Source organism: Schistosoma haematobium, chromosome 1, assembly GCF_000699445.3.
Source record: "Schistosoma haematobium chromosome 1, whole genome shotgun sequence".
Classification (NCBI taxonomy): Eukaryota; Metazoa; Platyhelminthes; class Trematoda; order Strigeidida; family Schistosomatidae; genus Schistosoma; species Schistosoma haematobium.
Genome location: NC_067196.1, coordinates 16136515 through 16208603, shown reverse-complemented (window position 1 = coordinate 16208603; position 72089 = coordinate 16136515). Strand labels below are relative to the sequence as shown.

General features: G+C 37.2%; 4 protein-coding genes across 4 annotated transcripts; 1 reads left to right on the top strand and 3 right to left on the bottom strand.

Annotated features, from left to right (window-relative positions):
* Window positions 1-3457: 3457 nt before the first annotated feature.
* MS3_00003603 (uncharacterized protein) lies at window positions 3458-3769 on the top strand (the record flags this gene model as incomplete). The annotated part of the gene is made up of 1 exon (XM_012943576.1): window positions 3458-3769. One exon carries the CDS (start codon window positions 3458-3460, stop codon window positions 3767-3769), a length of 312 nt encoding a protein of 103 aa, XP_012799030.1.
* Window positions 3770-8991: 5222 nt separating this feature from the next.
* On the bottom strand, window positions 8992-10118 carry MS3_00003592 (uncharacterized protein). Its single transcript, XM_051211428.1, has one exon. The coding sequence runs from the start codon at window positions 9570-9572 to the stop codon at window positions 9261-9263; it is 312 nt and encodes a 103-aa protein (XP_051073260.1). The 5' UTR covers window positions 9573-10118; the 3' UTR covers window positions 8992-9260.
* Window positions 10119-17454: 7336 nt separating this feature from the next.
* MS3_00003581 (uncharacterized protein) lies at window positions 17455-27247 on the bottom strand. The gene is made up of 4 exons (XM_051211415.1): window positions 25216-27247; window positions 21140-21164; window positions 20940-21075; window positions 17455-20881 (listed from the first exon to the last, which is right to left on the bottom strand). The coding sequence occupies exon 1, from the start codon at window positions 27191-27193 to the stop codon at window positions 26882-26884; it is 312 nt and encodes a 103-aa protein (XP_051073259.1). The 5' UTR covers window positions 27194-27247; the 3' UTR covers window positions 17455-20881; window positions 20940-21075; window positions 21140-21164; window positions 25216-26881.
* A 4637-nt stretch (window positions 27248-31884) lies between these two features.
* MS3_00001204 (uncharacterized protein) lies at window positions 31885-37656 on the bottom strand. The gene is made up of 3 exons (XM_051208687.1): window positions 37488-37656; window positions 32791-34176; window positions 31885-32721 (listed from the first exon to the last, which is right to left on the bottom strand). The coding sequence occupies exon 2, from the start codon at window positions 34048-34050 to the stop codon at window positions 33739-33741; it is 312 nt and encodes a 103-aa protein (XP_051073258.1). The 5' UTR covers window positions 34051-34176; window positions 37488-37656; the 3' UTR covers window positions 31885-32721; window positions 32791-33738.
* Between the last annotated feature and the right edge of the window lie 34433 nt (window positions 37657-72089).

Below are 72089 nucleotides of genomic sequence, written 5' to 3'. Positions count from 1 at the left end.
TAGAAATTCATTAACCCAATAAACTCCTGAATATGATTGATTGATTGATTGATTGATATTGGCTGTTTGAACCAAACAGCAAAGCTGTTGGCCGATTCGTTTAACTGCACCTTTGAAAAATCACACTAAAAGTTGTACACGAACAGGGAAAAAATTATACAACATTTACCAATGTTAGTTGCTCAACAGGACGACCTTGATAAAAAGATGAGAAAAGTGATGACAAATCTAGGTAATTCATCTCTCCATCTCAGTATAACTATGGGAACTGTAAACAGTATACGTTATGGTCTTCCTGCATTTAAGATTCTTTGAATTCACTAGCGTAACCTCACTCACTATTAACATTTCTTTAGGTATGGAACTTCTAAATGTGAGTTGCATACAATACGATTTATGATTACAGATTGGAATTCGTGGTATGCTTTATAACTGATCATTATTTATTTAAACCCATGAAAATCAGCACAAACGGGCAACAAAATATATATGTACCACACAAATAATCGAACTTGCTTATGAGATGGGATACTTCCAGGGTGCCCAAACCGAAGCAGTTGTATTCTTAAGGTGATCATCCTCCAAGCATTTGACCCAGGTGTATAATCCACAAGGCAGTAGAGCAACGTTAGTAGATGCCATTCCATGGTAGCCAGTGACCAAGAATACGTTCCTACACCATTTATTCCCACAGAATCATGGAGCCCATATGCACCATTGATCTGGAATCAGGATGGATGCTGCATACTCACCGACCAGATTTGAGCGCCGAACACTTGCTTCTCATTCTCTCGATCTCGTAAACAACACTCCGGCCACGAGCAGTCCGTGAGTAGGACTCCCCTGGTAGTGGTTATATGTGCGTGGCCACATGAGAGCATTTCGAAGGGCAGAGTGGATGCCCTCAACCCTCGGTCATACCAAGACATTTGGACGCTGACCATTCTTTAAAGATATTCGTGAGTAAAAGCTTCTGCCCAGAGGATAATCAATAAAATTTGTTGTTTTTGTAAACGAACCATAAGAGAACGTGACCACTACTCTACGATAAAAAGCACATAACTCACTTTTAAAAACATGCGGGAATCATCGATGATTGACTTGGTGCGACTTTCGTAAATAACGTATGTAATATACAATGAATTAAAACACGTCGAATTATTGGGTGTTAATAATAGTTCCTGCCCAAACTGTCCGGATTGTATAATTCAGGAAGATAAGGAAGGAAGAACAGACGACTTGTTATTGGAGACCAGTGAATAGGGTTGGGTGGAGTGGATGGTGCGAAAATCCTACATCACCACCTACCAAACCATTGACTGGCCGGCTGGTAGTGTTCAGAGTGACGTAAGTGTAGGTGATTGAAGCAAGCACTAACTAAACCCCACTAAACTACCACACAACAACACAACACAACACACTCATATTTCATTTCATCAACAAACTATTCCTTACTAACACACATATTATATCTGAGAAGTGTCAATCCACTCACATCCAACACCTCACCTACACCTACATTCCTACATCCACACACTCTATACACACACGCACTCACAAAACAAATATCACCACCTCCCGGTCATGTCTCCTCATCCTCATGTCTACAGTTGACGCCATATCACATAATAAAATATCAACGTCATCGTTTCACCTACAATCCACAGTGTAACAAACCATCCACTTCACACATTACGTCAAGAACCATGTCAAATATTATGTTACTTTACGTTACGTTTCGTTACGCACAACACTACACAACACTCATTGCATTGATGCTGCACCATATTTCATTGTGATCGATGAAATGTGGAAGTAGTGATTTTCTTTGTGGAATATACCACTAGTGTAAATGAGATCAGCCGATTAACATCCTAACAAACCATATCTACTTCTACTATCGTTTGTTAGTATTATTACTACTATCATAATTGTTATTACCATCCGATTCTTGTTAGGTCACAATCAACGTGTAGCAGCAACGATCGTAAAGTGAATCATCATTGTCAAGTAACTGGATAGAATTGCAACAGAAGCAAAGATCGTTCAGTGAATAGACCTTATTGCACTTCCACACTTTCAACAACGTTTCTTCTTAAATTGACACATCATCATCATAATTCTGTCTTATTATAAATTTCTCTTACCATTCATTGCATTGTTTCTCATATTCCATTTCGTGTTGTTTGTTGTATATTATTGTTACTGATGCTTAGTTTTCTAAATTCCTCAAAATTATATCTGCTTTATTCAATGAAAGTTTTCTTGTTATATCTGCCCAAAAGAATAGATGGTCATTAAGATAATTTGACATAAGATGACATTACTAACCGACTAAATGTATAAAATTATTCGCTCCTCGTTGATCATTCCATTGTAAATATCTCATATCTACAGGTTATCAGCTACCGACCAAATTACGCATCTCATGATACTGGGCAACTCAGACACGAATACAGTACGAAGCATCAATTCACACATTATTACGAGTACATTATACTGGCGATTGCCAACAACGTATATTCGTATTTCCATAAACGATTAGTCCAACCAGATAGTCAATACTAATCCAACCTGTCCATTGTTCAATTTTTTAGAAAAGCAACTTATAGATTCACACTTACGATTCAGTCATTATTTCACCAACAGTAATCGCTACTATCAAGAATTTTATCAGATTTTTCAATTACAAAATCACTCATCAGTAATAAGCTTACCACTCATAAACTTGTTCAGAATGGTTCTATCACACACTTGAACCTTTGCGTGAGGTCTAAATTGAATAATGTTGTGTAAGGCCTTATTCTCCACAGTGTACGTGTTCCGGGGAGGAATAGAGGAGTGGATATCATTTACACTCCATAGCACACACAAGCAATGATAACAACATTGTGTAAGAAATTTATATGAATTAAGTTAATACGATTTGTATTTATAATATATCCATTTATATCTTAATTCATTTGTTCAGTTCCCTAATTTTTCCATAAATATTCAACATTCAAACAAAGATATAGTGAGTTTTGACCAATTTATTCCATTTAGCAAATCGTCCTCCTTGTGAATTGTTCAGAATTACGGAGGGAGTAAGTGAAAAAAACAATTGAATAGTGTCGGGTTAGGAAATGTGTTTTAATTTATTGTTGGTGGACCAGAAAGCGAATTGCAATGAATAGTTGACCTTCTTTCTCAGTCTAGGACTAACCAATTCAGTCGTTTCTCACAAACAGCTGATAAATGACCTCGGTTGTGTCTGTTTATATCATAGGCGTGTGTATGCTTGTATATGTATGAAATCAACCACTGATTGCTGACCTAACTAATCAGCGCGAGAAATGTGATTGGTTAAATAATGGCTTATTTTTCTAAGGATTCAAGTGGACTAGGCAGAGTTATGTGGCTAGGACAGGGTCGTCTCGTGTCGGTCTGCAAGTCAGTGTATCTATCCTTGTGAATCATGTCTGGTCGTGGTAAAGGTGGTAAGGGTTTGGGCAAAGGAGGAGCCAAGAGACATCGCAAGGTGTTGCGTGACAACATCCAGGGTATCACAAAGCCTGCAATCCGTCGTCTGGCTCGTCGAGGTGGTGTGAAACGCATTTCAGGATTGATCTACGAGGAGACTCGTGGTGTTCTGAAAGTGTTTCTGGAGAACGTGATCCGTGATGCAGTCACCTACACAGAGCACGCTAAGAGGAAGACAGTGACAGCTATGGACGTGGTGTACGCTTTGAAACGCCAAGGTCGTACTTTGTACGGTTTCGGTGGTTAATTCACTAGCATGTGAACAATTGGCGACCTGCAACTGGTCCACACGAGAACGTATCACGGTCCTATTTAGGACCACCACATTGTGATTTGTCTTTGTGTTTTAACTGTATGGTTAGCCTATTTGTTTTGAACTTTCAACAATGAGTGTTGTGTTACCATATGTAGTGTTTGGTATTCATATTAGCGAATGGACACTTGTACGGTGCTCATTTTTGTATCCATATCTTCTTGAGTTTATAATTTTGGGAGTGTAATATAATGTATTACTTCCACGACTACATTGTCAGTACTGAGATTGGGAGTGAGCATTCAATTAGTCTTCGAATACCCCGGTACGGCCAAGGGTGTAGAGAGTCTGCTGTCTCCTGAAATACACCTACTCACTGACTTTTAGCAGCGTGGATGTTGCTTACGGAATTGAGAGGACGACAAGTGGGTGTAGATGATATTGATCACCCACCTAGGGAGTTGGGATACCCTCATTCCAAATCAATGGTCATGTGTGCTCCAGCATCCTGGGGCAAGAGATGGTGTATGAACCAATCGTTGGTCACCGGCTATCATGGGATTGTATCTCCTGACGTTGCTCCACTGCCTTACGGGTCAGACGTTTAGGTCGAAGGCTACAGGTGTAACTCTCTGCTTCGGTCTTGGCATCTGAGCAGTATCGTAGCCCCTACACAAATCAGGTGACTTGTGTGGTGTATATGTATTCGGTGCCTCTTTGTACCAATATTCATGTGTTCAAATTATAAATTCAATTGGGAGTCATTGGGCATTTTAGCGACAACCAATTGAGGAGATGATATTCACCAACAAGACTACTACAAGTTGGAGATGTATTCTGTTGACCAGCATTGTTTTCAAACTTGAAGTAATATCAACTCATTTCAGATATCCACTAGGTCCATGAATATGGACAACTGTTTAATATTAAGAAATTGTTTTCAGAAGTTGAAACATACGTATTGGGGAAATCGTATTCCATACATAATTTAGCAACAGTTTAAACTAGAATGAAGAAATAAGAATAAAACTTGAAATGAGTGCAACGTAAATTCTCACTGAAAATTGTATGTATAGGCATTTGAAAAATCCTGGGAGTACTGGATGGCTATTCCGTCCCAGTATGGGATTTAATAGTGCTCACCCATGACCACGTGCCCAGGACACGCAACTAGAACTTTCGGTCTTGAATGCGAATGGCTAAATTCGGACCAAGATCTGACTCTGTCTTGAAAGTATTAACGAATATGCCATGAATTTTCTTTTAACTCCGTATATTACACCTATCGTAAGCCCGTTTGTGCGACGGCCCTAATAAGAATCAAAATGCGAATTGATTTGGATGAATTTATTCCAGGCACTCGAATACCCAGATATACATCAACATGGGAGGTGGGAAAGATAAGAGGAGAATGTATACATGCCAGCTCATCAAACTACTTATTACAAGCGTTAAGATTGCTCAAAATAAATAATGCGTAGTGTGGTAAAAAGACTGATTGAATTAAATGATGACATATGTATACACAAGTCACATAAGCGTAGAAACATAAGGACATATTAATAAAATAAATATATATCTTCTTCAGGTCACAGTTACCTATAAATAGAATAGAGTTATTAGGAATGTAAAAATGATGTAATAGTCACATGCTGTCTAAGTTATTGAGGTATATCCAAATACCAAGATGAATCATGTGAATATGTTATAGTATTGAACAATATGAGACTGTTGAGCCACTATTGAATGGTGTTTATGTCCAACATCAATATCAGTGATTGAGCTTTAGTTAAATTCAACATTTCACTTGGCAGTCTAGTTCAAGCTTTTCAAGAAAATATTTCCTCCCTAATGTTTTAAATGAATGCGGCGACCAACAAAAACTATTCTTTTAATGTTGGACAAAAATATCTTATAAACGTTTAATTATGTTTTTCGACAGTTTAGAGAGTTAAATATAATACACCCCTAAATATTTTATTTTTGATTTGTATAATTGACGAGTCAATTTGACTGTGATTGATAGCCAGAATATTAATTTGACTTGGAATATATTAGTTTAAAACACAATCACATGACAAAATCCGTACCAGATTCAATTTGTGGGTGTAGATTAGTTTACCGAAATATAGTCGCGACACTTAAATTTCTAATGAAACATTCGCCAGACATTTTAGCATATACTATCCTGCGTGGCGCCATATGATTATGTATGTCATGGAGTCGTGGATAGTTCACTGAATGGCATTTTCATCGAAAAATTTTCGGTCGAATATCCCCGCTATTAACTCGGAAATTCAGTTTGTAATATTTATATACATCCTTATTTCTAACAATTTCCTTTAGTGTAAAAGCTAGTTTTTCTATTTTTTACCCGTGTGAATATTAGTTTTGAAAACTGTGCCCATCCAGTTTAACACTACCTTATAAAATTCGCGTAATTGAAATTAATAAATATGTCAGGAGGATCAAAAAAACTAAATTGTCTTATTTCGAAATACGTTTTTATTCTTAATCCTAAATATGTATTCTTATTGTAAGCTTTATTTTTACCTATGAACTATTATTATACGATATACCATTATTGAGTCAATTAATTACTACATCGCACATTCACAGCCACATTTGGCTAATACTTGTACAAATGTTGTTTCATATTTTATGATACGATGTGGTCTGTTTGATTGGTATATAAACTCAGTATGTTTGAAATATAATAATTCATATTGCAGAGGCTGAGATTGGTGTTCTTGACTTAACTGGCTGGGCTAGGTGGAAACAGGACCAATAAGGAATCTAGACTGCACGTACGGGTTTGATGAGTCACTGGTCCGATCGATAATTCACTGCTCTCTGATTGGCAGTATCGTTACGTTATACAATAAACAGGACACACAAGTCACAAGTTATAACATGTATGACCGCAATCAGAAGGCTAACGATTTACCAACTGAAATGTTTGTTAGAATAAATTAATTTGGACGAAAAAACTAACTTTTTTGTATTCATAGGTACCAGTTCGTAGATGGTGCGAATAATCACCATTTACATAAAGTTTTGCTCATGGTATTCTGAAATATAAATAGAAAATTAAAACGGAACTCAATGAATGAATGAATGAGATGATGTTGGTTACTATAGATATATCACTTTAAAAATGTAGTACATAGCTAAACTATAATAACATGAGCTACATATAACCTATCAACATCAACTTGAAAAGAATAACTTGTTTCATTGCCATTTAGTAATTGAGTAGTTAGTTGAAAAGTATGAATAAAGTATTTTATACATTGAATAATTATCTATTAACTGAATTTTAACCATACCTACATCGAAAGATGTTTTAATGATCTCTTGATTAGATTGTTGAAATTATTTAAAGTTCAATCGCTGATATTCTTAGAAATATAATTTCTAAGTTAAATAACCTTAAATATCTTATTAAAAATTGTTTATTTCCAGAACGATAGATGTTGGACATAAACAGCATGTGGCTATTACATCATTTTTGCATTCCTAATTACTCTATTCTATTTATAGGTAATTGTGACCTTAAGAAAATATATATTTAATCGGTGAAAAATTCCCATTATATTAAAACACAATTGTATGAACGAAGAATATTCTTTTCAATAATTTCTCATCACATTCTACAATTATAAATCCAAATTAATAATCCATAAAATTGGCCAGATTTAAGGCAGAGTACATCATTTGGAAATTGTAATATGTGAATCAGGAATTGTTTGTTATATAAATAAAATCGTTAATGTTGGGATGACTAACATGAAGTGTTCCTGTTCTCCAAGTTGTTCACAAATATATTCAACAGTTTCTCTGAGTGGGACATTTGTGAACAGTGATGCTACGTCAAAGGAAATCATCTGATCTTTCGTATTTATGTTTTTAATCCTGTCAACGAATTGGAATACGACCTTAATACTATGTTTTACCAGGCGATTATGGAGTGGTTTCAAAAAAATTTACTAGCCACTTTGCTACAAAATGATATGGGGAATCGCATATGTCCAAAATTGGCCTTAATGGGATATCCGGTTTATGCATCTTTAGCAGTCCGTATAACCTACGTAAATGTGTTCCTATCTGCTTAATTGTTTCCAAAAGACGTATACGAAACAATTAAGCCGCATTTCGATTCTTATTAGGGCCGTCGCACAAACGGGCTTACGATAGGTGTAATATACGGAGTTAAAAGAAAATTCATGGCATATTCGTTAATACTTTCAAGACAGAGTCAGATCTTGGTCCGAATTTAGCCATTCGCATTCAAGACCGAAAGTTCTAGTTGCGTGTCCTGGGCACGTGGTCATGGGTGAGCACTATTAAATCCCATACTGGGACGGAATAGCCATCCAGTACTCCCAGGATTTTTCAAATGCCTATACATACAATTTTCAGTGAGAATTTACGTTGCACTCATTTCAAGTTTTATTCTTATTTCTTCATTCTAGTTTAAACTGTTGCTAAATTATGTATGGAATACGATTTCCCCAATACGTATGTTTCAACTTCTGAAAACAATTTCTTAATATTAAACAGTTGTCCATATTCATGGACCTAGTGGATATCTGAAATGAGTTGATATTACTTCAAGTTTGAAAACAATGCTGGTCAACAGAATACATCTCCAACTTGTAGTAGTCTTGTTGGTGAATATCATCTCCTCAATTGGTTGTCGCTAAAATGCCCAATGACTCCCAATTGAATTTATAATTTGAACACATGAATATTGGTACAAAGAGGCACCGAATACATATACACCACACAAGTCACCTGATTTGTGTAGGGGCTACGATACTGCTCAGATGCCAAGACCGAAGCAGAGAGTTACACCTGTAGCCTTCGACCTAAACGTCTGACCCGTAAGGCAGTGGAGCAACGTCAGGAGATACAATCCCATGATAGCCGGTGACCAACGATTGGTTCATACACCATCTCTTGCCCCAGGATGCTGGAGCACACATGACCATTGATTTGGAATGAGGGTATCCCAACTCCCTAGGTGGGTGATCAATATCATCTACACCCACTTGTCGTCCTCTCAATTCCGTAAGCAACATCCACGCTGCTAAAAGTCAGTGAGTAGGTGTATTTCAGGAGACAGCAGACTCTCTACACCCTTGGCCGTACCGGGGTATTCGAAGACTAATTGAATGCTCACTCCCAATCTCAGTACTGACAATGTAGTCGTGGAAGTAATACATTATATTACACTCCCAAAATTATAAACTCAAGAAGATATGGATACAAAAATGAGCACCGTACAAGTGTCCATTCGCTAATATGAATACCAAACACTACATATGGTAACACAACACTCATTGTTGAAAGTTCAAAACAAATAGGCTAACCATACAGTTAAAACACAAAGACAAATCACAATGTGGTGGTCCTAAATAGGACCGTGATACGTTCTCGTGTGGACCAGTTGCAGGTCGCCAATTGTTCACATGCTAGTGAATTAACCACCGAAACCGTACAAAGTACGACCTTGGCGTTTCAAAGCGTACACCACGTCCATAGCTGTCACTGTCTTCCTCTTAGCGTGCTCTGTGTAGGTGACTGCATCACGGATCACGTTCTCCAGAAACACTTTCAGAACACCACGAGTCTCCTCGTAGATCAATCCTGAAATGCGTTTCACACCACCTCGACGAGCCAGACGACGGATTGCAGGCTTTGTGATACCCTGGATGTTGTCACGCAACACCTTGCGATGTCTCTTGGCTCCTCCTTTGCCCAAACCCTTACCACCTTTACCACGACCAGACATGATTCACAAGGATAGATACACTGACTTGCAGACCGACACGAGACGACCCTGTCCTAGCCACATAACTCTGCCTAGTCCACTTGAATCCTTAGAAAAATAAGCCATTATTTAACCAATCACATTTCTCGCGCTGATTAGTTAGGTCAGCAATCAGTGGTTGATTTCATACATATACAAGCATACACACGCCTATGATATAAACAGACACAACCGAGGTCATTTATCAGCTGTTTGTGAGAAACGACTGAATTGGTTAGTCCTAGACTGAGAAAGAAGGTCAACTATTCATTGCAATTCGCTTTCTGGTCCACCAACAATAAATTAAAACACATTTCCTAACCCGACACTATTCAATTGTTTTTTTCACTTACTCCCTCCGTAATTCTGAACAATTCACAAGGAGGACGATTTGCTAAATGGAATAAATTGGTCAAAACTCACTATATCTTTGTTTGAATGTTGAATATTTATGGAAAAATTAGGGAACTGAACAAATGAATTAAGATATAAATGGATATATTATAAATACAAATCGTATTAACTTAATTCATATAAATTTCTTACACAATGTTGTTATCATTGCTTGTGTGTGCTATGGAGTGTAAATGATATCCACTCCTCTATTCCTCCCCGGAACACGTACACTGTGGAGAATAAGGCCTTACACAACATTATTCAATTTAGACCTCACGCAAAGGTTCAAGTGTGTGATAGAACCATTCTGAACAAGTTTATGAGTGGTAAGCTTATTACTGATGAGTGGTTTTGTAATTGAAAAATCTGATAAAATTCTTGATAGTAGCGATTACTGTTGGTGAAATAATGACTGAATCGTAAGTGTGAATCTATAAGTTGCTTTTCTAAAAATTGAACAATGGACAGGTTGGATTAGTATTGACTATCTGGTTGGACTAATCGTTTATGGAAATACGAATATACGTTGTTGGCAATCGCCAGTATAATGTACTCGTAATAATGTGTGAATTGATGCTTCGTACTGTATTCGTGTCTGAGTTGCCCAGTATCATGAGATGCGTAATTTGGTCGGTAGCTGATAACCTGTAGATATGAGATATTTACAATGGAATGATCAACGAGGAGCGAATAATTTTATACATTTAGTCGGTTAGTAATGTCATCTTATGTCAAATTATCTTAATGACCATCTATTCTTTTGGGCAGATATAACAAGAAAACTTTCATTGAATAAAGCAGATATAATTTTGAGGAATTTAGAAAACTAAGCATCAGTAACAATAATATACAACAAACAACACGAAATGGAATATGAGAAACAATGCAATGAATGGTAAGAGAAATTTATAATAAGACAGAATTATGATGATGATGTGTCAATTTAAGAAGAAACGTTGTTGAAAGTGTGGAAGTGCAATAAGGTCTATTCACTGAACGATCTTTGCTTCTGTTGCAATTCTATCCAGTTACTTGACAATGATGATTCACTTTACGATCGTTGCTGCTACACGTTGATTGTGACCTAACAAGAATCGGATGGTAATAACAATTATGATAGTAGTAATAATACTAACAAACGATAGTAGAAGTAGATATGGTTTGTTAGGATGTTAATCGGCTGATCTCATTTACACTAGTGGTATATTCCACAAAGAAAATCACTACTTCCACATTTCATCGATCACAATGAAATATGGTGCAGCATCAATGCAATGAGTGTTGTGTAGTGTTGTGCGTAACGAAACGTAACGTAAAGTAACATAATATTTGACATGGTTCTTGACGTAATGTGTGAAGTGGATGGTTTGTTACACTGTGGATTGTAGGTGAAACGATGACGTTGATATTTTATTATGTGATATGGCGTCAACTGTAGACATGAGGATGAGGAGACATGACCGGGAGGTGGTGATATTTGTTTTGTGAGTGCGTGTGTGTATAGAGTGTGTGGATGTAGGAATGTAGGTGTAGGTGAGGTGTTGGAAGAGTGTGGATTGACACTTCTCAGATATAATATGTGTGTTAGTAAGGAATAGTTTGTTGATGAAATGAAATATGAGTGTGTTGTGTTGTGTTGTTGTGCGGTAGTTTAGTGGGGTTTAGTGAGTGCTCGCTTCAATCACCTACACTTACGTCACTCTGAACACTACCAGCCGGCCAGTCAATGGTTTGGTAGGTGGTGATGTAGGATTTTCGCACCATCCACTCCACCCAACCCTATTCACTGGTCTCCAATAACAAGTCGTCTGTTCTTCCTTCCTTATCTTCCTGAATTATACAATCCGGACAGTTTGGGCAGGAACTATTATTAACACCCAATAATTCGACGTGTTTTAATTCATTGTATATTACATACGTTATTTACGAAAGTCGCACCAAGTCAATCATCGATGATTCCCGCATGTTTTTAAAAGTGAGTTATGTGCTTTTTATCGTAGAGTAGTGGTCACGTTCTCTTATGGTTCGTTTACAAAAACAACAAATTTTATTGATTATCCTCTGGGCAGAAGCTTTTACTCACGAATATCTTTAAAGAATGGTCAGCGTCCAAATGTCTTGGTATGACCGAGGGTTGAGGGCATCCACTCTGCCCTTCGAAATGCTCTCATGTGGCCACGCACATATAACCACTACCAGGGAGTCCTACTCACGGACTGCTCGTGGCCGGAGTGTTGTTTACGAGATTGAGAGAATGAGAAGCAAGTGTTCGGCGCTCAAATCTGGTTGGTGAGTATGGAGCATCCATCCTGATTCCAGATCAATGGTGTACATGGGCTCCAGGATCTTGAGGGAATAAATGGTGTAGGAACGTATTCGTTGTCACTATCTACCATGGAATGGCATCTACTAACGTTGCTCTACTGCCTTGTGGGTTATACACCTGGGTCAAATGCTTGGAGGATGATCACCTTAAGAATACAACTGCTTCGGTTTGGGCACCCTGGAAGTATCCCATCTCATAAGCAAGTTCGATTATTTGTGTGGTACATATATATTTTGTTGCCCGTTTGTGCTGATTTTCATGGGTTTAAATAAATAATGATCAGTTATAAAGCATACCACGAATTCCAATCTGTAATCATAAATCGTATTGTATGCAACTCACATTTAGAAGTTCCATACCTAAAGAAATGTTAATAGTGAGTGAGGTTACGCTAGTGAATTCAAAGAATCTTAAATGCAGGAAGACCATAACGTATACTGTTTACAGTTCCCATAGTTATACTGAGATGGAGAGATGAATTACCTAGATTTGTCATCACTTTTCTCATCTTTTTATCAAGGTCGTCCTGTTGAGCAACTAACATTGGTAAATGTTGTATAATTTTTTCCCTGTTCGTGTACAATTTTAGTGTGATTTTTCAAAGGTGCAGTTAAACGAATCGGCCAACAGCTTTGCTGTTTGGTTCAAACAGCCAATATCAATCAATCAATCAATCAATCATATTCAGGAGTTTATTGGGTTAATGAATTTCTACTGAAATCTCGCAGTCTCAGAGTCCTTAGAATAGTGAAAGCAATAGCTATTCGGATCTATATGTAATATAGAAATGGGTTCAACCTCTTTCTTAAATTTGGACAATTTCAGAGCCATTAATTATAAAATGACCTAGGTTTATTAATGTATATATGACCTTCCCCTTAACTCCGCCTGAAAGCCCTCCGGGGGCTGCTGCCTGTCCCAAACCCGGGTAAAGGAGGAGGGTCGGGCATGGGGTTAGCGTCTCCATCCCGTAGAAAACTAACTTGCTAAAAAAACGCTAACCAGAAAAAATTATTCAGACCTTTTAAACTCTGCCCCGGGAGTCAGAAGTTCTTCGTTTAGAAGAACTATGACGCCTCATGATGAAAGCCGAATTCCTTCGGAAGTTACGTGGCCGATGCCGCTTCTGACAACTAGAGCGACCATTTATTTAGGTACATGGAATGTTTGTACAATATGCGACATCGGGAGAGCCTTGTAAATCGCTGCAGAAATGAGGAGATACAACCTAGAGATGCTTGAGATCAGTGAAACACATTGGACGTAAGTTGGACAACAACAACTAGCTACAGGGGATCTTCTGTTATACTCCGGTCATGATGAAGAAAATGCTCCACATACACAAAGAGTTGCATTGATACTGTCCAAACAAGCACAAAAGGCACTTATAGGATGGGAATCTCATGGACCAAGGATCATCAAAGCCTCCTGCAAAACAAAGAAAGAGGGCATTTCAATGAACATCATCCAATGCTATGCGCCTACCAACGATTATTATTATTATTGTTATTATTATTATTATTATTATTATTATTATTATTATTATTAATGGCTTTATTCAATATTATATTTTGGTACAATATAGAATTCTCAGTACAATGAAGATGTTAAAGATCAATTCTACAGTAGGCTGCAGTCAATCATCGAGAAGTGCCCAACAAAGGACCTGACCATTCTGATGGGAGATTTAAAAGCCAAGGTTGGAACGGACAACACCCGATATGAAGACATCATGGGACGACATGGACTGGGAGAAAGGAATGAAAATAGTGAGAGATTTGCAAACCTATTTGCCTTCAATAAACTGGTCATAGGCGGCATTATATTCCCACATAAGCGCATTCACAAAACCACATGGACTTCACCGGATCACACTACACAAATCCAAATCGACCATATCTGCATCAACAAAACGCTCAGGAGGACGATGGAAGACGTGAGAACCAAGAGAGGAGCTGATATAGCATCAGATCACTTGCTGGTCGCCAAGATGAAACTGAAACTCAAGAAGCACTGGACAACGGGGCGGACATTATCACAAAAGTTCAATACGGCCTTTCTTCGGGATACTAACACACTCAAGGAATTCAAGATAGTCCTCAGCAATAAGTTCCAGGCCTTTCATGTTCTACTCAATGGAAAAGGAACTACTGTGGAGAGCAACTGGAAGGGGATCAAACAGGCAATCACTTCAACATGTCATGAGGTCCTGGGTCACAAGAAGCACCATCACAAGGAATGGATCACTGTTGATTCACTGGATAAGATTCAAGAAAGGAGGAAGAAGAAGGCAGCAATCAACACCAGTCGAACAAGAGCAGAAAAAGCCAAGGCACAAGCTGAATACACAGAAGTAAACAAACAAGTGAAGAGGAGCATCAGAACCGACAAACGTAAATATGTGGAAGATTTAGCAACGACGGCGGAAAAGGCTGCAAGAGAAGGAAACATGAGACAATTGTATGACACGACAAAGAAACTCTCTGGAAATCGCCGCAAACCAGAACGACCAGTGAAAAGCAAAGAAGGCGAGGTAATCACCAACATTGAAGAGCAACAAAACAGGTGGGTAGAACACTTCAAAGAACTCTTGAATCGGCCAGCTCCACTGAACCCACCCAATATCGAAGCAGCACCCACGGACCTCCCAATCAATGTTGGCCCACCAACAATTGAAGAGATCAGCATGGCCATCAGACAAATCAGGAGTGGCAAAGCAGCAGGACCAGACAACATTCCGGTAGAGGCACTAAAAGCAGACGTAGCGGCAACTGCAAGGATACTCCACATTCTCTTCAATAAGATTTGGGATGAGGAACAAGTATCCAAAGACTGGAAAGAAGGACTCCTGATCAAAATACCGAAGAAAGGCGATCTCAGTAAGTGTGATAACTACAGGGGCATCACTCTTCTCTCAATACCGGGAAAAGTCTTCAACAGGGTATTGTTAAACAGGATGAAGAACTGCGTAGACGCCCAACTTCGTGACCAACAGGCAGGATTCCGTAAGGATCGATCGTGTACAGACCAAATCGCAACTCTACGGATCATTGTGGAACAATCAATTGAATGGAATTCATCACTCTACATCAACTTCATTGACTACGAAAAAGCATTTGATAGCGTGGACAGAACAACACTATGGAAGCTTCTTCGACACTACGGCGTGCCTCAGAAGATAGTCAATATCATACAGAACTCATATGATGGATTACACTGCAAAATTGTGCATGGAGGACAGTTGACAAAGTCGTTCGAAGTGAAGACCGGTGTTAGGCAAGGTTGCTTACTCTCACCCTTTCTCTTTCTCCTGGTGATCGACTGGATCATGAAGACGTCAACATCTGAAGGGAAGCACGGGATACAATGGATATCTAGGATGCAGTTGGACGATCTAGACTTCGCAGATGGTCTCGCCCTTCTATCCCAAACGCAACAACAAACGCAGGAGAAGACGAACAGTGTGGCAGCAGCCTCAGCAGCAGTAGGTCTCAATATACACAAAGGGAAAAGCAGGATTCTCCGATACAACACAGCATGCACCAATCCAATCACAATTGACGGAGATTTGGAAGATGTAAAAGCGTTTGCATATTTGGGCAGCATCATTGACGAACAGGGTGGATCTGATGCAGATGTGAAGGCGCGGATCGGCAAAGCAAGAGCAACATATTTACAACTGAGGAACATCTGGAACTCAAAGCAACTGTCAACCAACACCAAGGTCAGGATTTTCAATACAAATGTCAAGACAATTCTACTGTATGGGGCAGAAACTTGGAGAACTACGGAAGCCATCATCCAGAAAATACAGGTGTTTATTAACAGTTGTCTACGCAAAATACTTCAGATCCATTGGCCGGACACTATTAGCAACAACGTACTGTGGGAGAGAACAAACCAGATCCCAGCGGAGGAAAAAATCAGGAAGAAGCGCTGGAAGTGGATAGGACACACATTGAGGAAAGCACCCAACTGCGTCACAAGGCAAGCCCTCACATGGAGTCCTCAAGGCAAGCCCTCACATGGAGTCCTCAAGGCCAAAGGAAAAGAGGAAGATCAAAGAACACATTACGCTGGGAAATGGAGATAGACATGAGAAGAACGAACAAAAATTGGATGGAATTAGAAAAGAAGGCCCAGGACAGAGTGGGTTGGAGAATGCTGGTCTGCGGCCTATGCTCCATTGGGAGTAACAGGCGTAAGTAAGTAAGTAAGTAACCTTCCCCTTCGTGTTGGGATAACTTCGATTTATGTTAATTGTAAAAATTGTGTTTGAATAATCTCAGGGATTCAAATTAAAATAATCCTATCGATTTGTCCGTCATACCAATCCGAAATGTTCCATTGAGGAATACGATCTAAATCAACATTATCAAAGAAAATATGTGGTTCAAAAGAAAAAATCACACGAAAACATTGTCCAATCACGTTCGTCTTGTTTACAGTGAGGTCAAGGGACGATTTGATGTGGAACATTGTCCACCATTTAAAGAATGTGTGTGTGTGTGTTCATGTATCTGTATGTTATTGTTACTAGAAAACACTGAGTAAGTGATGTCTTTGTCTATGTTCAAGGCCAATTGATTGTTTCTGTTTATGATAAATGTGAAAGCACATATAACTAACATCAACCATTCCAAGTATGCATAGTTTCAAATGATTAACATATTAAATTGTAATGGTAGAATTAAATTAGATTAATATGAATCATAAATGAATCAAGAACATAGAAGACTAAATACGCATCAATTGCTATCGGTATCAATCTCCAGGTAGTACATGTTAAAGATCCTGTTTTTATTTTTTATTTTATTCTAATCCATAATTACCATGACATAACTACTGTATTTCATATATTAGTGTTTGTTTATAAGCAATAGATGAAATATCGGCATTATTTAACTTTCAATCGATGAAATTACTTCAATTACGTATTTTTACATCTTGTAAACACATAAAGGATTTAACTGGTACTTACCCACTAGTTTTTTTTGTTCTTTACTTAATTCATATCATTTTCAATATGATGTGATCTTTGATAAATATGTGATTCGATCTGTTATTATATCTCTTATACTATATTTATCTTTTCTGATCAGTGTAAGTATAAAATTATTCAAGTTAACATGATGCACTAGCAATTTTGATATGAACTCTTTATTTTCTTATTAAGAAATCTTAATTTATATGTTGTAATTCTAACAAAATGACTAGTGACTGGCTTCAATAAGTATTTTGTGGAGTCCTGATGAGAAGCAGTGACCAGTGGAGTTCAACTATGTCAGTGGTGAGATAATAACTCACTGAAGACAATTGTGGATGTGTCGCTCAATTTCATGGATTAGTTGAAATTATACATTAACACCATTGGATGTCGGCTCAGTGGTCTGGAGGATAATTGTTCGTGCGAGTGATCGACAGATCCTTGGTTCGATATCCCGCGAGGCCGGATCGTGGATGAGTAGTGGTGAGGAGTCCCACAATAAGATGAAACGACCATCCAGTGCTTCCAGGTTTTCCATGGTGGTCTAACTTCAATTGACTCATGATCTCAACTATTGGAATTATAAAATCATTTGTTGTCTTGACTACATGTTTGTTTAGTCACACTGAAATATGTTCACTAGCACGGAAATGTAAATTCTCAGAACTTCGATTAAGATGACTGGTTTCACAGCAGTAGTCGAATTGATCAATACAAAATGAGATGACTATTCTAGATGATTGGACTTTTAACCTCGACGTAGTCATTGGTCATATGAAGTAGACTAGTTTTAATTTTCCGGTGTCAGATGCTTTTCTGATTGTTTGACGTGATCTCTGGATTATTATATCACTGAGCATATCAGCTGGGAATTGTAGTGGAAATTAATACAGCTGATTGTGTATTAGTCATATAAAGTATTACTTTAATATTCACTGGTGACGTAAATTCGCACTGATTTCTGGATTAGTATTTCACTGTGTGCATCACCTCTGAACTGTTGACAAATGAAAAGGAACTTCCTACTAATTGTTTGTACTTCGTCTATTCTAAGATTCGTGGATATATTTTTGTTTGTACACTTCCCGGGGTACCTGTTTTCCTGAGCAGTATATGCAAATCGTTTGGTTCTTCCTCAAGTACATTCTTATTCAATAACTAATAGTTTTTATTTGGTTTCCAGTGTACTAAAGGCGTACAAAGCTAACGAAATGTGTTCATTTGTATGTACAGGTACTTTTCATGTTTAAATTCCTTCATATTGACCCATCGACACTTTCTGTTAACAGAACATCGAAAAAGGTTATTCTATTTCAGGTGTAAACTTAATTGCTATGTGTACTTCATTTTCAATTTCTTCAAAACCTCTAGTTGTAATGTGCTATCTTTAAAGTGGAACAACATGTCGTCCATATATCGAAAACGAAATGGGAATTTCTGAATAAACTGATGAAATAGACTGTGTCCTAGTTTAGCTAGGAAAGTGCCAGCTTGTATGAGACCTAATAACGAACCCACTACAACTCCTTTCATTGGTGCATTGATTTCGCCGTCAAATCTGATATTCAAATTCACGGTTCTTTGATTACTATTTGGTTATACATATAAGGTAGATTTCCGCTAGCAATGAAATCCATGTCACGCGATTCACTCAATCTGGGACTTGTCATTTGCATTTATGCATATTCAAATGTTTGTGTTCACATAGAGATTCGAAGTTAACACATTTCAAAACATACAATAACAGGTAACACACGAAGCTACTGAGACCGGATAACCATTCACTTATTATTCTAATAACGATATAAAATATTTGATCAGTCTAATAAATCATATTCACACGTCTCCAATATCTATAGCTCTAATTGACAATTATTAGACAATAGTTTTCAACATCGTAATCGGTTACCAGATACTGAATTAATTTATTGAGAGAGTAGCCTCTTGAGTGATATCAACTAGGTGTTTTAAGAAATATCCCACCATGTGTATAATTCACAAATGCACCTGCATCCCTTTTAGGAGTACTGCTGGTCGCAAGCCCAGATGAAGGAAGAGGGTTGAACACACGGTCAGAAACCATATCCCATAGATAACAACTATGTTAAAAAATTGCCAACCAGATTAAACAAATTAAACCATTTAAACTCTGCCCGGGGATTTGAAGGAAGAGTTATGATGCCTAAGGATGAAAATCGAGATCCTTTGGTAGTCTTGAGGTCGTTAACCATTCTAACAACCAGAGCAACAATTAATATAGGTACATGGAGTATCTGGACAATGTGGGGAACTGGGAGAACCAGTCAAATAACTGCGGAAATGAGGAGATACGACTTGGCAGTGCTCGGAATCGAACCGATTAGACCCAAGCTGGACAGCAAGGATTAGGTACAGGAGAGATGCTGCTGTACTATTGTCTTGAAGAAGAAAATGCTCCGCACATACAGGGAGCTACACTGATGCTGCCCAATGAAATACAAAATGCATTAATAGAGTGGGAAGTAAGAAAATAAGTAAGTAAGTAAGTAGGCAAGATCCTCAAGTACAACACGGAGAACACTAACCAACCCAATAACACATGTTGGTTAAACGCTAGAAGAGGAGGAAGCGTTCACTTACCTGGACAGCATCATCGATAAACAAGGAGAATCTGATGCAGACATAAAGGCGAGGATTGGCAAAGCAAGAACAGCATTCCTACACTTGGAGAACATATAGAACTCAAAACAACTCTCAACCAATATCAAAGTCAGAATCTTCAATGTGAACGTCAAGATAGTTTTACTGTACGGCGCTAAAACTTGGAGAACTACCACAACAATCATCAAATAAGTACATATATTTATAAAGAATTGTCTACATAAGATACTCAATGTCCGTTGACCGGAAACCACTGGCAACACACTACTATGGAAGAGAATAAATTACCTTCCATATGAATAGGTAATTAGGGAAAGACGCTGGAGATGGATAGGACATTCACTGAGGAAATCACCAAACTGTCAAGTCATTAATAATAATAATGGCAGCAATAATAATAGTAACGATAATAAATTGGATCACGAAGCAAGTCATAACTTGGAGTCCTTAAGGCAAAGGAAAAAGAGGTAGATCGAAAAACAAATTAAGTCGGGAACCGGAGGTAGAAATTCAAAGATGAACAGCACTTGGAAACAACTAGAAAGGAGAGTTCAGGATAGAGTAGGTCGGAAGCCCATTCTCGACGAGGGGTAACAGGCCTAAGTGTTAAATCTGTCAAGCGTAAATGTACACCTTCGAGTGAGCTTTTGTTTCCGCTGAAGAGAGAAATTCATATAACATTCAAACTAAGAGATAGTAATGATATGACCAAATGTATTCATTCCTTCTTCCAAAAAATATTTTAGACACTCATGTACAATGATTATCTGTCTTATAATCAAACAACGAATTAGTTTTCAGCTACTTTATTGAATTAAAATTCACTACAATGGTGTTCTTCTTCTTCATTGAATATTGAGATATTTTTAGCTATGATAAATGTTTATTCTTGTCTGTCTGTTGATAAACGCATATCTAAACGCCTATTTAAACGCTTGACATCTAAACAAATGGAAAAAGATTAAATGATTATATTGAATATTTTTTGAAGAATACGTACAAATTTTTAAAACATCGGCTATTTTTTCATCTAAATCATCTTCCTCAAGATATTTTCGAATTTTCTCTTGACACTTATGTTCAAACCTCTTCCAAAGTTCTTTAATTGAATTCCATAATTTGACACTTTCAATAATCTATAAATATGATCATTAATAATGATTAATTAATTAAAGATTGATCATTTTATAATTAACTTACTAGTTCCTGTTGACTAGATTTGGATCTAGAAAGAAGAAAGAAATCCGAAAGTATTTGACATTAAAGACAATGAATAATCTTTGTATACGAAATTTACTTACATTGGAAATTATTGAAAGTTATAGAGTTTAGGTTAGTTATCTCATTTTATTTTAGAGTCTGTAATGGAATAGAAGAGCCATAATTTTTATTTACCATAGTGATCATTTTTATTTCCAAGCTAATTCTAATTTGTTATGTACTATATAAATAGGTTTTGATCTAATCAGTCATTCCTTTATGCTACCATAACTGATGAAGTAATTAATGTTGAATAAACTTTACCTACTCACCAAATAAATTCTGTATATAAATTATATGCTCTATTTTCTGTTTTACTGTCTAAATCTTTCCATCTGTGTTGAATATTTGATCATCTATCTTCATGTTTTAATACCATTGTGTTTAAACTATGCATTTTTTTATAACTAAGTTTTGATTTACTATTTGATTGGTTGTTTCAAATCATTAAAGAAACAATTTAGATGGTACTGAAGTTTAACCCAACTATAAAGAGTTGTCACTAAACTTCGTTTTGACTATTCATCAATCTATAATGTTGATTCTTCTTGATATTCATTCGACTGCTGTTGTAAATTCCACAAATCTCCTAACTAGAGATGTCATTAGTTATATACTATTAATTTATTGTTCTAATTGGAGCTTATTTTGAATGATTTTAAAGATACCAGTTGTAGAGTCCAGTTGTGTTTAGTCTTTTTTATTATTATAAGAACTAAGGCCATTGACTAATATTCTTAATGAGTTTATAAATGAGACTAATTACCGGTCAAATGCTCTGTGATTATTATTATTATTTATCTACCTAATATCCATTTATCGTAAAATGAAACTATCTTGGAAGTTATCAGTGGTTTAAATAAATTAATCTAAAAGAATGAATCTATAACTAATATTAGATGATTTTTTATTGGATCCAACATAGCTAAGGTCCTACTCACTGCCTTCTCGTGGCGGAGGTGTTGTTCACGAAATTGAGAGGACGAGAAGTGAATGTTCGGCGCTTTAACCGGGGTGATGGACATGGAGAGTCCACCTATGGGAGTTGGAAAACCCTGATTCCAAACCAATGGTGCACATGGACTCCAGTATCTTGAAGGAACAAATGGCATATGAACCAATCGTTGGTTACCGGCTACCATGGGAATGCATTTCCTTACGTTGCTCCACTGCCTTGTGGGTCAGACCTTCAGGTCGAAGGCTCCAGGTATGACCTCCTAAGTAAACCACCTGCTTCGGTTCGGATACCCGGGCAGTATCACAGCCCTCACACAGATCAAATGAGATTTGTGTGGCGCATATGTATTTGGTGTCTCCTTGTACCAATATCTATGTGTTAAAATAAATAAATAAATAATAAGGGGGATATTTAGTTTAGTTGGATGTAGATATACTTCATTTTCAATCTTCTTTAAAAACGACTAGTTTATTTATCTTATCTAATATAGTGTGGTGTTTGATGAAATACTACATTGATCTTTTGTTCTTTTTTTGTTAGCAGAGGTAAAAATTATCATATTGAAAGCTTTAGATCTAATCCATTTTATTCTTTGTATAAACTTTAGGTATTCTAGTAACGATGTTTATTTCCAGCGATACGAGTGACTAAAAAAAATCCGTTTGGTAATTAAATCATATTATTTGGTGGCTACCAAATTTCCTGTTTATTAATGGGCTACTGTACAGATTATTTTTCCTAATATGGTTATCTTCAAATATTACTAGTTTATGATAAACCAAAAATAGATCTAATCTTTAACTGACTAATATCAGTGAGTACGATTAAGGCCACCCACAACCTTTTCCAATGTTCTATGAGTCCGTTTTACTCAACGATTCCGGATATTATGCGCGTCATTTATTGGATGTGTGCTGAATATTAAAGTGTAACTTTCATTAAAAATTCCGTTTCCAACCATGAGTTTCTCCATATTTGTGCATTTTATCTTGAATCGTGAATCGCGCGATAATGTCTTGTTCAGCACAGACGGTTATAGATAACTCTAGATGCTTGAAATGAAATATTTAGTGAAGATTACAATCCAATATTCAGCACTCACTTCTCAAATAAACAAAAGTATAACTGAAGTTTATGAATAAAAACACTTGTTGAACACTGAGAACGTTGAGAATAGCCTCAACTGTTAGTACTATGTGTATTTTTTTATACGTAACAATGTAGAAGAGTTAGAACTCAAAATATCTTGAGTACTGGATTGTGAAGTTAATGGATATATACCTACTGAATAAGCCCCAATCAATGAAACCGTCTATTATTATGATTGGCTACTATCTATCCTCATTACTTGATAGGTTATGTTTATAACTAATGTTTTTTTTTCATTTTTGTTATGATGATTCACTTGATATCGTTAAACTGTCGAAATGATCTTCAGATTAATCATTAACGTACACAAAATAACAAATTTAAACTACTGTCTATTGAGTTAACATTTTAATAAGTAAACTGTTCATACAGTATACTATTACAGCTTACGATTTTGTAGTGTTTCCTACAAATACAAAGCAATCAGAACACAAGTGGAGGGAGATATTTATTTATGCAGTTTCAGTAATACTGTTTTGATAAGTCTACAAAAACACGAAATGGTTATTCAGGGGAAATATTTTATAACAAACGTTGTTGGTGCTGGATAATTCATACTTTTTTCCCAACTCTCATTTAGAGCCAGAAATGAAATAAAAGATTTGATTGAAAAAACCATCCCTTAAATTACAGTTCAAAGGTGATATAGTCAATGAAATAGTGATATGATGTATACGAAATAAACTTAGAATGAATTTTCAGTTTAGTAAGTTATATCCTTCTTTCTGAAGTCAACCAGTAGTGATTTTACTTAAGAAAGATTGAGCTATTCAGCTACTTTTATTTTTATTTACCAGTTCAACTGATACCACGGAACCAGTTATATTTTTTGCGTACTAGCCAAATGCTTAGTTGTATTTCTGAAAATCATCACTCATAGTTGGTTAATGGACAAAAGGAAATAATTAAAAACCTCTACACTGTCCCTATTTAGTTAATAGTAGTCACCATATCTGCATAAATTTAGCTTCCGAAGTAATTTATAAAATTATCTCGAATTGACCAACTCTCTAACAATCCATCTCTTACGACAGAATTCATAGGAATATATCAGTATGAGTAGATTGGTTGAAGTTAGACATTAACACCGTTGGATGCCGGCTCAGTGGTCTAGTTGGTTAAGCGCCTGGCGCGAGACTGATAGGTCCTGAGTTCGAATTTCGCGGGGTGTGGGATCGTGAATGCGTACTGCTGAGGAGTCCCGTACTAGGACGAAACGGCCGTCCAGTGCTTCCAGGTTTTCCATGGTGGTCTAGCTTCAATTGACTCATGATTTCAACAAGTGAAATATATCAATAAGCCTAATCATTGTATACAAACCCTTAACTTACCATGATGTTCTACTTAATTATGCTTATTCTTCTTAAAAAAAATTTTTCATCTATATTCAGTTTTACGTTCTAATTTTAGTCTTAGTTACATAATGTCTTAATAATATGATTATTATACTTTCTATGTATTCATATGATTAACTACTTATTATTGATTTTGTTTATCATACTAAATATCTATAGCCTATAGCTTAATTTCAATCTTACTCATTCAATTCACATTCTTATCCTTACGTAACTAGTTGAATATACAATTGATTATGTAATGTTGTTCTGGTTTTGATTACAAATACATTATGCCTTTTAACAAACTTAAATGATAATCTGATTAAATACTATAATTAGTTATTTATTATATAGAAACCCGAGCTTCCAATTTTGGGGAAATCCCCAAAGTCAAATGACCTTGACCGAGGTTAAAGGGGAATTTCCCCCAGGTCAGGGGAAATTTTGGGGTTTTTGTGCCATTTCCCCAAAATGTGCCAAATTTTCCCCAAAATTGGGAGCTCGGGAATGTTCTGTTCTTATTTCATTGGAAATAGATAGAATATTACAGAAAAAAGAAATCAGTGACTTACTCAGTTACATTGAAAAGTAACAAAATAGTTAGTACAAATAATAAGATGAGTTTCATTATTGAAATGTGAATAAAGCTTGATGGACATATACATTTATATATATCAGTTAGTTATAACCATACATTTGTATATGTAAACATTCAACATCACGAATTCATTTCAATATTGAATTATCATGAAAAAAAAGTACAAACTTTGTTTATATTCACGATACCATTGATGTTGTTACTCTATTATAGTGAATATATGAACGTCATACTTGGATCTGTTCTAGACAATATGAAATTTTGTTTTTAATAAGTCATAATAACGAAGATACCTTTCAAAAACTTGGTTACATTGTCTAGTTTACATTATATCAACAAATTATAAGGATAAAATTTGTAGTGTAATTAAACAGAATTTATTGACTTAATGAATATGATAGATGAAAGGAATAGTTTAGAAGTCAGTCAATTAATCTTACTTAATGTTAGAAATAAAACGAGTTTACAATTTCGGAAGAACTTATCCAGACACATGATCTTATCAATACTGCAACTAGTTTAGTCAATACACAAAGCAATTAATTGATCACAGGATATTAATAACTAGATGTACAAATTATGGAGTTAAAAGCCTGTAGCTTTATTGTGAATATTAGGCTACTTAATTTTGTAATTCTTAAAAAGCACACACTAATCACAGGCTTGTTTTGAAGCAACATACATAATCTGCAAACCTTACGCGCATATGATAAGATAGAACTGGATTATATCCATAACACTTTATGGCGATATATCTGATGAGCCATTGTACTAATTCCTATATGTTCAAATAGGTCGAAAATAATACTGACAGTTCACATTGAGTACATGGCGAAAGATCACAGCGAAGAACATGGACCTGAACTACCTACTGCCTCGCTAGATACACCACGTAACCATCGGTTGCTTACAAAAACTTGTTGTAGTAGAAAAGTGTAGACAAGGTAAATGATAAATTGAATAATCTCTTAAATGAGGTCTAACTATACCTACATCGAAAGATATTGCAATGGTGCATTAATAAGATTGGCTCCCCGCTTATGTCGTACGGTACAAGTAAGCCTGGAGGCGGAATCAGGACGACCTCCCAACTATAAAATCAAAGTACTAGACCAACTATGCTCAACATATATTGTATATCATTCAGTGGAATGATAACCACTGAAGTTATATCCTCTCCAAGCCCGAAACCGGACAACCCCATACAATTCCCACACCTCAGCATCTTCCGTATACTTTAGAATCAAAATGATTTATGGTAACGCATATTCAGAGATAGTATGTCCCACAGACACTCATTTCACAAGTACATGGCCACCTGATGCTGACACTGCGCGACAAATACACACAATAAGTCGAATAGCAATCTGAATCCCACTTTAGTTATGGGATATTCTGTCGAAATATCACCATGCCCGACCCCACAAACAGTATAGAGAAATGAGCACCCGTACAAGCGTTCATTCGCTAATATATCAAGCACTACATATAGTAACACAATACTCATTGTTGAAAGTCCAAAACAAATAGGCTAACCATACAGTTAAAACACAAATCACAACGTGGTGGTCCTAAATAGGACCGTGATACGTTCTCGTGTGGACCAGTTGCAGGTCGCCAATTGTTCACATGCTAGTGAATTAACCACCGAAACCGTACAAAGTACGACCTTGGCGTTTCAAAGCGTACACCACGTCCATAGCTGTCACTGTCTTCCTCTTAGCGTGCTCTGTGTAGGTGACTGCATCACGGATCACGTTCTCCAGAAACACTTTCAGAACACCACGAGTCTCCTCGTAGATCAATCCTGAAATGCGTTTCACACCACCTCGACGAGCCAGACGACGGATTGCAGGCTTTGTGATACCCTGGATGTTGTCACGCAACACCTTGCGATGTCTCTTGGCTCCTCCTTTGCCCAAACCCTTACCACCTTTACCACGACCAGACATGATTCACAAGGATAGATACACTGACTTGCAGACCGACACGAGACGACCCTGTCCTAGCCACATAACTCTGCCTAGTCCACTTGAATCCTTAGAAAAATAAGCCATTATTTAACCAATCACATTTCTCGCACTGATTACTTAGGTCAACAATTTATGATCAAGGCCATATGACTCTAAGCCATAGGCCATAGGGAAATAGGTCTTTTATTAACCAATAAGAAATTGCCGAGTTTATGGTAGTGCTTTGACGTGATATGCTTTGTTCGCCCTATGGATAATGCCTCGCAGTCGTTTATTGTTATTCAGTAAGTATTGATTAAGTTGGTCGTACTCCTCAAAAAATGTAATACAGATGTGTGATTAGAAGTAAATTATGTACATAAATTATTCAGTTCCGTGCTAAATTCACACTTATATGATTCTGTTTGAACTATCGATTTTATTTTTCGATTCTGAGATTATCTTAAACTGAGGCCTATGTTATTACTGACTTAAGTGCATTGTGTGCGTCTATTGGATCGTCGACTCCCTACTTCCTTTATCCTTTTGTCCTCCACCTTTCTCACACTATTCATTCTCCTGCGGTATATGAAGTACCTCCTGGCAGAACTTGAACGGCCACAATCATAGTTAGTGTATATTCTTGGTGAAAACCTCAGGAATCACTCTGGTTATTATGAGTAAACTCATCACAAGTTCGTTATTCATGTTAAAGCCATTATATTTAACTGCATCGTAAATCGTGCAGAGCCAATGAACCTGAACTTGTTTGACACAAAATAATCCTAGTACTTCCGTATACTTAACTTTAGTCTCGAGTTGCATTTGTATTTTTTTATCATCACAAATCATTGTTGGCTAAAAAGTAACACTAAGTCTCGTACATACCTTATATTTGCTGAAAATTTTGCACGTGAACGTTTGGGAACATTATGACCTACGTTTGTACACTATAATTTATGAAAAACTGGTGCTATTTGTAGTTAGTACCTATTAAAGATTTAACGCAGGTAGCCACCAAACTGATATCTAACATGAAGTCATCTGTCGAAGCTTAACATCGGTTCGCAAACATGATAGAATTAAATTTATTATTGTTCATTCCCGTCTGAACTGGTACCTTTAAATGTGCATTAGAATTTCCTCACTGTACGAATTATTTATTACAATAAATATTTCTATTGATATTACTTCAGTCTTCTATCTGTCGTCGTAAATAATCAGATTTTCAGATGTGGAAAGTGTTTAGGAGAAAGGCTACTTGTATTACGTTTATTAATCTGACGATGTCAGTTTGTTCGATGAAAAAAAAGTATCGAAAGCGGTATTAAATGATAGGTGCGTTATGAGCAGAAGCTAATTCTCCTCTGTAGCAATTAGCTAACAATTAAGCTTTGATAATGACAAAAGTTGTTAGGAAACAGAGTTTCTTTCCAGATCACCAATGTTAACTAATGGGATATTCTGAAGTTATTATTAGTTCAAAACCCAGAATCAGCTGATATTTTTGAATTTCATTTTGGAAAGTCAGAGCATTTTTCCGAAGTCAGTGGGAATTATCCGTAAAAATCCTGCACCTGCAAAAAGCCTAAGCCTAATAAATAGTTTGGGACTTGTTATCTGTGGTTCACAGCATTTTCTCAAATTGCATGAAAATGCTGGGTAAATTATTGATCGTCTAGAGAAAACCCCCATGCTTTTGGAATTTCAGGTCAATTCTGGGGAAATATCCTAAACTTGGAAGAATATCAGTTGAATTTCGGGAAAAATCCCATACATGGTTGAATTTTCGCTTGCATTTACTGGGATGGGATTTCCACAGAATGGATTAGTTTTGTCCCAAAATTTGGAGCTTGTGTTTTCTCACACAATTTCCAAAAGCTAAAGTACCTAGTGCTTCCTGGAAATCATGCAACTAATGGGTCTTGTTTTCCAACATTTACAACATAATTTGAGAAATCCCCATATTGTGATTTAGAACAACACATCAGCGAACAATATGGTCTTCTATTGGATCCTCATTATGGAAAACGTGTCCTTTCTATTGTCCATTTTTTAAAAGATGATATCTTCAGCTACTTAACTGAATACCGGGATCCTGCTCATTATATTGTCACCAGCTTAGATACCATCCGTTCGTTATCGACAGTGAACATAATTAGCTTCGCCGTTTCCGATGTAAATGTCATCACAATTGCATAGCGAATAAAAACTTATAGGAAACTAAAGTGGTTTAGTGTACTTCATAATCCAACTATAACTAAAGTGTCAGTCTGTTTGTACCCAGTTTGTAGAGTATCCAGTAGGAACGCGTGTCTTCCCTCACTTCAGCATATCATTGTCCTATCGAAGTCTATCATAATAATTCACATTCTTTTGCATTACTTTGATTGTGAAGCCACCAGTACTAAATAGTCTGGAACCACCTTTATAAAGACAAAGTCTCTACAATTTTTATGGATTTTTGTGTATAGGTTAACACACGTAGCTTGAATTTTCCTACAGAACTAATATATTTTTATTATGTTTATGTACTCTTATTAAAGAGAATCTTAAGATATCGATATACATATCTTAATTAATGGTCAACAAGCTGGTTCAACTCTTTAGTATTCCTTTTGCAACTAAATGTGGAAGCGCTTATCCCTGATACTGAATAGTTTAAATATTAGTGTTGAGTTCAGCATCACTAATGGATTATAAGAAAGAAATTAAATTTTGTGGATACTATTTATAGGGGTAGCTGTCACTAAATGAAATCCTAAATGTTTTCTACTTCTATGAAATCCATGGCAACCTGGACCGATGGATATATGTGCCTGGTCCTACGTTGTAGCTGACTGACTGACTAGGACAGATTTACACTCTTGGATAATTCGATTGGCTTAAGAATAAAACTTACTTTCCAGCATTCACCCTTCAAGTGTACTGGCAGTGTCTACCAAACTGCTCATTTTCACCTAAGATGGAAGATAATTTACAATCAGTTGTATATCATCAAAGCCATCAGAATTTGGTGGGAACATTGACCATCGACTGACATTCTAGGTACACTTTATCCGTAGTCTTTTATGTTAGTAGCCGTAGCTACAACCTACCAATGGTATTTCCATACCATTGTAGGAGTGAATTAATAGTGGTGCTTCGAAATTGTCCCATGGTTTGTTGACAATTTGTATAACAACGCAACCTCCTTGAACAAACTAATGTTGCATGATGTGTATTAATACTGACCGAGAACATACAGAGAGGCATATGTGTTCTAACTCTCTATCTTGATGTCTGTCCTTAAAGTCAACACATTTCCACCCATAAATAGTTTGTACTAAGTAATCAGTCGCCCAAAATCAATTTAGAGCTTGATGCACTTGTGTCAAACCCAAGTTATTATACCGTATAGTTAGCGTGAAATTTACGTCGATGAGGATTTCAGATATCATAATAGCAAATATGAAAATTCAGCCGCTTATACGTTTACATCCAGAGTGTGGCTGGACGTTTGGAAAGGTTACATGGCAGAATATTCAACAAGAACGCCGAACTGTTGTAACAACATCCCAATTAGGAGCAACCAACTTCTCATAATTTATTAAGAAAACCGAACGCATTCTAATTTTATTTCCATTCCCGATATCTCTTGGTTTTCTGAATCACGAGAGTCCTTCAAAAACATTTCAATAATCAGGAAGATTTCAGCTAGAATACATGAAACTTACGAGCATGAAGGGATGTTCTACTATTAGACAGTAGAATATGTTTCTCCATTTGTTGTGTCCTAGTGATTACCCTGAATAGGCATATAGGCTTTCTGTTCTGATTAGTTATTAGTCTGTACACTTCAGTGTGGTCAGTGAATCATGAGGTTGCAATCACACCGAGGTACTTAATGCAGTAGACGGGTGTCAGAAAACTTTTAGTCTTACAGTACTTTGGACGCCTGTATACTTAGCACTAGTTTCTAATACTGAAATTCATTGGGTCCACTTACATTATCGAACCACTCAACTTTGGAGGAAATCTTACTAATTTTGGGAGATTCCGGCAAAGTTGCGAACGAAAACCGCAAAATTTCTACTGCTCTAAGGACTGTCTCCAAAATGTGTTGAAATTTTGTGGAAAATCCCCTAAATCTGAAACTAGGGTTTCACCCCAATATTTTCACACAATTTATACCCAAGTTACATAGAAATGGGAGAAGTACAATCAACTCATTAAGAAATCTTCGAAACTTATTTTGGGTGAGACCTTAGGATTGCCACTGAGTTTGAGGAAATCTCGTAATATTCATTATGAAGTTCCCAGATTTTCCACACACCACGGAGAAATTCCCCCAATTTTGACTGGGAAGACATGCCTCCTCTCCTCATTCGCAAATGAATTCTCGTCTTTTCGCAAAATTATTCGTTTATTATTTGCCTCAGGAAAATAGATGGCACGGACCTTTCTACGTAGTACCATTAGCATACCTGGCTGGAAAAATTGCTTGACAACTAAATAGCTATATGGTTTTTAAACGATAATAACTAGACCCATAACTAAGGCTCGTTTACAATATCAATATATTGTCAAATTTTAAACATTTGTTAAACCTAAAACTACATTTTTAATTAAAATACTGACGCGTTATTAATGAAAATACATATATTTGAATCGAATCGTTTTTATACTAATATCATTTGGAAATGGGTTTTGGCTGATTTCCTAGCTTTTATCTGAGCTTACACGTAGATGTACCAACTATTGTTGTTTACCTATTGTACTCGTTTTTTCCTTGGCTTACCAAGGCTCACACTTTGTGTACTATTTGAACAGCATCCAACTGATTATATGGTGAATGCCCGGTCGCAAAGGTGAACACATACAATCCAACCGTTTTTTCAAGGAGCTTAAATTTCGCTGTCGAAGCAATATACCTATTGACGTGTTATTTCCCGATAAATTCCAAGTTGTCAGAGGTCGTTTCGCAGTTGTTGAATGTAACTTAGCAATAGACGGGAGAGTGAATACAATGTCTGATTGGGAAAATAGACATCTTTAGGTTTCAAAGCCTGAACATACTAATAGCATTACTCTGTAGCGAATGCACGGAGACAGAGGTGACCACAAACGTTCTTACCAGTCAGTCGACAACAACGTAGAACCTCGTACGTACATACATCAGTTCAAGTTGTCATACCACATTAGCAGAGAGATATAATTGTCGATTCAAATGCCGTAGTGATAGAGGTAGTAAAAGTATAAGCAGTAATTGGGAAGATTAGGGTTTGAAGCTGATATTCAAGGAGTATAATCCAGTGAAATAATTTTAGGAAGAGAAAAAAAGGGACATGAAGAATTCAGAAGATTAGAATTTGGGAGAACACAAAGCCAATAACTAACCTTGTGGTCGAGATGAGTGGACAATGTTGTTAGTTAGTAAGCCACATGGGACGCAGGACCTAACAAATGTTCAAACTGGCACACTACATTAATGCTCATGAAATTCTCAAGGCAGATTGCAGAGTTGCAAGATCAATAGTAGTAGGAGACTACATGTAAAAAAGGAGGAAGTATAAGATCTCAGGAACTAAGGGAATTAAAACAGTGGACGCACTTACGCCATTACGAACAACCCCAAGTCATGTCACCATTTTGTACAAATCTAGGGGTCCGTTAATCTAACTCCAGTTCAAAATAACGAATAAGTGTGCCATGAATGTGAATCTTCCATTTAACTCCGTATATTGAACCTAGGCTGACCCTATTTGTGTGACGGTGGTAATAAGCCAAATATAGATTGAACTGGGTTTATTTTATACACTTGTTCACCCACTTGCATAGTTCGGTTGAATTCAGTCACCCCGTAGGTCGGTGTCGCGTTCCCGCCTTCTTCCTACCTACTGGTATGCCATTCAACATCAATCGAGGTGAGCGTAGTGTAGGCACACGTGGTATGGGTGAGCATTCACAATCGATGGAGACTCACTACCTCACCAGCCGATCTACCGTATTTATCTAGTACTTTGCCCACAACCACAATGCCCACTCGATGAGCGCAATGTACACGAGACACCTGTAATCAAATAACTGCTATCTGCGAGCATCTTATAGTCGTGTTACGAAATCCGCCTTCCAGGTCGACCTTTAAATTTCAACCTGACATCGTCATATTCACGACAAGACTAGGATGTTATCCTTAACATACTACATCAGTTAACAGTAAAACACAAGGTAGGTGTCGGACTGATGCACCTTAGTAGACTCACTACCAATTCAGAAATGCAAGCCCGGTGTGACTTACTGTGAGTTTGAAATAAGCTGACGAAATGCTACTAGCTCCAGTAAGTCCAGAACTTTGACAAGACACAAAAGAGAACTCAAGTTCGCAGTATAAAATTGTATTATTATTGCAGACTTAAGCACAACATAAAATGCATAATTGCGTAGTAAATATATTAATTGTTCACTACATTTACTAAGCACAGTACAAAAGCAAAGTCAACATTATTTAATAGTGGCCCTAAAGAAGGCTTTCGAAGCGTCCTCTACTTTAAATGAGATGGAATTCACTTTGATTCACTGGATTTGGTTATAGCTTTTGTGTCTGTAGACGTGATGTGTTTCGTTTGCCCACCTGGTAATATGGAGCGTACGGGATTTTGGTGCACTGTTTGAGTGACAGTAAGTGTTTTGCTACTGCGACAACTCGTCGGAGTTTGAACTTCTCTTCTGGTAATAGTAGTACTGTGGACACATGACTTGCTAGTGTGGTGATTAGTTGTAGTACGGACCACTGAGCTAGAAACACTCGATGTCTTACTGCAACGTGATGACCCACCGGAACCCACTGACTTGCCTGATGCACCTTTGGATGGCATGCCTGTTAGGTAGATGCATACGTCTGTCAAACTTTTGAATTTATATTATGGTGAACCAGTAAGAGTATAGTACGCCGACAGCCTTGAGTTAACCAATAACGAATAAGACAACGCCTCTGCATTTTGCTGAAAATTTGAGGTACAGTGATGGATAACTTGTATGTTATTATCAACTGGGCAGACATCGATTTTTAAAATACTTGAATCCAATATGGATATCTATTACATAGCCAAAAAGTAATTTCTGAATTGTCCTTGACCTAAATTACGAAACATATCTGCGTCGACACCATATTATGCCAACGACTTCCAGCCAAATGAACCGACACCTGCTAAGCTAATATCCCTATTATATATTTCAGGTAACCAGTGAAGACAAGTCGCGCAATGTGCATCTGCTGTATATTACGACTACTCCAATTTTCTAATTGTTATACGTTCTACATTAGAAAAATAAAAACACTACATTATATCCCAAGCTGGCAACTTTGGAGAAATCCCCAAAGTTTGGGGAAATTAACCGGATATCCGGTTAATACATACTTATTTGTTATGAAGATGATGACGGGGGCCGTGACACATCTAATGGGTCTGTCATCACATGTTCATTATGAAGGTAAGCGAGCGCGTAGACCGGTATACCACATAAGATGCCCTTATATTACTAGTATTCCATCAGGTGCATTCGAGGTATTGCTTGCATATCACAGGACATTCGAGTTAGCAACTGTGAGACTAGACGTAGAGATGGTGAGGACATGAACTACGCATGTCCGTCCACTGATTACCATGATGTTTGGCATAAGTTGTAAGAAGGATAGGGGAGCACCGACTTGTTTCATTTGGTAATGTTTACAAGGACCCGAGTCTGTAGATTTATTACAAGGAAAAAGATCCCGTACTGTTTTAAAGTGTCACTTATTTTATGTGGACTAGATGCCAAGAAGCTCGTATTTGACAGATTTCTTTCAACGGTTAACTTGGTAAATCAAAATAGGATCAGATTTACAAATTTATTCAGGAACAATTTCGTTAATAAAGGGATATCAGATAAGCATTTACAACTTTCACATTGATAATGCCAAGCTGTAGTCTGCTATTTTTTCTGAAACTAAAATGGACGTTCGGCCTGCTTTTTAGAAACTTCGGAGATGATTAGTACTGTTTTCCGTAAATAGTTCCATAGTTACATGATTCTGGCGAGAAACAGTTCGCATGTTCGGTGAGGGTCCACTCCTTTTTCACTCTAAATAAACAACTATTATTGGCTTCAGTCAACAATATGGACTTATCAGCGAACATTTCAACAACTTTCTCTTACTGTTCTTATACCACAAAAAAGAAAACTAATCAGTGCTCGTATACATACTTGTGAAGTAAGTAAATAAATAAATTAAATGTTCTTTTAAGCTAAGAATTTACACAACTGTAATTTACCAACATCATGTATATGAGTTAAAGATTAGGTCAGTCCTTACAACCTATGCAAAGCATTACACCTGTTACCCCTAGTCGACGAACATAGGCAGCCCACTGGCATTCTCCATCCCACTCTGTCCTGAACAGTCCTTTTCATGTCTGCTCCTAATCCCTGATGCGGTGTGTTCTTTGGCCTTCCTATTTTCCTTTAGGATTCCAAGTTAGCGCTTGCTTCGTGATGTAGTTTGATGATTTCCTCAATGTACTCGGTTACCATAAAATTACAATAGATGATGAAACGCTACCGCGTGAAGCGGAAAAGCCGAAAAGGTAAATTGTTCAACTTACTAAATCACATTTTTGTTAGGGCTGCTAAACGAAAATTTAACGATTATCTATGCACATTTGAAGAACTAGAGGTTGAAGCTGGGTTCGCCCCCCTCGATTTTCCAGTTTTCAACGTTTTGACAGGAAAATTTTTGCCTATAGCGAAATAGGTATCTATTTAATATATGTTCATAAAGCAGTTCATCGAAAACAGAGGTTTTCTCACCACTGCTTCCATGTACATCAGCGGAAGTTAATAAACCGTAAGTTGGAGTTAATGTAAACATGATAAGAAAAGGTTGTACAATGATGACACTGAACTGTCTAGCAAGATAGATAAACTGATCGCTTACAATGAACGCTCATTCATGGGTGTAAAGGACAGGTGTACCGACCAAGTAGACAATTCAACTATTGCTTTCCGATTAAGAACAAATGAAGAGTTGCTTTAGATGGGTTAAAGTTCCGTGATCAGTTCGTAAGTTGTAACAGGTGTTTGAACAAATTATAGGTGGCAAGATTGTACGAGTTTATATGTGATGACCCTCGTAAACCAGCAAAAGCCTGTCTAAGTTATCTGTTGTCGCCGGAACTGGCGAACAAGTACACTTAACACGGAACGAAAAGTAAAATTGGTATTAGTAAGTACAAATTTTACCGGACGATTAGAAGTAAGACCGCATTACAGTATTAATATATTTGTAGGAGTCTTTTGTCCCCGATTCTGAAGTGCTACATATCCTGAAAAAGAAGTAGAGCACGCCATGGATGTTGCAAGCCAGGGTTTCTCGCACGACGCCAAAGACAAAGTTCAAAAGCGTGGATCGCGACCCGAAGAAACGGTGAGCTTAATTCACTTCAGAAGTCTGATTAAAAACGGTTTTTGTTAACATTTTAGTCTATGATAAACATTTACAGTAAAACAATTATTTCTTGTCCATCTTCTTTTCAGCTGGCTTCGCAAGTTTTAACAGACGTAACTGTAAGTTTTTTCTGCTGGCATTACTAACAACATTGTTACGTCATCGAGGTTTTACATATCCCGACACTTGCTTGTAAACTAAAGAATATTTTTTATTTCTGTAGAACATTGTGAATGATAGTTCAACGTCTACGTAACGTGCTTACGCTAAGATGTATTAATGAATTATTTGTAATTTTATAAACCGTAATAAACATTTCAATGTGTCATGAATCAGTCTTTTAATTACAGCGATAGATCGATTAGCGTTAAGTTTCTTTGGCACTGCGTAATTGACTAGAAATAATGTAATATTGCAAGAAAAACTGTAGGTACTTATTCTCGCTTGGCTTTTCCATGATATCTGCAGAAATTTGTTGCGTTAAAAAGAGTTTGCAAAAGCTATAAAAGGATTATGGTGAAATTTTGAAAAAAAAACGCGAAATCCAGGGGGCATTTTGGGGGAAAACGGTAAATTTCGGGGTTTTATTAATAAATATAGGCCGATCGGCTTTGGGGAAATCGATTTCCTCAAAGTGTAATTAGATTCTGGGGAAATTTCGGGGTTTTTGTGCCATTTTCCCAAAACTTCCTATAGCGGCTTCCCCGAAATTTCCCAAAAATTGGGATATTGGGTTATGTCGTTCTGCGTTTCAAACGTTGCTGAATTGTCTGCTTTTCGTCTAAATACACGCCGATTTATATAATTTGGCTCCGACTTTTAAAACACCTTTTACATAACCCCGAACGTCTCCTGTGTTCGCCATTATTTCCATAACACACCACACGAAAACTGCAATCGACTTTGAAAGTGGTGCCTTTAGAGAAATTTATTGGAAAGGAAAAAACGTCATATGCTTTTCGGTCAACAGACATTCAATATCCTGCGTAGACAAGTGTTTATAAATACATGTACTTGTTTGATGATGGTTTTGATAGTTCTTTAAGTTTTAGCTCCGTACAGCAGAATTGTCTTGGTTTTCAGTTTCAGTTTGGTAAGGACAGGAGGCCCGATGGCCTGTGTTAGTCCTGGCAATGATGGTCCCTCAGTTGATCCAACTTTCTTTTGAAGAAATCGACAGATGGAACCTCAACCACGTGCTGAGGTAATGATTTCCACTCGTTGATGATTCGATGGAAAAGTCGATAGTCAGCTGACAAGTAATTTGTTCTTGGCTTGTGAACTTTTTTGGATTATCCTCGTAAATTCTCTGTTTTAGAAGAAAAGAAAAATGAGGGCATATCAGGTGCAAATTTGGCACTAAGCAGTTTGAAAACTGTAATCAAGTCGCCTCTAGTTCTGCGATATGACAACGGGAAAAGGTTCAGCTTGGCCAGTCGAGCTTCATACGGAAGCTTCGGTATTCTGGGAATCAGCTTAGTTGCCGTTCTCTGAACCTTTTCCGGAAGCTCACTGTCTTTTTTAAGCAGGGGCTGGCCGCTTGTATGCAGTACTCAAGTTTAAGGCGTACGAACACTGTATACAAAGTCAAAAACGTCTTAGCGTCGACATGACTAAAAGCCCTACTTACTGACCGTAACGTTCTAAAACCTTAGGCGGCTATTGCACGGCAGTGTGCAGTAGTTTTTAAGTCTTGGTTAACGATGACTCCTAAGTCATTATATGTCTGGACGACAGGTAGCTCAGTGTTATTCATCGTGTATGTATCTGTACCTTGATGACCGATATGCATCACAATACACTCGGAAGTATTTATCGACAACTGCCAGGTTTGAGACCATTCAGATAATTTCTTCCGGTCATTTTGGAGTTCTAAGCTATCACCCTCACATCGTATCGTTCTCCATATCTTGACATTGTCAGAATATAGCAAGACCGATGATGATAGGAGACGAGGAAGGTCATTTACATGCAAGAGGAATGGCACTGGTCCCAAAACTGTACCCTGGGGCACTCCACTAAGCACAGTTCCCCAGCTAGATAACTTTGAGTTCACCCGAACTCCTTATTGACGCCCAACAAAGAAGTCTTTTATCCACATAAATAGATTGCCTCCAATCCCGACATTTCTTAACTTATATAACAGCCGGTTGTGCGGAACCTTGTCAAAAGCTTTACTGAAATATGAAGGCTACGTCTACAGGTAAATTTTGGTCCTTAAGAGCGTACCAGCTTTCACGAGCCACTAATAAGTTAGTGAGACAAGAGTAACCTATTCTAAAACCGTGCTGCTTCTCCGAAAGGATCCGGTTTTTATCGAGGTACTTAAACAGCTCCTTCCGAATAATCTTTTCTAAGATTTTAACAACCGCGCTAGTTAGGCTAACGGGGCGGTAATTCTCAGGTTTGTGTTTCGTACCTGTTTTGAAGACAGGACTTACTATGGCGTTTTTCCAGTCTTTGGGTAAACGACCCTGCGTTACGGATAGGTTAAAGCATATACTTAAAGGGTTCGCAACGAGGTTAGATAATTCCTTCAGTAGCCTAGGATGTAATTCATCGGGCCCCGTGGATTTACCTATGCCAAGTTAATTTAGTAGACCAAAGACATCGAGTTCTTTAATGGTCACGCTATCCAGTGTATGTGTGGGGGGATCTGTATGCGCTGATGGGAAGGGTGCTTCTATGGTGTATACATTGCTAAAGTAGTTTGAGAACATTTGAGCCTTACCAAAGTCTTCCTCCACTAGTGACGCGGCAGTACTGTCTCCCCACAGAGCAGGAATATTTCCTCTTCTATTTGTCCTTTGGTTTATATAAGAATACAAGCGTTTAGGACATTCTATAGATTCCTTAACAATCTTTTCTTCGTACAACTTTCTAGACTTACGGAGGGTCGAGGCACAAGTATTCCGGACTTTTCTATACTGGGATTTAGTTTCATCAGTCCCACAGTAACCTAAATCTATCCCACATTTTTCTTCTCTTACGGAGAAGGATGCGGACCTCCCTACTGAGCCACGGTGGGAAGTTTCTCGGCCCCCTTGGTATAGTCCAAGGGATGAGGGGTGTGGTAACGTTCAAGCATGAATTTCGAAATGCGTCCCAGGCCGTTTCAATGGAGGACTCTGGGGCTATTGTCCAATCTACTAGCGATGCTTAGTGCATGATATCTGGTATATTTGCTTTCCAGACAATAGGTCTGGATTGGGCTGACGCGTGCTCGTGACTGACAGTTATATGGAAGTCGAAAATTAAAACTGCGTGATCACTTTTACCTAGGGGTGGCATATAATGAAGGTTCGCAACGTCATCCACATAGTGAGTGAGTATCAGATCTAGTAAGGATGATTCAGCGTCCGGGCCGTACCTAGTCGCTTCTTTCACATGTTGCACTAGAGCAAATGTGATAACCGCATCAACTAGTTCCTGCTCGAAGGAATTTTCTGAAGATTCAGTTCGCAGATTTTCCCAGTCTATCATAGGTGCATTGAAGTCCCCTAGGATTAGACATCGACCACTTTGTGACCAAGTATTGAGACGGCTTAGCAGGACTTCATTTACCTCACAGCTTGGACTGCGATAGACCAAACCAATCAGCAGCTCTTGTCCCTTGCATTTTAAGCGAAGACTAACTAATTCACACGTCCCACTCTCATGGGATACACTGTCGATAATGGCAAATGAAATAGCATTCCTAATGAATAGAGCTACTCCCCCTCCTTTAAGCTTTTGTATTCTGTCGGCCCTTACTAACGTAAAACCCTCGAAATCAAGTTCCATACTATCTATAGCCTGTGTCAGCCAGGTTTCTGTGACTGCGACAATTTCTGAATTTGTAGAGTCAATCTGTACACCTAGTTCCGATCGCTTATTGATTAAGCTCCGGGCATTAGTGTAGCAGATCCGAAGCCTATTTAAGTGACTTCGTGCTTCACCCAGAGTGGCTTCGGCATCATTCTCTGTCGAAGCCTTACAACCCGAAAATTTACAACTTTTAGGTCCTTTTCTCCAGCGTCTAACCTAAGTTGTAGTTCTTTTTCGGCTTCCCATCTTTTAACACGGTCTGCCAACGGTAAGTCCTTTCGTATAAAGACTCCTGAACCCCTTAATTTGTGTCCATTCTGTAAAATTAGGTCACGTTCGTTCGAAGAGTTGAATACTACTTTAAGCAGTCCGGAATGATTTGGTTTCAAGTCCGCTAGACTCCCTAGTCTGTACACCTTTATCAAGGTGACCCCGGTGATATTTTGAGGCATGAGTTGACTAAGCAGCTGCTTAATGAGCACAATGTCATGCTCAAAACGAGTTTTAGGTTCAGAGCTCTCGCTCTCCTTGATTCTATGAAAAATAGCTGAACTGTCGCTATGATCAGCTTTTGATTTTACGACTACTTTCGCGGGGGTAGGATTACCTTTTATATCGCTACTTTTTTTCTTCCTTACAACCTGTACTCACTCTTCAACGGTTATGAGAGAAGAAACAACAGTTGCGTCAAACCTAGTGTTGGATTCTGGAGGGTTGTCGACGACCTGAGAGGTCAGGTTATGTTTACCGCTTGAAACCGATCGAGCCTTGCGATTGCGGCTTCTAGGCGTTTCCTGTGAGATCCCATCTGGGAGACGAGGAACAGGAGAACTTACTTTCCTTGAGCTTTTGTTTAAGGCAGGCCTCTTTGGAGACTGCTTTTCCTTCTTTGACCGGCGTGAGTCATCTACTATCGAAATAACCTTAGTTTGCTTCATTTCGATTTGTGTGTCGACAGATCGAGTGCTGTTTGACGTGTTCCGACTACGCTTGCCAAAACACTTCCTTGCAGCAACCCTTCTTACTGAACCGTTTGAGAGCCGCAGGCGTTAAATTCGTGCAAACTTCGTGGTACCAGCTTTTGCACTCGTCGCGCTGCATGCCGATTTCAACGGGATAACGACAAGCCGGACTTTGGCAACTGCTTGTTTCACACTGTCCGGTCATTTAAAAGGAGTCCTTTTAAAAAAGGAACGTGATGCGATGATACTCAGAAACAAAAAATAATCAATGACCAAAAAGCGAAGAACCGTAGATTGTTAGGACCTAAAGTACTAACAGATGCAATTGAAAATGAGGTACTCAAGAGTACCAACGACAAAACTAATTGAGAGAACGGTAAAAACGGTACTCTAGTCGAACACTTTAACTGAAATGAATTTAATCAAAGTGAAAACAGTAGTCTTGATACGTAATAAACGATAAAAAATTGAAATTTACTCAGCGAGGAAGAATACCACTGTCCTTTTTAAATAGCACATGTATTGGAGATTCTGACTTTGATATTAGTTGTTTAGAGTTCCATATGTTCTTCAACTGTAGGAATGCGGCCCTTGTTTTGCCAATATTCGCCTTTAAGACTGCATCGGATCCTCCACGTTCATCTGTGATACTATCCAGGTACGTGAACTTTTCCACCTCTTCCAGAGTTTCTCCATCAAGTGTGACTGGGTTAGTTATACTGTAGTGACTTACTTTTATCACGAGAACTCGATTATTTCAATGAAAACAATTATTATTATAACCATTTGTGCCAGTGATTGTTTTACTGTGCTCGTTTGTTTACCCGTGCTAATGACAGACAGGTTGCTTTTAAACGCAACTCAATTTCGTAAATGTGGCATCCAGCTTAGCAACCAATTAGAATGAGGCGGGAATTATTATATCCGCCATCTTTGTAAGCAATGGCGGTCGGATTTCTTCGTTCTGTGCTTCTTTCAGCTATTTCTTTTGTGTAGCTATGTAATTTGATGTTTCAGTGTGCTAAAATGCCGCAGTTAGTGTGATGTTCTATATGTTGGTGTGAAATTTACTTCCAATCAGCATTGTTTCTTGGGTTTTTGCTGCTTCTACTCAATTCAATGTGTTTCTTCAGCCAAGCTGGCTAGTCTTATGTTTTAAAATGGTAATCGGTTTTGTATTGACTTGTTTTCTAGATATCCAAAGCCGAAGTTCGTTTTTTTAGCTAAAATAATTGTTGCTGCCGCCTGTGACTAACTGTCCGCATGTTCGTTCCTAACTGTCCTTTATGATGTTATCGGCAAAATGAAAGAAAACAATCTCCGGTTTTTGATTTTCTTCAGTATTATGGACAACACTATCACACCAACGAGTCAAACTAGTACTTAGTGCCTAGCAGTAGGGGATATCAGTATTGTTTTCGAAAGGACCCAGACTTCCGACAACCATAGACGAAGTCACAGATGCTACCAATCTATTGCACAGGGTTTGTTATAAAAAAATGTCATATAGCAGTAATGGAGGGGTTTTACTCATTACGTAGTGCGTTAAAGCAAGCTTAACATTGAAAAGCCGGAAATCTGCTATCAGTGTGTAGTGTATGTTTGCTGTTTTGGTCATAAAAAGAGGCCGAGGGGAGTAAAAAAATAATTAACTGTTATTAAGCTCACTTTTTTATAGATTATATTTCACCGCTCGCAAATTTGTGTTTTTTTTACGGTATGATGTCAACCGTTACCTAATATGTTCACCCCAACGATGAAAAGTACCTGCAAATTCTCACCTTCATATTCGAATTATTTTTGGAGAACTGTCTTCTAGTTTGAGTGCTTCGTACGCCCTGGGAGACTAGATTCCTACATTATTCATAGTTCCAGTATAAATTTCTCACGCAGTAAGTTCAAAGTAGGCACTAGTCTTTCTAAATAAGCCTGTTAAGCTAATATCCGTATTCTCTATTTCAGTTAATCGATGAAGACATGTACCACGTGCATCTGTTGTATACTGCCATTTTACTCCAATTCTAACTGTTATATCTTACTTCTGAAAAATAAAATTGCTATATGCAGCAAATACAGACTTATTTGTTTTGATGGAGGTAGGGGGGTTCATGGGATTTTTAGCACGACTGTAGTAATATTCTCACTAAAGAGCTAAGTGAGTGCGTAGACCAGTGTGGTGTACCATACAGGGTGCCTTTGAGTTACTCGTGTTCCATTAGTGTCGGTAGAAGCATTACTTGCTTATCATATGACATTTGAATAAGAAGCTATGAGATTAGACGCAGGGACGGTTAGGATGTGTAACGCGTGTCCATCCATCAGCTGCCGTGGCAACTCATGGTGGCTAGAATAAGTTGTGAGAGGACCCGAGTCTGTAGGTTTCCCAAGAAAATGACGAAGATATGCACCAAATCACCTTATGAAGAGCGCCTCCAGTCACTTAACCTCTACCCATTAGAGTATAGACGTCTTGGAGGTGACCTTCTGATGGCCTACAGTATCCTTAACACTTGTGGACATTCTCTTAAAAACCTACTTAAGCTTAGTCCCAACACTAACCTAGGGGGTAAAACCCAGAAACTAGAGACACAACATAGCAGAACGGACTGTAGACGCAACTTCTACTCCTTAGGAGTTGTCAAATGCTGAAATTCGCTGCCCGCCGAGCTAGTCCAAGTGACTTCCCTGGAGTCCTTTAAGAGGCAACTGAATCTATTCTTAAGGATTAAGGATAGTATCATACTATGATTTACCAATTTCTCTTTCCTCTTTTATTGTTAACATACCTAGGTTCCTGCCTGGAGGTCTTGGTGATCCCCTGCTACTAGACACGGAAGCCTGTTAAGCGAAAGCTTCTATTCAGTCCACAACCATTTGAACACGTGAACTAGGTGCTGAGAGGCTCGCCTACCACAAATTTCTTGCAACGATTAAGTAGATAAAACAAAGTAGCGTTAGATTCAAAAATTTATTCAAGAACTTTCATTAAGAATCGAACATCAAAAAAGGTTTAAGCCAAGTTCCCGTTTAAAAGTTTCACTGGTGACGTTGGGCTGCAGTCTTTGCTGTTTTTTTTCCAAACAAAAAGGTAAAAGAAGTGACTCAAAAAGTATTGGAAGTGGTTGTGAGACTAAAATGGACGTCCAGCATCCTTTTTATAATCTGCTGTTGGTTGGGTCTCCCGTAAACAGTTCCATAGGGCCACAGTTCTAAGGGCGAAACAGTTTTTAGGATCTGTGAAGGCATTCTAAATGAAAAAAATATTGATGAATTTAGTCAGAAATGTGGAATAGATAAATAACCAAATTACATGGTTTTTAGAAAAGAATTTATGCAGTTGTGATTTACCTTGAGTTCATGAATATTAGATAAGGTCAGCTACTGTTACTTGTGCAAAGCATAGCATGGTCTTAGTACCGTATTGCAATGCTTTTATTATTTTGCTCCCATTGAAGTATTCCCATGCATCTGAGTCTAGTTTAACAGGAAGACATAGAAGCAGAGTTAGTGTCTGATAAACTAAAAGTCCCAGTTGTCAAAAAGATTGTTAACATTTGTCCACAGTCAGCTGCATTTAATTGAGACACAGAACACTTATCTTCTAAGACTTTATACTGCTGTTTTGCGGGCAACTAGAAGCTCAGACGCTTAGCTATCTTGCTACCGATGTTATTGCTGGGGAAATTAGTTTAATGACAGTGATCATGAAATATGGTCAGTGATAGATGTACAGTCTAGAAATAAACAGCAAACATACTTATCGCTATCTTATAATGTATGACAATGTGGCGGTAAATAATTCCCCAAAATAAATAGCTCTGTAAGTTTTCGACATTGGATGCTGACCACATGTTTTAATGGACTCACCTAGCTGAAGGCTCTCGGTCATGCATCCGCACCAGGTCACGTGTGGGAACGCCATGCTCAACATCTACTGCAATCGCTAGCCAGACTAGATCAGACAATTCCGATATATTCGCAATCGTCAAATACAACTTCTGATCACCTCGATTCCGTCTTTTGACTTCTCTTGGTGGGTACGAGTTATATTAGGTGTTACTGGTAAAAGCGTTGTCAAACGCTGAATTCCTGTGCCATCTTTAATAGCAACAGCATCAAAGGCACGCTTTTTCCTAGTTTTGATCAGACTGATCTGAATCAGTATACTCATTGGAAACAGGCAACTCTACTTACTAGACTGATCTGTTTCGTCACAGGCTTCAAGCACTATACTTAAGTATACCATAATTCTTTCAACTAAATTGAATTATACGACAACCAAGAATACTAAACTAAGCAAGTGTCATAGTTATTGTTTCATTTGCGCAGACATGTTGCTCAAAGTAGTTAAACAGACATAATTAAGCCGATAAAACCAAAACACGAAATATAGGCCAGTTGTACTTACCTAACAGAAGTCAAAGGATATATATATATATATTGCTTTCTGACCGAAGACAACAGTCAGTTGTTCATAGAAACATAGTTTACAGTACAACAAACTTTTCTTCAGTAACATTATGCACTGACGGTCTATCTGGAAACAATCAACTATGTGATTACATTCACTATGACTTGGGATAACATCCCAGCGTGCAGTGAACGTACAGTGTAACGCAGTCAGAAGTGGCGAATAAAAATTAAAAACAGGGCAAAATTAACAACATAATCTAGTTATTTAATTAAAAGTACATTATGAAATGACAAAATCTGTGGTTGCTTGAACGCACCGATGACCCTGTGCGATACATTAAGCTTACATGGTTGCGTTGCGGATAAATTCACCCTGGCAGACATATTGTGCTTCCCTTATTCTCCATTTTTGTTTCGCGGTTTGTGACTCAGTTCGCACGTACTCCCTTCTGCTGCTTCGGCTCGTACCATTTCTTGGCACGAGCTTGGTATCCATTCGATACCACGAGATCGTCAATCAAATAAACTTGGTTCTATTCCGCCTTTTGATTTATTTGACACGTATTTCTCAGTAGCGGTGTTCATAGTCAACTGGGACTCGACACCACGCTACAATACAAAGCATAGCATGTGCTAAATATCGTGTCGTACAGGTTTTATTCGTTTGTTTCCATTTATGTATCCTTATCTATTTGCTTTTCGTTTTACGGCAAAATTTACAAGGAGATCTGCTGTCTTATAAGATAGGATTGCATGTGGTTAAACAAAGTTGTAATGTTGATCTGCAACGAGTTTCATTTAGGTAGAACGAAGGACACTCATCTTTTAGGATCACAGAATACTGTACTGACCGTTTTCTAATTTCGAAGCTTAAACACATTAACGGAATTTAAGAAATAAGCAACCCTAATTACTAAACTTATGCGCTTTAATATTTCCTTTAATTACTACTATTATATTGACAAAACTGAATTATGTTTCAGCCACGGTTGTCGTATAATAGTTTATTATATTTGCAAGTATAATAAACCAAAGAGGTACTGTAACTACTGTTTTATTTGAACTGACATTTTACTTAAAATAGATGACTATAGATAATAATGCTTATGAGCATTCAAAACACAAAAATAAACTAAAAACTAGTGAGACTGTGGCCGCTTAGACATCAAAACATTGTTAACAGCAAAACTACCAGGACTAAACGTAGCCTCAAACCTTACTCCACTATTTACAGACGGTTTATTTAAAAAACTTAGGATATCATCTCAGCATGAAGTGCACATGTCATGTGTAACGCAGTCTGCAGTGGTGAATTTGTGCTACAGTCGCAGCAAAATGAACAATATTTTCTGGTTCTTCAATAAAAGTTACAAGCTCATTGACTATGTGAAAGTAAACATGAGTATTCCGGTCTGAGACAAGGTTAACGTTGAATACATTTCCGCTCGAAAGAACAATACATGACTTTCAAACTCAAAATGGTTCTGGATGGAATAGGAGAAGCTTTCGCTTACCGGGCTTCCTCGTCTAGTAGTAGTGCATCACAGTGCCTCCAGGTATATTTAAGGATAAAAGAGAAAACTAGGAATTAGTAAGCTATAGTGAGATTCTGTCCTTAGTCCTTAAGAATATGTCAAGTTTGCTCTTACAGGACTCCTGGGAAATCGCCTGGAGTAGCGCAGACGGCAGCGAATTCCAACTGTTAAGGAGTAGAAGGTGTGCCTGTAGTTTGTTCTACTATGTTGTTTCCAGTTTCTGGGTGTTACCCCTAAGTTTTGTGTTGGAACTAGGCTTAAATAGTCATTTAAAGGGATGTCAAGGTGTGTTTAGGGTGCTATAAGTCATTAGGCCACCTATAAGATGCCTGTACTCTAGTGGGCGAACGTTCAGTACTCTTCATAAGACTTTGAATCTCTGAACTGATTTCGTGGTTCGCTGATGGATACGTTCTAGAGTGTCCTTATCCTTTTGTAGTGAGGGAGGAAATACTATGTTTCCGTACTCTAAATAAAGTCAAATAAAACTTGAAGATTGGCTGGAAAGCCCTACCAAACTGGTCAAAAATGCGTTTCAACGTTACAAGTGTAAAGTTTGCTCGAAAGGCATTCTTGTTGCAGTTAGTACAAGACTTCAGATCGTAGGATACCAGCACTCGTAGATCTTTTTCAACTTGCGATGCCTCTAAAGGGGAGTTACCTAAGTTGTATTTGTAATCTACAACATGTCTCAGATGGGCTGCTTTACACTTTGAAGTGTTAAGGTTAAGTTCGTTGTTCTCTGCTCAACTTTGAATTCAAGCCAGATCCTTATAAATTGCCAGGTTATCTCCTTGGTTGCAGACTTCTCTCCAGAAGTTCACATCAGCAGAAGGCCCTGACAGGTTTACTCCTGAGATTTTTAAGGATGGTGGTCCAGTATTAGCAGTGAGATTAACTGAGGTCTTAGGTAGAATTTGTGAACTGGACGTAATCCCATCTGACTGGTCTCAATCACTGATTGTGCCAGTCTATAAGAAAGGACAAAGGTCCTCTTGTAACAAACACAGAGGACTCAGTTTGACAAATATAGTGTCTAAAATATTAGCTTCAATAATACTTCGACGCCTAACTAAAGCTCGTGAAGAGCAGACTAGAGAAAATCAGGCTGGTTTTCGACCTGGACGTGGTTGTATAGATCAGATGTTCACACTATGTCAGGTTCTAGAACACAGACACACATTCAGACGCCCCACAATGGTAGTATTTCTCGACCTTAAGGCGGCATTTGACTCTGTTGATCGTGAGGTTCTATGGCAGTGTTTGTCACTGAAAGGTGTACCAAAGAAGTACATTAACCTTATAAAGGCTCTCTACTCGAACACAACTGGTAGAGTGAGAGCTTATGGCGAACTGTCATCATCATCAAGTGGTGTTCGTCAAGGCTGTACACTCCATTCTTGTTCAACTTTGTCGTCAACGTACTTTTAGAGATAACACTTTCCTCATCTAAATTTACAGGGGTTGAACTTCTACCGGGAGGTTCGCTTGTTGACTTAGAATATGCTGATGACATAGTTTTATTTAGCGAAGACGCTGACAAAATGCAGAGTCTTCTGACCACCCTAGGCAACAATGCAAGCATGTTCGGGGTGCGATTCTCCCCCTCGAAATGCAAACTGTTGCTTCAGGATTGGATTGCATTGACACCCGAACTAATCATAGGGAGTGAAGTAATTGAGCATATCGATCGCTTCACTTATCTTGGAAGTCTCGTCAGCCCTTGTGGTCTGGTGTGTGACGAAATCTCAGCACGAATACAGAAGGCTCGACTAGCTTTTACCAACTTGCGTCATTTATGGCGTAGATGAGATATCCGTCTATCAACCAAAGGACGTGTTTACTGCGCAGCAGTTCGTTCCGTCCTACTTTATGGCAGTGAAACATGGCCGGTAAGAGTAGAGGATATCCGTAGGTTACTAGTATTTGATCATAGGTGTCTTCGAAATATTGCTCGCATATCCTGGGACCATCGAGTAAGTGTTATGGATGCTGATGAATAATGTGCCAATCATTATCATGTTAAGTCTAATGATGTCCTTGGACGTTAAATGAACATTTCCTATTGGCTGTTATTTATTTCACTCGTTAAATATTGTACAGATGTTGTTTTCTATTTTTATGGTACGATGTGGTCTGTTTGGTTAGTATATAAATAGAGTATGTTTGAAATATAACGATTCATAACTCAGAGGCTGTGACTTGCATTCTAGACTCAATTGGCTGGGCTAGACAGGGAAGCGGGACCAATCGGGACTCTAGGTCGTCCTAGCATGTTTTACGTGTCACTGAACTGATCGATAACTACGCTGCGCATCTAACCTGCAGTCCACCTGTTACAACAGTAAGTAACGTAGTTGTTAGGGAACGGGTACTAGGTAAGGATGGCAAATCAATTGATGAAGTAGTGGAACTTCATCAGTTGAGATGGCTGGAACACATATTACGTATGCCCAACCACCGACTGCCCCGGCGTGCAATGTTTTACGGTGTAGGAGTAGTTTGGAAGAAAGTTAGGGGCGGCCAGACCAAAACATGGCACAAGTCCATGAAGTCACTGACAAGTGGACTGAGTCATGTTGGTAGGTGTAGACTACCTGGTTGGGGACTGCGAGATGATAGCAACCGATGGTTAGAGACCCTGAATGACATGTCTCAAAATCGTTTGCAATGGCGCAGGTGCATCCACTCTTTGTGTTCTCCCAAATTCTAATCTTCTGAATTCTTCACGTCCTTTTTTTCCTCTTCCCAAATTTATTTCACTGTATTATACTCTTTAAATAACATCTCCAAACCCTAATCTTCCCGATTACTGCTTATACTCTTGCTACCTCTACCACTATGGGATTTGAATCGACTACTGCATCTCTGTGCTAAGGTGGTGTGGCAACTCGAACTGATGTACGTACGTACGAAGTTCTACGTTGTTACTGACTGACTGAATAAATAAAACCCAGACTTTAAAATGTCAAGTATTTAGAAATTAAGTGAACCAACCGATTGAGGTTGATTTTATGCTTAATCGTTTGAGCTTATTGATAAGACATATATGATTGACCCTTTTAAAAGCTCTTGAGAAGTCAATATATATGACATCAACCTTCCCCTTGCGATTAAGGATGGCTGTTCATCTGTCCATTGCGGTCGACAGGTTGATTATACAAGAGTGACTTTTTCCGAAACTTTGCTATTGGGGTGTAAAGAGGTTTATGGATAGTAAGTTGTCACGGAGACCATCACCTATCATGGACCCCATAATTTTCGACGGGATGGAGAGAAGTTCTGCCGGCTGGTAGCTTGAAGATTCACAGCGTCGGTCTCCTTTGAAACTAGGTGTGATGTGGGCCAGTTTCCAATTTTGACAACGTGCTTCGGCTTGGCGAATGTGAGAAAATCGCGCCGAGAGGGGTTGCTAAGATTGAAGCTGCTTCCCTCAGTATAGTAGAATAGGCCATATCCAGATCAGAAGTGTCTTCTTTTAGGAACTGCAGCTTCCGATACATCAAGTCAATGCTCAGATTCACATTTCATGGTCCCGTTGAGTTACAGGTGAAGTTCTCATCAATGTAGTTAGTATGGGTCGGTCGAAATATCTGAAAGTACTGTTCTGCCAGAAAGTCGGTGGTGTCACCGTCGTTGCTGGTTAGGCCATTAGGACCCAACAGTTGAGAAACTCCGATTTTGGTTTGTCTCATGATTGCATGTCTTTAGTTTCTTATGACAAAGAGGTGGTCTGGAAGAATTTTCCTTCACAACTCGGATCTTCTTTAGAAGCTATGATCAGATCGCATTCTATGAACAAGGTCCAGAAGCTGTCGGCATGGATTCTACTAGCAATACCAACAACGAGATGTGAGGATGTCGTTTGACAACTTATTGTGTAGGCACTCGTTGTTTCAAATAGTGGCAGCTGATAACTTCTGCCGCTGTCGTGGGTTTTTATTGGCAAGGACATGAAAGGTCATCTAGACGTTAGATTGGTTCACGAAAATAGGGGGCACACATCGAGGACAGAAACGTCCATCATGGACTGCGCGCGCACTGAGATCCTCTCAGTCTGCATCACCCACCGACAAGCCAACATAGACCCATGAGGCTTTTATGTTTCCGTGCTTTCAATAAAGTAGGTAGGTAATTGTGGACCAATAACATTGCATTTAGCGACAATGTCAATGACAAATCGCCGACAGATTTGTTGATACTCGTTCCCGGCTATCTGAAGGAAAGTCACCAGTTATTATCAGCAGGTCCTAAATAACTGGGCAAGAAATCCATTTTATTATTTTACTAAATACAGATTACTACTTCCTCATTCTACATACGTTTACACGATCACATACGCAGTATTGATAGTTGTCCTATTACGTCCTGTTACGTGTAAACAGTATTTATTAAAAATCTCTTCATAATTGCCGCAATACTGAAAAGCAGACCGGTACTGCTCGCCGTACTTCTCCTGTCGTATGACAGCCTTGTGACTTCGGAGATCCCATCATTTGAAGTTCTTTGACCGTTTTCTAACTGTTTACTCCCGTTTGGGACGAACGAACGACGTCTTCTTTTCCTCTTTTATCGATAACATACCTCGGTTCCTGCCTGGGGGTACCGTAGATCCACTGCCACTAAATACGGAAGCCCGTCAAGCGAAAACTTTTATTCCGTCCAAAATCATTCGAACCGTTTGAACCACAACTCCCTGTATATTTGCTTTCCAAACGTTAGTTCTGGCCTAAGATGAAAAGCAAATGATCACTCTTGACTAGGGGTACCATTTAATCCACAGTCCTAGGAAACTAGAGATTTTCATCAACTTGTTTAAATGAAGAAGGGAACTTTCCATATGCATACCTTAGTTTACACAACGGTTTAGGTTTTCCACGTAAAGAACTATTTTTTACAGATATTTTCATTATAGTTATCAACAATATTGGCAAACTGCTCTCTCAAGTCACTTAACTTGTTTATAAAAGTCATGCGAGATCAGCCATAGCTAAAACCATATAAACTTCCCGAGCTTTTCTGGCGATTGATAAATATGAATGTTTTTTTATTGCTATCTGCTGTTGTTAAAAAAAGTAATTAATAAAGGCTTTTCTTAACCACATCTTTTCTGTCTTAGCTAACCAGCTCTAACTGAGTTTGGTGAAGTATTCCTCAATAAACCTTACTCCAATATGGATAAAATTAAAATAACTTGTGAGTACAAACGCACCCAAGTTGTACTTTAGTGCACAGTCTATCATTTTACAAATGAATAGAAGATACAAACATAAACTCACATCATAAACAATATTTAATGCTTGTTAGATGCCCAAGAGCAATAATTCACTTCAAAGCCTAAGATTATCTCAGCCTGAAGCCATTTAACAATAAAATTATAATTGTACAATGTTTGGCTGACTCGAAAGAAAAAACTAAAGCTGATGTAACAATCTCACGAATAAATCATGTATGAAAATATACAAAATAGCAAAATTTCAGCATTAAGCCGAGGAACGTCTACACCATGGTACACACTATAGCACATTCTACGTACACAAGAACTGCAGACCTCGAACGACTAATCAGACGATCAGGGAATTCTCCCTATTTACTAAACATACAACTTAACAAGACAATGGAGTGACAGCAGAATAAAAGCTTGATTGTAATGAATAACCCTCAGAAGCCAAACTATCCCATGTAGTAAGGAAAAAGAAGTAGGTCTACACATACCTATTAGGAGTCGAGGTACAGCCCCGCAACACTTGTTGTGAATCGGACTTCCCCAAAACGGGAAAACGTTGAAGCTCCGTCAGCGAAATTCTGAAAAGTTAGTCGAAATTCTGGGTAAATTTAGTGGTAATATTAAGGGAAGCCCAAAACTTCCCCAAACGTTTGGAGATTTCCCTAGAATAAAAGTAAATTTTGTGGTGCTTAGTCGCCTTTCTCCATATTCAGTAGGTTGTGATTATGCGTTGATGACACCACAGTGTTGCGAGTTAGGGGCGTCACCTCTGTTAGGTTTGGTTAACCTTGAGGATACTACTGATTCGACTTATTCGGAACGGAACGAAGGCTCAGGATTCAGAGACTCAATAGACTATTCTGGTCCGTTGTCTTCGACTCAGCTAACTCGATCAAGAAGTCTTGGTAAGGCGTAGAAAGTGTATTCTACAAGCAACAGCAGATACCAAGTCAGGCAGGCAGATCGGATCAAGCATACAAGTCAAGCGTATTTATACAAATATATATATCGATTTTGTCATAGGAAGTTTTTAAACAATAATCAATGAGTCATCAATTTTATGCTATTTAAAAATTCAATCGATAAGTTCATCAACTGACTGCCATTCAAATATTTAAACATTTAATCGATATGACAAAATTACAAAATATGAGTTTTGGGGATATGTCGTCCCCAACAACCTCACAGAGCAAACGTGTCAATGTTGGGTATTAGGAACATATGAATTTGACACATGATGAAATTGGAAACGTTTTGCTACTAAGCTACATCAGAAATATGAGTACAATGCTCTGCTAGAGTAAGCGTTGGGTATGAGAAAATATTGGGAAAACAAAGAAGGGTAATTGTAATATTTGTACTAATCGATGATGCCCTTGTATATTATTATTCCGCGGCTGATTTGAATCCCAGATGTATTATTTTAAACTTTGATAATCTTATATGCCGTGCAAGAGACAATCGCAATGTGGTAGTCCTTCGGGAAAGCCTTAGTGACATATTGAAGATCATTTCTGCGCGGAAGGATATGGTTGGCTTGTATACAGAATTTCTGGAGGTATTCGAAATTAATTCCAAGTTAAAGAAAACGGGGTATGTTAGATCTAGGATGCTTGATAACAATTTATCGATGATACTAGCTATGTGATTCCGACGACAGTGCAGTTTTCCGACGATCATCATGTTTTTCCTATTAATCGTCATTGGATTACTCGTACATTCTGATTGTACTGCGTGTAAAACCTTTCATGCATGGTCATTGAGCGTTCAGTTCTGTTCATATTATTGAATTTTGGTAGGTTACCTTGTTACGTTTTTTATATTTTAGGCACCTTATGCATCAGTGAACGTTGGACGAGACACCATATTGTCGACAGCCGACCGCGTGCTGTGTGCGAGTTACTAGATGCAAGCCCAGAATATCTCCGCAAGTTTGAACTTTGCTATTCACGTATCGCAAGCCCACAAAATAGATGGAACGAAGGCCACCAGGTGTCTGGATAGCTATTACCAGAGATGCAGATGATTCACGTGAAGTTCAATGCAATATAAAACGATAAAGACGTGTATCAATGCAATACGATTTCAGATTTGTTCATTTTTTCAATAAAAGATTATAAATTCCAATTTCTCACAGTGTATATTTTATTTTTCACTTCCAGTACCTAAAAGAACGAATTATTTGATTAGTGTTGGCTTTTGACTTAATATTACTTGAAATGTTTGCTTATATTCAAGCAGCACTCATTTAAGACCCCTAAATAGTAGAACCGAGTGTTCATTTCTGAACAACGAATGGATAAAAGGGTACTATAAATTTCATACGCAATCACTTCTTGAAGTATAGCATAGATATGCACCGTCATTATCAGGAACTTGAACTACAACTGACAATATATACTTCATAAAACTGGGAGTATATACTGTCAGCGAGGGTCCTACTTCGTATTAAAGCCTGCGGTTCGAAAATACCGGACGATTATCTGATCGGAACTCGCTGTTTTGATTCCAATGTGAAAAATTGAAATTATATTACAACATGAGTCGATTATACACAGAAATTATAGCTATATACCACGAACCACTTGGATGACTTTAGTGAAAAAATACATCGATATAGAAACCGAGAAAACTATATTCATTAATCTTCAGGTAAAAACCCTGGAAACAGTGCATAGTTGTTGAGGATACATGTAACAACCGAATTACTGATATTCGGTTAGAACGCAAAATTAACGGACGAGTTCATTTAACCACGCCAGAATTCGTTCTACATAAAATACGAAGCGTTTTCAAGTGACTCGTAATAAATCATCTTACGACACAAATCCTGTGTTCAATTTAAAACTGCTCTAAGTCATGAAGGAAAGTACATTATGTCAAAATTACGAGAAACCGCAAACAAAACAGTTTGTGCTATACAGTCAGAGGTTTTCTAGCACAAGGCAACGTGCTAAACAGCGAAATGAGTGGCTAGTAAATAAGTGTTCAAAACCTGAGAACTGATAAGAATATTTCTGACAAGTTGGTACCAAATATCTATCTGCAGGGACTCGAGTAACTGTTTTCAGCACACAGTCAAAAGTCAACAGTCATCAGTCGAATCACACCGCAATATTGATCTTAGTCAAACATGACGTTAATATGAATGGTCTGGAAAACAGCAACGACAAAATCAAGTGATAAAAATAAATTTCAATCAATCTCAAAAAATAAAAAGCCAGACGAAGAAAATTGAATAGCATAAAACGTGGTCAAAATAGACCCGATTACAAGTGCAGTGCAGTGTCGAGTCGCGGTTGACTGTGATCACCACTACAGGAAGACTACGTGCCAGTTAACCGATAATATCCCCCGTAGACCAAATATCAGAAGGCAGTTGACGGCTGTAGTCGAGATGTATTTGTTGGCGATCTCGTGGTATCGCAAGAATACCGTGATCGTGCCAGGTTACAAGTGGGGTTACTGAGCGTAACAGAATTCGTGCAATGTCACAAGCAACGGAAGAATGTATGTATTTTGTTACAGTTAAACAAACAAGCACGGTAAAACAATCCCTGGTACAATTGGTTATAATGATAATTGTTTTCATTACACCAATCGTGTCCTCTTGATAAAAATAGGTCATTACATAAGTCAAAGCAAAATACACAGCGGGAAAACAAAAGACAATGCTGTCCAAAAAACACTTTGAGGGGAATTTTAGCATATCGTTTCTGTTATAATATGCTTATATATACCACGCAACAGGGACAAAAGCTTCACACAACAAGGTTTTTTGGACATTTTTGTAAAAAGAAGTTCGCATATATAAAAATATTAAAAATTGCAGAGGTTTTTCGGTTTTTGACACCATAAAAAACTAAGAATGCAACCAAACAGCTTTAAAACAAGAAAAACGAGATGAAAAATTCATAGAATGTCCAAAGTGCAGTGATCGTTCAAGTGTTCTGGGAACCTTAAAGTTCTTCCAGAGAACGTCGTTTTAAATCAGTTATCGAATATTACAGAAGTTCTCTTGTGGTCATCAGTTATTGTGGATGTCATCGTAGTCGTGAAGCTTGCGTCGCTTCATTGTTCGGGAAGGTCAACATAACTAGGGTTTCCTTTTAAGTAAGATGCCTTAAGATGATCGGTGCTGATAGTATCGTTAATTCTACTCTTGCCAGTGGTATAGTACTTAGCTTTGAGATGCAGCACTTTGAACCTTCCTTCGTACGCAGTTTCTAGGTTTCTTTTTAATGAATAGCAACGTACAGAAACACGTGTGCCGAATCGCACAGCGGGCTGAACGAAAACACCACTTGGTTGCAGTTGGGTAGAAACAGGTTTAATTGGATGGACAACGTCTGTAAGCCTGCTCGTATAGGAGTTTGGATCCTAATTCGGTGAAGATGAAGGATCCGCAGATTCTCCAGGAAGTCAGAGTGTCAATCCACAAAGGAGTTTGGCCGAAACAAATCCAAAGTCAGCTTTCGGTGCATTGAGAATACCGATCAACAGTAGTTGAAAGGGATAAATCCATTGTGAGAGAGAGAGCATGGTCGAAACCAGTGTCGAGAGTTGCAAGAGAGTAAAAAGGACATTTACAATATCTAATAACCCTAGATCCCTAACACTCTATACAGGGGCGCGCCCATTCCCTCAATTCCTCATCCATACTAAGCCTATGAAATCGTTTTACTATGGTCTCAGTAGTTGCTTAAACATCTGAATGGGAAAGTCTGTGCAACGTGTTGAGGAAGTTGGGTAAATGATTTTGCAGCACAACTGGACGATCTCTACTTTTAGATGTGTCAAGTAGTAAATCTTCTTCACCTGTTCTCATCTGTATAATTCTCAGTCTTAAGTTTGTTGAAGGTAACTGGTGCTGAAGATCAGTGTCGTCTTTTTGAAGCCGGGAGAGTTTAACTAAATTTTGGAATCCATTATACGGTCATAGACTAGATAAGTGAGTTTCTCCATGTCAGGAGACATAGGGTAAGGGTAATTGGAGTCCTGTGATCGTGGGAACCTATAAAAAGTGAAGTTTCCAAGGCACAATCCCCGGTTCTCTTTTCATTTTATGTAAGTGAATTACCAACTGTAGCAAAATCGCACGTTCTACTCCTCACCGACGACATAAAGATTTGGAGACCCATGCACAGCATATCAGACAGAACAGAATTACAGGATGATCTCAACTCACTTGTGGCATGGATGGACGGGTGGCCACTAGAAGTGAATCCAAACAAGTGTGTGGTGATGCGATTGAATAACTATGATGATTTGTATCACTACACAATATGTGGGTCCGTGTTACTCAAAGTAAGAAACTATGAAGATTTAGGAGTCATACTAAGCAGCAATCTAAAAACTACCAGTCACTGTAGGGCTGCTGATGCAAAAGGCTATAGGGTATTGTGGTCTATTCGTAGGTCTTTCTAGTATTTGAATGAGGAAAAGTTATTATACCCTACTTTCGTGCAACCACATTTGGAATATGGGATTAAAGCAGCGATTCCTTGTTTCAAGTATGAAGCGGATATGCTGGAACGTGTCCAACAAGGGACTAAAATGGTAAAAGGTCTGTCTGGCCTATCTTTTGAAGACAGACTGAGACACCTTAACTTATTTCCGTTATCTTACCGTAGAATACGGGGTGATCTAATGATGGCTTATCGCATGCTAAACGATGACCTTGGTATTAATATATCTTATATCTTCCTTCCGTCTAGGACTGATCGTTTGAGAGGATTGTTCAAGGAAGTTACACGATACAAAGAGTCTGCAACTGCATTGTTTACCCCAAAAATATGTTGTATATCTGAAGTAAACTGCGAAATATAGTCCACTTCTCCTGAATGTCAATTTGAGTACTTGTCTGAAGACGAGCTTGGAGAGAACGTAAGGAGTTTGTGGTCGGTGAATAGAGAGGATTCCCAAACTTATACAGTGTTGAAAGTGCCATATAGCAAAATACATGGCTGGAAGTTTCCTGTCAAAAGTGCTATATATCGACCCATTGTCTTGCAACTGTCTGGAGAAGAATGCCAAAGATTACCAGATGTTGTTTACCCACTATTGTAAGAGCTCCCTACGATTGCTGAGTAAAATGTGTTTACAGTGGTATTAATGAGTGCTGTAGTGTTAAGGTGCACCAGCATTGCTGCTTTCTCAATACTCTTCCTAACTGTGGAGGATGTTTTTTTCGCATTGTCTTCCAAATTGGTGAGTTGAGCATTTCCATGAAGGTTTTCTGTTAAGAATCGCATCAAAGACGCGCAATTCTGTGTGAAACGTCGGTAGAAGCTTACCAGACCGTTGAACGTGCGTAAGCCGTCCAAGGAGTGTCGTCTGCAGCCATGAAATGTGGTTATAAGATTTAACCAAGTCTGTTTCCGAGAAAACAACTGTATCTTTCAAGGCAGTTGTCAGGTTGTTGATGCATGGCAAGGGGTAACGATAGTAAGTGGTTTCCGTATTAATCCGCCGATAATCACCAGTTGGAAGCCAATCGTTGCTGTCCTTTTTGGGGACTGTAAGGAAGGGTAATACACATGGGCAGTTTGATGGCTGGACAACTCCTAAACCTATCATATGCTCGAATTAGTTATTAGTCAGTCATAGCCTTCCAGGAGCCAGTTGGCGCGCCTTCTAAAATACAGGTGGTCCTGTAGTCGTAGTGTTGTGTACAACACTGCCGGCCACACACCAGTTTTGGTCGTGTTTTGTAATGTTTGAGATACTTGTAAAGTATTCGACGGAAGTATGGATCTATCGTATGTGTAAGCATGACCGAGCATAACCAACGATCAGAAAATTAGGCTCCAAAAACAGATAATTTAGTATTTCGGTCCACTAACGTTCGTATGGTTGGGTCAATGAATAGGTTGTGGTGTTGTAGCAGGTCCACAATAATGATTGGTTTTGGCAGGTCCGCAACAAAGATAGTCCAGTGAATGGGTTTATTTAAGTCAATCTTAAGATAAACATATCTTTTACGGTATGCGGCGATTGGTTCTCCATTTCCCGCCTTTAAATTGAAAACAAGGTCTTACAGATGGTAACCACTGCCCCAGTGTCGACGAGATATCAAACTTCTGTCATCACGTCGGTGGTGTATAGGAGGTAGCTGTGTCTACCGTTTACAGTTGCTGCCATTGAGTGCCGCCGGGGGAGTTTCCCGAAAGCTTTATTGTGACGGGAGATTTAACGTCGAGAGGAATTTAGGGTTTTCTGCAATTTCCAGATGACACCATACTCTATGTTGTACCAACATTAATCAGGATCACCTGTTTTTCGTGGTCTAGAAACAGATCTTTATCGATAAGGGCTTCTTCATAAAGTTTTTGAATGTCTGAAATTATAATGAATATTAAGTAGGCAAGCAAGAATATTACTGTTAGATCCGAGCGGAGATTAGATCATAAGTAACTCCTGAGACATATTAATTGACTAATATTATCTACACATTCTTATGGTATCACTATTCAATAATTAGATTATGTATATTTATATTTCTCTCACTATGAGCTTTATTTTGATCTATAATTTATTATTGTACGATTTACGGTTCTTAAGCTGTGTTCAGTTTATTGACTACTGCCTCCCTTGTTCACAGCCACTTTTTGGCTTTGTTGTGTACAAATATTATTTCCTATTTTATGGTGCGTTGCGGTCTGTTTGGTTGATATATAAACCCAGTATGTCTGAAATAAATGATTCGATTGGAAGCTGGTATTTTTGTTCTGGACTCAAGTGGACGGGCTAGGTGGACATAGGACCAATACGGACGCTAGACTGCCCATACCGGTTGAACGTCGTTAGTTTGGCACAGTGCGAAGATTGTATAAGTCTTATTTTGGTTGGTGGATAAATCACGTGATAAAAGCTGGACATAAAGTCATAACAATTACAGAGATCTGTAATGTCATTTTGTGTAGTTTAATGATTTTTTGTGACAAAAAGTTTCAGTACTGGGGATTCTGATGATCTGTAGAATCGGATCAGCAGGTGCAAACAACTCGTCCATGGCGTTATTCGGAATGAGACGAGAACCACTTGCAGATGCTGAGGAAGCTCAAATAAGAGTTGTTTAAACACACCCTTGTCGAAAATCCATTGACCAATGACCTCTCTCATACCTAGTAACACGTCTGTTGCTAGGCAGTGTTACGACATGATGTTGTAGAAGAACTGGTCTAACTCTTTTCTATCCGTTAGGTCTCCCCGTTTAAGGAATGATATGAGTCGAAAAGTGTGGGAGAGAGGGTGAAAAAGTCTCGATCCTTCAAAATTTGGATGTGTGCCAACATGATGAGAACAAAATATATAAACAAGAGAAAAACATCCGAGAATGCAAAATGATTTCACAATACTGAAATAAGTGTATGACGTTGCAAAAAGGAACGGACCCGTAGTCTTTCATTTGGTGTATCAGATCACGTTGAGCATGCCGTCAAAGGATATCACAAATATTCAGGGATTGACAACGTTTTCGTCAACAACAACTCTATGATCGAATGATCTCAAATCCAGCCAACTCAGAAGTCAGGAATGAAGGAATTCGAAGACGTAATTAGAAGGTCATCGATAGGTCGTGAGGTGTTTGATCTAAGCTGGTTAGTTATCGCGAGAGATGTGTAGCGCGGCGTGCTCAATGATGATCCAGTGCGGACGTTTGACTCAGCTCATTCCGTTAAGGTGTTTCCAGCAAAACTAGTGAGGTGATTATCAGTGTCAAAGACCTACAGGACTATTTGTCTTGGGGGGTTATTTGTAGCTACACTTCTTTAGCTATGTTCATACCTGAAGACATTTAGTGCTGCATAAAATTTCCCAGACATTTCATGAAACAGAGCACAGCTTTCAGTAACTGAAAAGCGCTGTTTCAAAAGAAGTCATATATGTTTGATCGGTATGTTTGGCCTTCAGTTTCCCTTTGAATAAAGCCCGAAAATTTATGGAACTGCAAATTGATATTTCCCTAACAAAAATAGTTTTCTTCTCTTAGAGACGTTTTCAGAAATATGTGATATGGCACGTTTTACCCACATATTTCGGTTATTACATACTTTCTAAATACTTTAAAGATCACGAGTTTAGTTACTGAAAAGCTCTAAGGTGCTTCTTAGTCCTCATGACAGTCGTACTATCATGACTACAATAAGAGACCTTTACAACTCCCGGGGGATAATGTTGTATGGAAGTATCCGGAGTAATACGTATAACCTTTGGTCTTATAGTTCCATATGATGTTTTTATTAACTCATTAGGATTTACTTATCGCGACAGACATCTGCAATGAATTGTACGTTGAAAATCAACACATGAAGCTTGTTTTGTATCGATTGCGTTTCTAGATAATACTACCATTGGTTTGTTTCATGAATCAGTAGATATTGATCAGTGTAGATCAACGTTTACTGACACTCGCCTCCCTGTTATTTATAAAAATCTGGTTTAGATAAAACCAACAGAGGTGAATACCGGATCCCCTTGGCGTAAACGTGTTCTTATTCAGTTTTTATTGATATCATGAACCGATCAATGTTAGATCATCATTGGAAACTTGGAAGCACTGGACGGTCGTCTCGTCCTACTATGTGACTCCTCAGAAATGCGCATCCGCGACCTCACGCGCGAGGCTAGAACCTAGGACCTTCGGTTCTACACGAAAGCAGAATTTGTAGACAACTGAGCTGGTATCCAACTGTGTTAATGTCTAACTTCGACCTAACCACGATGTTCCTCGACCATCTTATATTCTCTCCAGTGGGTAACTGCCTCACACCCGACACTGAATACACAGCATTTTTTATAATGAAAGGGTTTCATACAAATTTGATTTTGTCATAAAACCTTACTCTCCAGTCTTCCTATGGGCAAAAATGAAGAAGCAACTCAGTGGCAATGAAGTTGTTATTGATTCATTTTGGAGAGGAGCTGTTTCTTAGAGATTTCAGTTAGTAAATGATTGACTCGTGTAACTCCATTTATCTCCCCAGAAATGCAAAGAATATTTTACCAGTTCACATTTCACAAGAGTGTTTTCCGGCTCATGCCTTTTCGGACGTCTGAAAGTTGTTACCTTATTTCCCCCATACACTGGAAATCACACAATACCAGTAAGGTAAGTTCCTATACGTACAAAATTTGTACAAGTTCACCATCGAAATGTAGTGATATTTAGGAAATAAATTATGATGTGTAAGGGATATTTATTATAAATGTATAAAAGTAATCGAAATTTCGTGTTTCAAGGATGATTTAATGTTGAAATTTGATCCATGAGGTATATTAAGCTTACTGTGGGAGTGAAATATATACAGGATTTTGTTTTATCTTAGAGACTATTCTCCCTTATTCTGATAAAGAGTTTTAACATTAAAATACTCCAATTATTTGACTATAGTGCCTGAAGTAAGAACTTTTTATTTATCAAATGAATCAGAAAGTAAATTTATTTACTGAAAATTGAAATGCGATTCATAGATAATGACCTTACCCCATGTATACATCAGTCTGTGATAACTTCTCAATGCCTAAACTACTCAACACTAAAGAACCATCGTTCATCGAAAAGTGTTCAATAAGGAGACTAAGACAAAGATTAATAAACCATTATTTATGTTTCAAACTATATTGAAACTATAGATCAAGGAGACAACTACTTATTTTATTTTTACAAGGTTATTGTTAAAAGTTATTTTGATGGAAAATTTAAAATTGTATGTTACAGAAGCAAATGTTCAATAATACACAAAATAAAATGGAGAAAGACATGATATTGTATATAGAAAAATGGACTGTGATATCTAACTAGGAGTTCTCACAGACGATAAGGATGGTTTGATGATAGAAAATTATCCTGTTAAAGAGAACAAGCCTTCGGGATGATGAAATATAGATCAAACTACTGGGTATTCTTAGGTAGTGTGGTGTGATTTTTAAAAAAATAAAGGAAGAAATGAAGGGACGTTTTTTATCTCTGTAAATAAGTGTAGTACCGAGACTTATTCTATTTGAATAACATAAAATAACATTCTACTGATGATTGACTGGATAATCATGTTCGTTTAAAACAAAATATTGATGGTAAACCTTTTGAGACAATTTTAATTTCAGTATAGAGACTATGAAGATTGAAATGTCTAGTTGTTTCACCTTTTGTTTGCAGTCTAGGTTTCTCCAAGTGAAAGTATGGCGTAGTGGATAAATGTGACCAGATCTGCTAACTAAATTAGCAGGCACCGAATGGTTTATTTTCCGTGAATTATTTAAGAAATTGCAAAACTGAACACACATCTATTGAACTTTTTCTGATTACAGTTAAATTAATTATTGTTAGTATACCTGAATGATTTCATCCTATTGAAGTCCATTAAATAAACTAATCTACTCGTTGTTTTCAGCCTGAACTAGATGAAGGTGTTTTATCTGTTATTCTGTATTGATATCAATCAGAAAATAGCCTAAATCAAGAGAGTACTGAATGGGAATATTGTCAAAGTTTAAAATTCTATAAATGTAATTTCTCACTATTATTGTGGACTGGAATCCAGAAACTGAGGTCTTTTTCTGGGGATATTTCTATGCACTTAATGAACTCATATACATTAACTAGTGTTATATTTGTTAGGATTTGCATTTTCCCGTTGTTGATGTTATTTATAGCAATTGATGTTTGTTTTGCGATCTATGTATCTTGAACGGACTATTTCAATATCGCCATTTAGTTACAAATTTTTATTTATGTTGGATAGTGATTAGTAGTGGAATGCAGGTAACTCATTTCTTCCTATTTGATTTGGTCATGAGTGATAGATTCTTATCATTGTTTTACATTTATGGAACATATATTTTGTTTGTATCTTTTTGTTGTATGATATTTCAGTAGTTAATGAAATCAGTAATAACTTCACCTAGAGTAAGTGGAAGAATATGCTGGGTAGGTGTGAAATTGATCCAATATCTAAACTAGACAATTTAAATAATTTTTAAGTTTTAAATGGATTACATGTAATTTTATGTAAACCAACAGAGATTTGCAGAATATTTTTTAGTTCACTTTAAGCACAAGGTTGACAAGTGTAATAGGGATTTTGGCAAAGAACTAAAGTTTTTTCATCAAATGAAAGTTACATTGTTTATATACCTTTACAGAGATATGAAAAAATAAATTTCTAACTATTTTGGTTAACGTTTATAATAATGACCACTACTGAAAGATTAGTTGATCTGGAATAATGATCACATGGATTATCACTAAGTACTGGGTAGTAGTAGTAGTAGTAGTAGTAGCATTCACGACTTGAGGTCTACCATATTTAGGACTCGTGAGCCAGAAGCTCTGGTGTTCTGACTGTTTTGCAGATAGTATATCTATCACTTTGGAAACTAGAATATTTATTTCCACATTATTGAATTATAGTACAAAAAGAGATATTTTCGTTCAATTTTACCTCCACTCAAATGAATTCATTAATCATGCTTAATATTAATGAAGTGATATACATTGAATTGAATAAAGCAAATCAAGATCATTCAACAGAGGAAATTTTCTTTTCGATGATGTCATTTATCTAAGCTAGATAATCGCACTTATAATTAATTTTTATAAATAGTAGTCTGTAGTAAATTAGAGTTGTGCTACATAATTTAATAAAGTTTTTAAAAATAGAGTGGTATTATGTCATGGCCTGTTAGGAAGTAATAAATATTGGAAGAAATATATGTAATTACCTAGCAGCTAATAAAAATAGTTAAGATGAAAATTGTTTATAGAGGAAAGGAAGATAACTACCAAAATGATGAGTATGAAGAAAAGAATGCTTGAATATTGTTAACGATTAATGATTATGAAAATAAAATAATTAAAAAAACAGTGATAAGAATAGCAAAGATGGATAGTGGCTAGCAGTGGAATCCAGGACGCGCGTTTCGTCCTATTTGGGACTCGTCAGTTGGATGTACCTGCATCTCAGAGTGTGTTTATAATGCTTGTAAATTATGGCAATATCGAGGCAATACACACAGTATGCACATATGCCAGTAAGAGACTAATCAATTACAGTCCTAAACATCAATGCGAAGATTCAAGTACAACAATACCAAGTGAAGTGATAAGAATAGATTACTGAAAGTGGAATATTGAAGTGGTTGTTAAGACAAGTGTAGAATGATTGAATGTGTTGTTTTATTTGCATATAATGATTAAGCTTGAATTGGTGAATGACTACAGCTTCTGAAGTACATAAATTTTCAATCTCCATTCATATTACACCAGTTCGTTTAACTGGATGAATCACTTTTAAGAAAGATTCTAGCAGAACAACATGACTAGAACTCATGAGACATTTCGAAATGAAACTAATGATTGATTGAATTCTGACTGGTCTTGCTTTCCACCTAGCCCAGCCAGCTAAGTTCAGAACACTAACCTCAGACTCTGCAATATGAATCCTTATATTTCAAACATACTGAATTTATATACCAATCAAACAGACCACATCATACCATAAAATAGAAAATAACGCTTGTATAAAATTTAGCCAAATGTGGCTGTGAATATGGGAGTCAGTGACTAATAGACAGGGCATAATTCAAAAATAGTAAAACGTATAATAATGGTTCATAGGTTGAAATAAAGCTTATAATAAGAGGAATATGAATAGTTTAATTATTTAACGATGATACGATAAAAATATATCCCAAAGTTACCATTCATTATGCTTAATCGGAACCTAACAAATACAGATGAAAGTATTGATCATGACTGAATAATAATATAATTATTGAATTAATAATAGATCTTTGATTCAATCTGTTATAAAACGAATAAATTTGAAAAAAAAACGGTAAGAAACAAAGTGTTCTAGACTCTACTAGTTCTATACAATTCTGTAATGATTTTTGTTTTGTATTTTTTGTAATATAACATTGAATAATTTTTTACTATCCATGAATGAACATATAGAATTAGACAGTCATATAAACAACTGTTCTTTTATTTGTTGTATATTGATTATTCAAGTTTCTTTCTTTCTTTCTTAACTTCATATTCTACTTCTTCTTCTTATTATTATGATTAAACAAGAATTTTCAATGTTCATATTTTTAATGTTTCCATGTGTATCTTCTTTATGTCTAACTTCTTTTTTTCTTTTCTTTTCTTTTTCATTTGAATGAAACATTTTGAAGATAAAACATAAAAAGATAATGTAAATCGCATATGTAATTAACATCTTATAATATACATATATATATATATATATATATATATATATATATATATATATATATATGGTGAATAAGTTCTGACTACCGGATTTTGTTTTTGTTTTTATTTTTTTATATTTTTTTCTCTGTTCATCATACAAAATTAATTAACAATTTAATTAACTAAGTTAATGAATTATTTAATTAAAAATATTTTTTAAAAAAACTAATAGAGAAACAGTTAATGAAACAGAATAACAAAAAAAATCCCTTTGAACTATGATACTATGGGATGAATGGTATGACTAATTAACGTTTCTAAGGTAAAAAAAAACATTTTTATTTATTTATTATTTTAAAACACACATTTTACATTTTTTAATCAGTTGCCAATGAATCAGCAAATATTATTGATTAAGTTAATTAAAAGTGATTTTTATAAAGAAAAGAAAATTGTCCATTTATTTTTAGTAGCAATTAACATTAATGTTATAATAATAATAATAATAATAATAATAATGGCAATGGTAATAATAATATTAATAACTAAACTGAATTGACGAATATAACAATCCTACAGGTATCAATCAGTCAGTCAGTCAGCTACAACGTAGGACCAGGCACATATATGCATCGGTCCAAGTTGCCATACCTCATTAACACAATAAGATGAACACCGGATTCATAAAAGTAGTTAATTCAGAGGTGGTAATATATAAAAGAAAGATTGCATGTAAGGATATAGTACAGGAAAGAAGAATTAGTGAGTAGAAACAAAGATATGAAGTGATTTTAATCTCTTAGTTTAAGGGAAGACAGAGAGTGTATACACCGACGCCATTGTGATCGATTCTGAGCCATGTCACCAATCAGATATTTAGATTATTTATTTGATAGAAATTAAGATCTGTGTTTAATAATTATTTAATTGATTTCAAATTTATCATTAATTAACGGAATACACCAATTAAGACATTAAATGAGAAAGATTAGTTCAGCAAATAGTCCTCTTTTGGGCGAATTCATTTTCAAAGCTTAAGTATTCATCAAAAGATAGATATGGAAATTATCATTGGGAAAGGATGGCTCAGCATGATAAAATAAAATGTTGAAACAGAGATGAAATGTAATCGGAATGATCGTGGAAATAAAAACAAACCAGTTGGTGGTAGAAGACTTAAAGGGAAGATGGAAGGTGAAGCAGATGGCTGTAAAGGAACAAGAGTATGAAAAAGAGAGAAAATTTTAATACATTAAGACCATGGTAGAAGAAGAGGTTGTACCAGTCTCTTTTGCACACACAATTCTGGTTTTTCCAGATGTATGGCTATTGCTTCGGCAATGCAGAGAAGATGCAGTCTAATTGTCTTAGGAAGACTTCTACTTACCTTGTACATGACTTTGAACGCAGAGTCTGTCTTGATTAAATGACCTGTGTTCACAAGGTGTTCGATTATAGAACTTTTTATTGAGCCGTTGATGAATACTTAAGCCAATAACAATCAAACGATTATTAAAGTTTCCTTGTTTTAAAATTTTTTAAAATTTTTAATACCTTTATTTATTTAACCTCACTGTCACCATGTATAACAAGTTTATTATCAGTATTATTATCATCCTGTAAAAATAAGTATGTGTATATTTGCGATTGTACAGCTTTGAAAATGAATTCGCGCAAAAGAGGACTCTTCGCTGAACTAATCTTTCTTATCATTAATTATCATGTTTATTATTTACGAATTGATTAGTAACTGTTCTTGAAATATGTAAGTTGTTTTTATTCAATAGAAAGAAGTTTACAATCACTTGGTATTGTTTGGCTTGTATCTTCCCATTGATGTTTAAGACTGCAATTGGTCAGTCTGTTATTGGCATATGTGCATACTGTGCGTATGCCTCGATATTGCCTTAATTCACAGGCTTTTTGTAAGCAATGAAGATAAATAGGACGAAATGCGTGTCCTGGATTCCACTGCTAGCTACTATCCATCATTGCTTACAACAAGTTTATAATCAGTTGAATAATTATTTATCTTGGTATCATGAATCGATCAATGTTAGGTTATCATTGAAAACCTGGAAGTACTGGACTGCTGTTTCGTCCCAGTATGGAATTCCTTAATGGTGCGCATCCAAGGTCCTGCACGCGGAATTCAACGCCGACCCAGTGGTCTAGAGGTTAAGCATTTGCACGCGAGACCGATGGTCCTGGGTTTGAATCATGAGTGCGTGATCATGGATGCGCACCGCTGAGGAGTCCTATGTTGGGATAAGACAGCCGTCTAGTACTTCCAGGTCTTTAATGGTTGTCTAACATTGATCCATTCATGATACCAATTTTAACTCAACAATCCCCACAACTCTATACTGATAATTATTTATTTCTTAATATTTAATTTGACCTAAATTTCCGTTAATTATCACATAAGGTGATTAAACCGGCATCTAATTATATTGTATTATCCATATGGGAAAGAAGCTTATTATTATTTACAGTAGCAAACTGTTACGTTCGTAAAATTATGCAACATAAAGAAACCAAAATACACATTATACTAAACAGACTAGATGTCTATTTTATAAAGGTAATTAAACTACATCTGAATAATTCTTCTTATATCGAGTTATTCACATGATGCTTTTTAATTATATCATTTAGTTGTTTGTAAGGTCAAGAATATGGAGTGATTTTAAACTGGATTACTACAAGTACAAAAATATTAACTACTATTATTGATGCAACTAGTAGTATTCATAAAGCTTAGTTTATTAAACTTCATAGGAAAGAAAATACCAAAGTAATGTTAAGTGATGTTCGAAATGGGGGGGGGAGAATAATTATTTTATTACTTTAACATTGTGCTGTTTTTGCTAGTATGGCATGTCTGATATAAAAAATAGAAATGTTACATCATTTTACAGTGAGGTTTGTTTTGTAACCCAACCAAACTACATAAAAATCATCTGAGATACCAATAATCACTCATATAAACAATACAATTTTTAAACAATTATGCAATAGCTATGTACTATGGTTTGTTGATCTCTCAAAAACTCTATGGACTGTTATAATAGGTGATGTGGATTCTAGTATTTAAAATAAATAAGAGATACTTTGAGATTAGATTTTGACTTCATATCCTTTTATTCTGTTTGTTATACCAGTTAGATTTTAAAGGAATGACGAAAAACAAACTAAGTTTTAAACGAAGGTAATGTTTCTGTGAGAAATTATGAATTATATGAACATGTATAATCCAGAAGTAGCTTCAACAAGTATTTCAAAGTCGCTACTTGTAGACAATTCATCACTGGTGACTGGCTTCAAGAGGTATTTTCTAGAGTTCTAGTTAGAAGCAGTGACCAGTGGAGTTCAACGGAGTCTGCTGTGAGATTGTGAACCACTGAATACAATCGTGGATTGGTTCAAGTTATACATTGACACTGTTGGATATCGACCGGCTCAGCATTCGCGCGCGAGACCGACAGGTCCTGGGTTCGATATCTCGCAGGACGGGATCGTGGATGTGCACTTCTGGGTAGTTCCACAATAGAAAGAAACGTCCGTCCAGTGCTTTCAGATTTTCCATGGCGATCTAGCTTCAACTGACTCATGATCTCAACCACTAAACATTACTATAATATCCACAAAACCCCTTCTTATAATAATCACGTGTATTTGTCAACAAACTTTACTCATACAAAAAGAAGTTCGAAATCTTTACATACTCATGCATTTTCATCAATAATAAGCTTATTATTAATGGCAATTTTAGATAATTACCTACTTATGAGTTTTTTGTTTGAGTAATAGAAATTTATTTTAACTGCAGCAAAAAAAACCAAATTTATTTGAGATTAGCAAGTTCCCTGTAAAATTACATATATATTATATCAAAATTTATCTGTAAACAACTCAAAAAAACATACTTTAACCTTGTTGTAGACAGGAAATCCTATACCGTCATCATGTATCTTCCTTTCTATTGATTAATTTTTGATTGTTATATCTGATAGTTATATTTCTCGTTTTCTGAAAGTAAAAAAAACTAGAAGAATTTATGTTACATGATATATGAATAAATATTTTACTGCTGTTGTATAGTAAATGTCAGCTACACCTTCTTGTCTTCCTGATTAGCGAGAAACTTTTATGGAACATTAGGTTAGAGTATAAAACTGGTGATCATGAGAATAGACAATGTGCTTTCCTATTGGTTCTAAATTTAATTGAAGACATGGTTAACAATTACTGAAGATGTTAAAATGAATAAACAAACAACTTTTCAGATATTCAGAAGTTGATTCTACAGATATTGGTTCCAGATAAAAATATCTTTGCGGTTAATCAAGTCTAATACTTAGTTGATAGGTTTTATTAAAATTATTCTGAACATTCTAGATTGAAATTGTTTTGATTGTGCTGTGTTTTCTGGGTTGAATGATTTACGATCTATTGTGTCACTTCGGGAGGTTTTGGTCTACGATTTATCTGAAGAACTCTATGGGATATTAAAAATTTCTAGCCGAAAAACAGTAAGTGAAATGAGACAAGCGTTGATCTGGAGAAAGTTAATATTTCCTTTGTTCAAGCGCACGCAAACACGAACTATTGGCGACATGACATGACGTGTAAATACTCATATCACTGGATGCGAACGACTATGAACATACATTTGATTTAGAAAACATTGAAATTCTGAAATGGGGAAATCCAGAAAGGGTGGAATTCAGGTCGCTCTGCAACTAACAGAAATCTAGTCAATGATTCAACATATCACTCTGTACAAGACAAGTATCCACCTGAGCTACAAGTCAAACTGAAATTTGTAGTGGTCTCGAAATTAGTTGCCACTTAGATACTTAAAGCAAAGGATTTTAAAAATTACTTTAATACCTCATAAAATTTAACGTTTAATAAATTTATTACTTAGGTTCAACATTCTAAATGTTACTCAAATCACTTTCAGTGAAATGTAAATTGCTTAACTTAGAAACGTTACAAACAAATTTTTGGAAGTACTTTCAAGATGAATTTCTGGTAAGATGTAATCTCTGGAATTCAATAGTGTTAGAACAGAGATGGTAACTAATGGATGATAGCTTATGAGAATCACATTGTATCCTAAATTAAATAATGTTAGAAATATGAACTGAATTCGGATTCAGAAGCTGAATGTAATCATGCTCATTATGAGACTTTAGGGTTTTAAGTGTGATCATGTGTGGGATCAGTATTCCTCGCTTAGCTACATTATCATTAGTTCAAGCAATTCGCTGAACA

Coding starts and splice junctions, on each gene's coding strand:
- MS3_00001204 (XM_051208687.1), bottom strand. CDS start 34,050: ATGCCATCCAAAGGTGCATCAGGCAAGTCAGTGGGTTCCGGTGGGTCA.
- MS3_00003592 (XM_051211428.1), bottom strand. CDS start 9,572: ATGTCTGGTCGTGGTAAAGGTGGTAAGGGTTTGGGCAAAGGAGGAGCC.
- MS3_00003581 (XM_051211415.1), bottom strand. CDS start 27,193: ATGTCTGGTCGTGGTAAAGGTGGTAAGGGTTTGGGCAAAGGAGGAGCC.